The sequence below is a fragment of the Lipophrys pholis genome (assembly GCF_963383615.2).
Source record: "Lipophrys pholis genome assembly, chromosome: 6".
NCBI classification, from domain to species: domain Eukaryota; kingdom Metazoa; phylum Chordata; class Actinopteri; order Blenniiformes; family Blenniidae; genus Lipophrys; species Lipophrys pholis.
The window spans coordinates 30,905,641-30,975,710 of record NC_137629.1 but is presented as its reverse complement, the minus strand read 5'-3'; the positions used below and the strand labels follow the sequence as shown (position 1 = coordinate 30,975,710).

General features: G+C 46.3%; 5 protein-coding genes across 7 annotated transcripts in view; 2 read left to right on the top strand and 3 right to left on the bottom strand.

Annotated features, from left to right (window-relative positions):
• exosc3 (exosome component 3) overlaps positions 1 to 520 on the bottom strand; it is a 2,462-nt gene extending 1,942 nt beyond the window's left edge. Inside the window, exons 1-2 of the mRNA XM_080465928.1 lie at positions 249 to 520; positions 28 to 177 (exon numbers count right to left, since the gene is read on the bottom strand). Of these exons, the coding sequence (XP_080322054.1) occupies positions 28 to 177; positions 249 to 476 (378 nt within the window). The 5' untranslated portion in view covers positions 477 to 520. The remainder of the gene's footprint in view (positions 1 to 27; positions 178 to 248) is intronic.
• A 979-nt stretch (positions 521 to 1,499) lies between these two features.
• On the bottom strand, positions 1,500 to 17,053 carry tgfbi (transforming growth factor, beta-induced). Its single transcript, XM_080465914.1, has 17 exons — positions 16,755 to 17,053; positions 15,452 to 15,550; positions 9,152 to 9,216; positions 7,989 to 8,146; positions 7,731 to 7,895; positions 7,054 to 7,200; positions 6,835 to 6,976; positions 6,547 to 6,759; positions 5,727 to 5,864; positions 5,486 to 5,628; positions 3,945 to 4,081; positions 3,360 to 3,484; positions 2,982 to 3,106; positions 2,437 to 2,539; positions 2,247 to 2,314; positions 1,926 to 1,950; positions 1,500 to 1,817 (listed from the first exon to the last, which is right to left on the bottom strand). Exons 1-17 carry the CDS (start codon positions 16,886 to 16,888, stop codon positions 1,762 to 1,764), a joined length of 2,043 nt encoding a protein of 680 aa, XP_080322040.1. The 5' UTR covers positions 16,889 to 17,053; the 3' UTR covers positions 1,500 to 1,761.
• A 7,295-nt stretch (positions 17,054 to 24,348) lies between these two features.
• Positions 24,349 to 29,861, top strand: stard15 (StAR-related lipid transfer (START) domain containing 15). 2 transcript variants are annotated; one of them, XM_080465925.1, is made up of 6 exons: positions 24,349 to 24,750; positions 27,616 to 27,763; positions 28,167 to 28,270; positions 28,387 to 28,504; positions 28,583 to 28,635; positions 28,727 to 29,861. In XM_080465925.1, the coding sequence occupies exons 1-6, from the start codon at positions 24,604 to 24,606 to the stop codon at positions 28,940 to 28,942; spliced, it is 786 nt and encodes a 261-aa protein (XP_080322051.1). In that variant the 5' UTR covers positions 24,349 to 24,603; the 3' UTR covers positions 28,943 to 29,861. The 2 variants fall into 2 exon arrangements, with proteins under 2 accessions (XP_080322051.1, XP_080322052.1); XM_080465926.1 differs by lacking the exon at positions 24,349 to 24,750 and adding an exon at positions 25,976 to 26,008 and having other exon boundaries at positions 28,727 to 29,496.
• abca1b (ATP-binding cassette, sub-family A (ABC1), member 1B) lies at positions 29,569 to 64,895 on the bottom strand. The gene is made up of 49 exons (XM_080465896.1): positions 64,756 to 64,895; positions 61,375 to 61,464; positions 60,888 to 60,981; positions 55,210 to 55,351; positions 54,492 to 54,610; positions 51,474 to 51,592; positions 51,111 to 51,314; positions 49,538 to 49,627; positions 48,323 to 48,563; positions 48,015 to 48,154; positions 47,800 to 47,916; positions 47,500 to 47,694; positions 46,716 to 46,921; positions 46,331 to 46,507; positions 45,322 to 45,544; positions 44,256 to 44,477; positions 43,952 to 44,156; positions 42,848 to 42,961; positions 42,581 to 42,755; positions 42,299 to 42,430; positions 41,934 to 42,211; positions 41,621 to 41,841; positions 41,319 to 41,406; positions 40,992 to 41,242; positions 40,857 to 40,908; positions 40,602 to 40,730; positions 39,726 to 39,874; positions 39,500 to 39,624; positions 39,253 to 39,351; positions 38,969 to 39,158; positions 38,186 to 38,280; positions 37,998 to 38,030; positions 37,804 to 37,909; positions 37,106 to 37,180; positions 36,807 to 36,976; positions 35,778 to 35,955; positions 35,581 to 35,696; positions 34,897 to 35,041; positions 34,681 to 34,804; positions 34,476 to 34,605; positions 34,172 to 34,298; positions 33,502 to 33,564; positions 33,306 to 33,412; positions 32,991 to 33,132; positions 32,767 to 32,901; positions 32,189 to 32,292; positions 30,822 to 30,914; positions 30,481 to 30,724; positions 29,569 to 30,271 (listed from the first exon to the last, which is right to left on the bottom strand). Exons 2-49 carry the CDS (start codon positions 61,438 to 61,440, stop codon positions 30,119 to 30,121), a joined length of 6,903 nt encoding a protein of 2,300 aa, XP_080322022.1. The 5' UTR covers positions 61,441 to 61,464; positions 64,756 to 64,895; the 3' UTR covers positions 29,569 to 30,118.
• A 4,526-nt stretch (positions 64,896 to 69,421) lies between these two features.
• Positions 69,422 to 70,070, top strand: part of slc44a1b (solute carrier family 44 member 1b) — a 13,840-nt gene continuing 13,191 nt past the window's right edge. Inside the window, exon 1 of one of the 2 annotated variants that reach the window (XM_080465909.1) lies at positions 69,422 to 69,738. In XM_080465909.1, coding sequence (XP_080322035.1) covers positions 69,715 to 69,738 — 24 coding nt within the window. In that variant the 5' untranslated portion in view covers positions 69,422 to 69,714. The remainder of the gene's footprint in view (positions 69,739 to 70,070) is intronic. The other variant, XM_080465910.1, reaches the window with a different exon arrangement.

The following is a 70,070-nucleotide window of genomic DNA, read 5'->3' as shown; positions in this document are numbered from 1 at the left end:
GGGTCTCGCTGTCTCACACTCACACACCTGGACGTTGGGCCGGTTCCTCTTGGTCGCCCCCTCGAAGGCCAGGTAGGACAGAGACGCCTGCTCGCTGCCTCCAACGTCCACTTTGAAGACGTCTCCGGTTTTTGCCGTCACGATGCCGATGACCGTCTCTCCTTTGGCGGGGACGTACTGAGGACAGAGGACAAGCTTTTTCTCCCGAGCTGATCCCGGAGACACCCGGGTTTGGACTCAGGACTCACCCTCTTCTGCTGGGAGTCGATCCAGAAGACGTTGGGCGACTTGTGGCGCAGGACGCCGCTCTTACACACCAGCAGCCGGGCTCCGCTGCGCCTCAAGCCCGGGCCGCACACCGCCCGGCTCGGCCGGCTCACCTCTGTCAGAGAGATGCTGTCCTCCTGCTCCAGGCTGAACTCGTCTCCGGGTAACAGGACCTGCCCTACCCGCTTCATCAACTCAAGAACCTGCATCCCGCTCGCCTCCGGAATGTCACGTGTCGCCGTGCACCCGGTGGAAGTCCAAGCGACTCACCGGGACAGCGCAGGGAAAAGCCCACAGCGCCACCTGGCGGACCGGAGGTTATTACTGCCTCCAGCACTTTGGATCGTGTGTAAATCTGTTACTGTTCATACAGACCGCAAGAACAGTGTGTTTATATTTAGTCGGTTCGCTTAAGAACGTCTTAAACTCATCAAATCTGACTTTTTCCAGTAAAATTTTCTCTGATTTGATTTGAGTGTGATTAAAAACAAGTTTGAATTCTGATATAAACATACCTTCCTGCAGGATCTCTGACAGTGGGACATAAAGTTGGTGGTCTGAGCTTCCTGCCACCGTTCGTCTGCAGCGAGTGGAGTTATGACTTTGTTATGACAATTTGTTTGTTGCTTTTTCCCAATGTCTCCCTCTACCCAAACTAGGGCCTGTATCACACCCCAAAATCGACATTCTCCACCAGTCTCCACCCGAGTCTGATTCTACACAAAGTCTTCCCCTCTGGTTCTACATGTCACTTCCATTTAAAAGAGACATTTTCCTTTCCTTCGTCTCCTCTACTTGCTCAAGTAGAATTGTTGGGTTTTTCTCCTGTAAAAGGGCCTTGAAATGACAGTGTTGTATCGGTGCAATAGGAATAGAATTGAAAGTTGAATGGAATCTGTTTTCAATGTTGGCCCCGTTCTTACATCTTTCCTCCGTGAATTCTCTGCTGCTCCACTTAAAGACTTCCAATATGGCAGCAAACTGTAAATTAAACATTTACTTTTATGATGTCTATGATTATTAGTTTTTGAATACAGCTGTTCTCCCTTCAATGCTACTTGATACACTTTGGGGAAAAAAAACAAGGTTGAGTTTGAGGATTTTGACCTTCTGACAGTGGCAATAACTGTGGATAGAGGTCACGTGCACACACACACTGAGGTCACATGCATGAAGGTGATGTGTACAGCTTCTCTGCAGCAGAGCTACATGGGGCATTCAGACACGACTCAGGCGTTTTGTCACTTTCAGCTTTATTTTACAAACACAGGCTGAATGTTGCAGCTCAAGAGGGAGCGAGGTCGCCCCCCTGCTGGCTGTAAAAAACACGGCACCAACTCCAAACTACAAGTTTTCTTCATATTTATTTTTTTTTTTTTACAAAAACTTTTTAAAAAAACAACAACTTTTCGGATATTTTGAGACGCTGCCACTGAACACATCACGTCACCTCCGTGACCCTCTTTCTTCTCCACTGGTTTTTCCTCTGTGCGCTCACTGCTGCATCGTCCTGCTGGAGCGACTCCGGACCACCTGCCGGAACAGGTTCTCTGGACACACAAACACACCAGGTAAGTACAAACCAGGACCGAGGTCAGACAAGGACAGATCAATACCAGGACCAGCAGGAGCCTGGAGCAGAGCAGGGCCAGACTCACCATTCCTGAAGCTCTTGGCGTCAGCCTGTAGGACAGAAAGGAGAAAGATTGTGTGACAAGAAGGTTGGTGCTCTGATGGACTTAACCATGGACCTGATACATCTGCTGTGTGTGGTCAGATTGCTTTTAAAAGCTTGTTCTGTCTGGCGTGATGTTGGACCCTCAGTAGGTGTCTGACCTGCGAGAGTTGTCACAGACTGTTCAACAGAAAGGACGAGGAACAGAAAGACGACTTGTGTCGTGACGACTGTGGGTCAGATAATCGTTGGTTTGCTCAGTGTAAACGCACAAAATGCCCACAAGGTGTCTCTGAGTTCTCACCCGGAAAGAAGCGGCAGATCTTAAGGGAGTAGCAGGAGCGTCCGCCTGCTCGCGATCTACCTTCGGAGCTGAACAACAACAACAAAACAAAACAATAGTAGCTCTAAAATGACAACAATAATTTAAAAAAACATAAACAACAATAGCGGAACAAGAACAATGAAGACAACACCAACGCAAGAAGACTCACGCAGAGGTTTGATGATGCTGTTGACGGCGTGCACGACGCCGTTGGTGGCCATCAGGTCGGCGTCGGCGACGGGGACCTTGTTGACATAGACGGTGTAGTTACGCTGAAATGGAAACACGGACACAAGCTGGTTAACGATAACCGATCAAACACATTTTAGTTCAGGGGCTACATACAGCCCGGGTTTATCTCGAGTGGGCCGGACTGGTAAAATAGTGCTATAATAACATTTAAATTTAAACTTTGAAGCTTTTCTTTGTTGCAGCATGTATGTGGTGAAAATGTCTATATTTTCGTGAAACCAAACAATTACTACAACTTTTTTTTAAATAAAATTATCCCAGGCAAGTTCAAGTGTACAAACATATATTGATGTATAAGCCCTTATTGATATGTTGATAATACAAATAAATAATTTGTTGTCTATAAAAATATATTCCTACAAAATAGATAATTATATTTGACGCTATTATATCAAGTCTCTTGAAGCAACACAGTTCAGACAAATAACTAATATTAAGTAAAGAAATCTGCTTTGGACTGACCACGCCCAGCTCCAGCTTGTCTCCCAGCAGAGGGGTGACACGGGTGTGAGAGGTGACTCCCCCGCTGACCAGTAGCCCCTCCCCCAGGTGGTACCTGAGCACCGCCGACAGCGCCGCTGGATCACCTGACAGAGAAACAGTTTCATCTGAGTGAACGCGTGAGGGGCTGCTCCGTGAACACGTGAGGCGCAGCAGCGTGTCGTTATGAGGAGGTGACGCAGACACGGAGCAGGCGGGTGGATGTCCGGGCTGCGTAAACAGAAGCTTCGGACCAAAGAAGGAGCGGCGTGTCGCCGTGAGATCTTCCAGACACTCCTCCCGTCTGTTCCGGTCTGATTAATGAAACTGCTGCGCGGCCTCAGATGTGTCACTACTCACGTAGGAGCCTGTTGAGGTCGGCGTGCGCGCTGAAGGCTTCGTTAGTGGGAGCGAAGAAGGTGAGCGTCCCCTGCTGGTTCAACAGCTCCGTCATGCCTGCTGTTTGGATGGCTCCAACCAGGGTACTGAGACGAGAGTGAGAGCAGAGTGAAAACAGGGCGAGTGACTACAGTGTGATAAAACAGTGATTATAGAGTCATAAAACAGTGAAAATTGATAATATGAGTGATAAAAGAGTGGTAAAAGTCACTACAGGGTAGCAAAAGAATGATAATAGAGTGATTACAGAGTGATAAAAATGTGATAGTGAAAAAGGAGAGATAACAGTGTAATTACAGGGTGAATAAAAAGTGATAACTAATAAAAGAGTGGTAACAGTGACTACAGGGTAACAAAAGCGTGAAAACAGAGTGTTAAGAGTGACTCCAGGGTTATGAAAGAGTGATGATACATTGATAATATGAGTGATAACAGAGTGATTATACGGGTAATAACAAATTGATTACAGATGAAAAGTGTCCCGTGTTGTATTTTTGGTGCTATGTAAGCAGAATTGAGGCGATCGAACAGATTGATTTTCCTCACCTGAAGCGGTCATCAGACTTCAGGATGTCCATCAGAGTCCCCATGGGCGGAGTCAGCACTTTGTTCACAGTGAACAAAGTGCCGAAGCGTCCAGTCTTATCGTGAGCAGCAATGCAGGCATTCTCTATGCACAGGTTCTGTAACCACACACGTATAAGAAGATATAAACCAAAACACCACAAGCACACATGAGCATCACACATGTACAACACATACACAATATCTATTGTACACAACACATACACATCAGACATGAAACTCACACACACATTGCGTGCATATACAACACACGGTCATTGCATTCACAGGAGGAGATTAAATATCAACCAGAGAGACACATTTTCACCAAAGTTTATCACACACACAGCAAGTCATCTGATACATGTTAATGCACACAAACACACACACACACACACATGCACACACACACATGCATGCACAGTCTGGAAAGATTTAGTTGTGGTGGGAGGCAGGAAGCTGGTTGTGGTCTGCAGAGTTCATTACCGAGCAGAATGTGAACCACCCACGGGCCCGAGACCTTGGAACATTTTGGGACCAGTTGAGACAACAGAGTGACCTCACATCTCCTCTGATCAGACGAATAATGCGGTTCTGAGGGGTCCAACAGGTTTTTGTTCTGTTCCTGGAGAATTTAATAGGGATTTCACACGTTCTTACAGGATTCTAAAGGGTCTTTTAAGGTCCTCATAGGTTTTAAAGGATTCTACAGGGTCCTATTGGGCTGCAAATGGTCCCATAGGGTCATACGGGGTCTTACATAACCCTGAAGAATTTTACAGAGTTCTACATTGTTATGAGGAGTTCAACAGGGTTTAGAACAAACAGGGAAATGTGCTTGAAGTTGGACTTGTATCTTCACATTAAAACCAGATGTGGGCTTCATGTCGACGGATCAGCACCTTGTCTCAATGTCCATGGGTTCATAGGATAAAGGGGCAGTTTGTGCCGGGAGGGGAGGGGGATGTTGATGTTTAAGTAGTCGATCTGAATTTGTTGTTGCTGTTGTGACTTGGTGGACGTCGACAGTGAACCTACATGAGAGTGACTGTAAAAGACCGTCTGTGTGCAGTTTAGGTTTTTTTTTCCATCTCCACAGCAGTGATGTCTGGACCGCCTGCGGTGCAGTAATGAGGCTGCTGACATGCACTTCCATCTCCTGCATTAAAGAGCTTTTTTAAACCGAGCATGAGTCACCTGGTACATCCCAAACCTCTGAACACCAGGACTGGAGGATGAAAACCAACATTACATTTCATCACATCTCGCTGACTGAATGGGGAAGCCATGAGCGATGGAATGAATGACTCAGGCCCCGTTTACACGACAACGTTTCACGTGACGACACCTAATCTGCTGTGAAAAAAGTGTTGTGTTTACACTGCAGCAGCGGACACACAGACAACGATGTAGTTTGTATAACAGCCCACGGGAGGGCGCTGCTGCTCGATTTTGTAATGAGACCACACAGACTCTTGTGCAGAGAACGATAGGCTATAAACGTGAATAAATGTCGCTCTCACATTTCTGTAGACGAAGACCCGCAGTCGCAGGCCTCCCAGCGTCTCCAGCTCCTGGCCGTGGTACAGAGCATTGGAGGACAGTTGCTCCATCAGGATGTGATTGGTCATCAACTTCCTGGTGTCCGGAGTCATGGTCAAGCTTCCTGTGGGCACACCGGGACACAAACACACACACACACACAGACACACACACACACTTGTCAGTGCATGCTGCAGGTCACCAGCGAACGCCTCGGGTTACCTTTGAAAGCGTCGTTTTGAGGAGCCAGCAGGGTCAGGGCCTCCGAGCCTGTCAGGTGAGAGCTGAGCCCCGCCTCCACAAACAAATTGCTCGCCGTGGAAATAGATGAACCATCAGCCAACTCCAAGAGAGTCTTTGCTGCAAGAGACGCAGTGACGAAGTCAAACTACAGTTTTGCTGTACTGAGTGGTTGATCAATTAGGAGTATCAGAGGTACAGGTGAGAGTATCAGGAACAGTGGTGGGTTAAATACAGTGTGTTAATAAACCACATTACAACAATTGTGCCTCTTTCAGATTGAGAGACGCCACCAGTGATGAAAATGGTTGTACTTTTAAACAGCTAGTGAATAGAGAGTACTTATTCAGATGACTCTTTTATTAAAATACTTGTAAACAAATACAAGGAGATGCTTAGTTATTCCCTTTTAGAAAATGAATGTGTTTGGGGCTGGTTTCCTTGAAACGGCAGTCTGAATTCAGGAAAAACAAAAGGTATACAAGGTATATTCTCAAACAACACATCAATCCATCTTTCACAGCAAGAGAGAGAAATCAAGAAATCCTCTCATTTATTGAAGATTATCTATAAAAAAATTAAGCAAATACAGTTCAGGGCCTATTGTTAGTTTGTTTGGAAGAAACATATTTTGCCAGTATTACAGTTTAGTAATATATTCTATTTTTATTTTTTAAAAAGTCCTTCTTGCTCCCACCAGCAGGGGCGGTGCCCTGGCGCCCTCTATTGGCCAGCCGCCACTGATCAGAAATACATGCTGGAGTAGTGGTAGCACAGGTTAAAGTATTAGTACTGCAGGCACCTGAGTCGGGGATGAGCAGCTCATTGATGTAGTGGATGACTCCGTTTGTGCCCAGCTGGTCCTTCCTGGTGACAATGGCCTTCCCGTTGAGCGTCATTGAGTCTCCATCGCAGCCGACCTCCAGCGTTGTGCCCTGCAGCGTCTCCATCGGCGTCCCTGCTACCACCGACTCGGCACACTGCATGTGCTTCAGGATGTGGTAGTTCAGCATGTCTGAGGGGGTGTGGAGAAGAGGATGGAGTTACACCAGGGTTGGTGTCAGCCGAACACACAGTCCCTCGCTCCTACCTCTCAGAGCCACGGGGTCTTTCAGGATCCGGTTCAAGGTGTCCGGGGGAATCTTCTCGAAGGCCTCGTTGGTGGGAGCGAAGATGGTGTACTGACCCTCATCCTCCAGGATGTTGGTCAGACCAGCGGTGACGAAGGCCGCCTGAAACACGGGGAGGGAAAACTCAGACCAACCCTCTCTGTTTGGCCGACTGAAGAGTCACCGATGGCGGCACTGACCTGCAGCGTCTCCAGGTCGCCGTCCACGTCGAGGATGGTCTGCATGTTGTTGCTGACGGCGGTGATGACACGGTCCACCACGTGCACGATGCCGTTTGTGGCGTGCTGATCGGGTTTGATCAAGCGGGCGCAGTTCACCGTCACCACCTGCAGGGGCACCACAAAAACTTTGTGCGCGTGTGGGGAGTGTGTACTTCAATTCAATTCAACTCAATTTTATTTGTAAAGCACTAAATCACATCAACAAACATCTCAAAGCGCTATCACAATGATAGAGTACAACAGAACCCAACTAAACCTTTCCAAAGCAAGCAGATGTAACAAGCAACAGTGGCCAGGAAAAACTCCCTCGCATGGAGATACTTGTGTTACAGTGTAATACTATGCTTTATATTGAGCGTGTAAACAGTGTGAAGTTGCGGGTTATGGTTGTGTAGTTGTGTTATGGTTTGTGTAGCTTTGTGTTACTGTGTGTATGTATTACAGTGAGTGTATTTGCGTCACAGTGTGTGTAGTCATGATACAGTGTGTAGTTCGGTTACGTGCGTATTTGTGTGAGTGTTTGTGTGTATGCAAGGACCCCAATGTAGTAGTAGTGCATGCGAACCTAGAAGTACTGGTGCGCGTGTGTAGTTGTGCGCCACTGTGTATTGTTGTGTCGGAGTGTGTGCGCTCACCCCGTTGCTGTAGTGATGGATGTGAACTTTGAAGTCTTGGTACATGGAGGAGAAGGAGGAGCCGTGTTTCAGGTCCTCTGAGGTCAGTCTGCGGTTCACCATGTGGTAGTGAAGAGCGTTCAGCAACTCGATGTTCACGTTGCTCACCAGAGCATCCAGGATTTCCTATAAAGAAAAGACATCTTCACCATCACAATCATCATCATCATCATCATTATCATCATCATCATCATCATCACTGCCGCCACCAGTACTGACAGCAGGTAGAGCAGCCCAGGCGTCGTTGCTTGGAGCAAAGAAGGTGAAGCTTCCGGGACCTTCGATCTCCTCCCTCAGTTCGGCTCGTTCCGAGTACATCTTTGTGGTCGTAGCTCCAACTACACCCAAGGTGTTGTAGATGTTCACCAGAGGCAGCGCTGCAACCACACACACACACACACACACACAGTGTTAAAAGTGCATTTTCAGGCTCTATAATAACACACTTTTGGCGCTTTTCCACTAGTTCCTGCTCAACCTTACTCGGCTTGACTCTACTCGCTATTGACACTTTTCCACTTCGCCGCTACCAGGTACTTTCCTGGTTCCTGCTCCGCCGAGCTTCCCAGCGAGCTCAGGCGAGTAGAAAATGTGACGTCGGCAGATGGCAGGCCGCTGATTGGCCGGCGCGTCACGACACAGATGAATCAGGGGGGTGGCTCATTCACCCCGACATTTTTAAAACTCGATCTCAACAAAAACGCTCCCAAACAGAGATGAATGCACAAAAATAAAACCCATAGAGCAACGAGGATGTGTGGGTGTTTCTTGTCTGGTAGTGACCAGAGGATTCAGGAGCTCTACGGAGCGACCCGCGACAAGTATCAGAAGGTGTCTGACCCGCAGTGTTTTGGATTAACTGGTTTCCTTATTAACTGGTGACCGGCTTCTTCCAGCCTCCCCGTTTCACAGCAAATATTAAAAACCCAACTAAAATCCATAGCTGTCCTGGTGATCGTCATTTAACCGCATTTCTATTAAAGTATCGGACCGTTTCTTTGTCTTATTTTAACATCAGCTGCTACTAACGGCTTGTGGCCGAAGTCACCAGTTAACAGGGGCACCAGTGAAACCAAAACACCGGACAGAGAAGCACGATGGTAACAATCCACATTTTGTAACATTATTAATAAATATATAAAAATATATACAATTCAATTTAGCTGATATTCAACACACCTTCGCTCCACATCATATCAGGGGTGGATTACTTGTGCACGACGGGGAAAACTATGATGACGCCGCCCACGCCGTGGTCGTACGATATTGTAATGGAAAACGACCGGGGCTGAGTCGAGTAGCGGCCAGGCGAGTCAGGTGGAGTAGGAGTTAGTGGAAAAGAGCCATTTGAGTCTGTTTGTGCTGAGGGTGCAGATTCTTACCTGCAGGACAGCCTTTCTCTCCAGGAATCCTCTCATAACCCGGACAGCACTCGTAGGTGATCACCCTGCAGACACAGCACAACACGTCTGAGGAGGAAGTTCCTGATCTGGTCCTGGACCTTCATCTGATACAGGCCTCGGTTTTAGGCATTGGTGCCAGAGTTGGCACCGTTCAGGGAAATCATTGGTAAACGTCCTCTCAGTAGACATATGAACAAAAAAAACAATGGTCATTGAGGCAAGTTCCTGTAAAATTTGGCACTGAGCTCCCTTACATCCATGGATTTTGTGATACAGTGATGGGCCACCAAGGCTTTTTGTCACAAACCAAAAACATTTAAAAATGTCCTGCAAATGACCGAGAAGGAACTTATCAGGTGTGCTAGGAAAGGTTCTGCGACTAAATGAATTGTCTCAGTGATCAATTGATCCTGCACAGTCTCATCTCCTTATCTAATTCGACCAAACCCTTAACACCCTGAGCCCTAATCAGGCCAAAGGCTGCTGAGAAAACAGGTCCGATCATCGTCCTTCAGAACCTGCTGGGGAGTTCAAAGACCTGAAGAGGTCTGCAGAGTCCAGGTGGGTTCATGTTAAAGAGTCTATCAGACTCAGCCATGGTCCATCAGGCTCCAGGATTTTTTATTGGTGGTTCACTACAGGACGGGGATCTGAAACATCTTCAGCACGCTGACTCAGCAGGTTGAGCCTGAATATGGAAGTCCCAGAAACCTTCTAAGACCAGTGTGTGTGTGTTGGTGAAGCTCAGCCGCTTGGCCTCTGTTCTTCTAGCAGTTCTTCTCCGTTCAGACTGTCTTCACGAAGCTGAGGTGGGTTTGGGGGGGGGGGGGCGTTTGATTCATTCAGCAGGACGTCTGTTTCTACTGTAAGCGCAGATGACCCACGGTGAGCGGAGATGTGAGCGCCCTCAGAGGAGCTGCTGTGGGGCAGATTTACACCACATGTGCGTGGCGGTGAAGCGGTAATGACGCGTGCAGGCTGGGAACAGGAGCCGCACAGATTTCCACCATAAAGCTGACTCCGCCGTCTAGCCTCGTAAAGCTCATTTCCTCTGAGAGAAGAAGAATCTGCAGCCGATGCCAGGAAAAATACTGCAGCGCCATCGTGCAGGGGCGGGGCTCGCAGTCCGATCCCGAGCCCCACGGCGGCTGGAGGCGCCCTGCAGGAGCCCTGCAGGAGCGGAGGTTTCAGAAGCAGAGTGAGACGTCCTGTTTCCTCCACTCTGACCTGCCTCGGCTGTGGTGATGTGTGAATACTGAACTCAAGACTCAAGTGGCGTTTTACTGACTCGCGTCCCATGATTCATGGCTGTTATTAACTCGTTTAATGACTCTTCCCAGCTCCAGCTAGGGTGACCAGATTCCATTACTGACGTGGTACTTAATAAGTACCGGAATCAATCAGCCTTTATCTTAACAATGAACCAATACAACAATTTACCACTGAATGAATTAACACAACGCTGTCCAACGAACACAAAACCATAATGACCTAAACAACAGGAGAGCAAACAGAAGCTCAAGAGGCCTCTTTGTAGATGTGTTAATCACCATGAACGCATGCAGTTCAGCTTGATAAGCCAGTAGCGTTAAAATTCATCACCAAGAAAGGCTGTGTTTATCTCACGCCAGAAGCTCTGCTCGAGTCGTCACATCTGTTCGGCCACATCAAATACTTTTTTTTTTACAGTTCCTGGGTCAGGAAAAGTGATCGGTGGTCGCTCACTGCCAACTTATGACTCGGAGAATTGCACAGTGTGGTTGAACACTGCTGTTAACTGGTCTGTCTGGCAGTCATCATTGGGCTTCTGTAGAAATGCAGGAATTTTTTGCCTTTCTGAGCAAACGGATCTCTTTTCACTGACCTCACCTTGTTGCAGCCTCATTATCTTTACAGTTCTTACTTGTGTTTGACAGGCGACGCGGCGTCCCTGCTCTCTTTGCAGCCATTGGATGACAGCAAAATACCCAATATATTCGATAGATTAAATATTCGACAGATAGCTGCCAAAATAAGAGCAGATACCATGTCACTGATATTCGAAATGCATATTTATGAACGTACACTTTTTAGCCCCACAGGAAAATAACAGCTTTGATTTTCTCGTGGCAGAAGTTAAAAAAAATCGAATTAGTTTAGCTTGAGAATCTGTTCCTGTTTTTGTTGTTGCCATTTTATTGTTTCACATTTTATGCTTTTTAAGTTGATTTATGTACAACTCTTTGTTTAAAAGCTGTGGTTGTTTTAAAATTCCTTCATGAATAAAGTTGAGATGAGTCGTTGACATTTTTGCCAAATGTGGAAAAGAATATTAAAGATTTCTTATTTTTTTGCACAATATTTATTGATCATTAAAAAGAATAATCATGTTTGATGAATGGAATGAAATGGTGTTACCATCATCAGCTTATTTAAGAACTAAATATAACTAAAATGTTATTAAGAGACATTAAGACAGTGGGTACATCATAATTTGTTTTTATTTATGTGGAGGTTTTATGTACGTCACATAAAGTTTTTTACATTTTCATTTTATACGGTTGCTATGCACATTGTGATTTTTAGATGTACTTTGTTTTGCATGTTTATTTAATTCAGTAATGTGTTTTGAGGGAGAAAACGGTCAATAGAGTGGGTGGAGGTATTTCTGCACTTCAGAGACATTCAGATGAGATGTTTTCTGCTGGTTGGGATGAAAACACTCACGCACGCACGCACCAGCATTTTGATACGTCAACACAAGAGTGAGATGGAGGACCGAATCCACAACAGCCACCAACAAGAAGACGACATGATCGATCACGAATGATAAAACAGACCATAGGGTATGGAGCATGAGCGTACCCTCAGTGGTTCCCTCTCTGTCTGACAGGCGTCCTGTGAACTGTGTGTGTGTGTGTGTGTGTGTGAGCTGTTTGCACAGCTGCCTGCAGCTGGTCTTCAGTCTCAGAGGAGAACACGGCTCAGATTCAGTGAGCCGCTCCTCCTCGGCCGGGTTTGTTTCCCCGGTGACGCCCAGCGGGAGCTCTGCCGACGGCTCGATGTCCCGACACGTGTACGAGTGCACACCGAAGTCATTTCCCCGAGTCCTCCGCGAAGAAACGTGTTTCTGACATGAAGATCAACTGAGAGTTCTCCTCCTGCCGTTTGTTAATGAGGATCCTGAGGATGAGAGTTTCCACCATGACGTAGGTGTTTGTGGTGTCTGTGGCATTTGGTAGAGTGGGTGGTGGTGGTGGTGGTGGTGGTGTTCCTGGAGTTCCTGGAGTTCCTGGACACACAAAACGCTGCTCGGCTTGTGAGGTGGGAGGGTGGGTGGGGGGTTGTGAGTTATGAGTCTTCCTTCTGCTGACCTCCGACCTCATGATCCTCCTCCACACAAACATGGAGACAAAGACGAGACTGTGTGCCTGAAAACACCCCCAAAGGTCTGCAGAGCCAATCAGGATCAGGAAGTGTGTGTGTGTGCGTCTGTGTGTGTGTGTGTGTGTGTGTGTCTATAGGGTCATCATAAAACTGAGTGGTTTTATGATAAAAGTTTGCGGAATTTGTTGCTCTGTGAGGGTGTGTGTGTGTGTGTGTGTGTGTGTGTGTGTGTGTGTGTGTGTGTGTGTGTGTGCATAAATTTGAGTTTCATTTCCTGACATAACTTTCAGTTCCTCTTTGTTTCCCGACAGACCAAAGTGTTTTCCTTTTCAGCTGGGGTTCAACTTTTCAGGTTCTCCTTTACCTCCCCCCGCTGCACTGCACCACCACCTCCTCTCCTCCTCCTCCTCCTCCTCCTCCTCCTCCTCCTCCTCCTCCTCCTCCTCCTCCTCCTCCTCCTCCTCCTCCTCCTCCTCCTCCTCCTCCTCCTCTCGTGATGAAGACAGTTGACATCTCTCGTGAACCATCACTTGACGCCCCCGTCCAGAACCCCAAAAGTTGTCATCCAATTCCCCGGGGACTTTCACTGACGAGGTAAAAGGAGGAGGAACATCCACGCCGAAGAGAAAGAGCGGCTGATCGAGATGTTGTGTCTCTGATGGTTGTGTAGATTGTATTACTGTGAGTGGAGATCATGCAAACGCCACTCGTCCAAGTTACCTCTGCAGTATTCCTTATTCACTGTTGTCTGTCCGTCTGTCAACCTCCTCTTCATCCTTCATCACTACATCATTCCTCCACGCACCATCAATACATTCCGTCACCCCTCGATCCAGCGGCACTGCCTACTCATCACCCTGCCGTCTGTTTCCCGTTGCTGCTCCAGCTGCAGGAGGAAACACCACAGTCCAAACTCTTGGTAACTAACGTCAACAAGAAACCACAGAATTTCAGCGAGAGCCCAAAACTCACGGCCACAGCGAACAACTACTAAAGCAATAACGACCACCAGCTATCCACCAAGAGGTGCTGCCAACATCAACTGACCCTCAAACCACCATCCAACCACCCAAAGATCAACACAACTCCACTGCCGAGCGCCACAATCAACATCAACCGCACACCGAGAGCAACTTCCAACGGCAGCCGAACGTCGATCACCAAATGACGAACACAAACCAAACTTCAAAGAGCCTCTACCAAAACCTGTCAGGCTGCAACATCGCAGTTATGTGTGAAACACTGAGCGTCTCCATGGCAACAGACGCCGATCTCCTCCATGAAGTCCCTTTCCCATCCGCTTTGTATGGGACTTGTGTTTTTTCTCGCAGTTTTTTGCGGATTTATTCCAAAAGGGTCAGCCGTTAACATCTCTAAATCGAATCGATTGGTCCTTGGATGATGGGATGTCATCCCTGAAGATTTGTGTTGTATGTATGTACTTTACATACTTTTCACAAAAACTGCTCATGCAAGATTTCACGAGTAGTCTTTGCGAAAAGTGGGTAAAATACATACATACAAACCAATAAATGAATAAGTAAATACACGATCACCCAACTTTTGTTGGTCGCCCAACTTTCATTGGCCAAGGTAATAAATAAATACTCGCAGACAAAAACATAACCTTCCCCCAACGTTGGTTGACGAAGGTAACCACCACAACAACCGACCAGAACCTCCTCCCACCCACCAACACAGTGTCTTATGAGCAGTGGCTTAACTCAGTTTGACTTTGTGTGTTATAATATTAAGAATAATAATATTAGAAGAATGACATTAGGAGAGAAGAAGCAGTTCCCCCTCAGTCTCGGTTCTGGTTCTTCGGCTGGTGTGTGTGTGTGGCTCTCAGTGTGTAACCCGACACATGTGTACGAGTCTGCATTCGGAACCAGACTCCGAGTCTGGTTAAAGTCCGGATGAGTCGAGCCTTCAGATCGGCCCGCTCATCATCCGCTGTGGTTTTGTTGTGGAGACGTGGGAAAACAGTGCGAGCCGCTGTCTTCCCTCCACCTCCAACCATCAACAATGACCTCATACACTCAGTCTGGCAGCACTTTTCAATCCAAACACCAAACTTTCCACTGAACTTTACGCAGCGTTCCAGGCCCAGCGTGCGGCTGCGGCTTCGTGCCGGAGGAATGAAAATCTGCAGGATTTCAGGTGATTATCAGGTTTACTAGAGCTGCTTTTTCCTGCTGACTCACTGTTTCATAATGAGGAGCAGCAGAGGAGCAGCGGAGGAGCAGGGGAGCGCTGCTCTGCAGGATCACCGCTCCACATAAAGGTACTCTATGTCTGCGAGGACGCGACGCAGAAGACACACCAGTGACCGAGGTCACAGGAACACATCGCAGAGTCAAGGGTTGTCGGAAAAGCCAAGGCTGAGGACCCATAAGAGGAAACGCCGAGTGAGGCACAGTGAGGCTTCACTTAAGACACGGTGAAAAGACGGCGGAGATACAAACATGTGAGATGTCGTTTGGATAAGTATTAAATCAACACGACTAGAAAATGCAGGAAGAGCGCACCACTGCAGCAGCCATGTTAGAGACCGAACTCAAGGACCTTGAAACTGCCTGATACGGGGGGTGGCACCAGGTCCACCTCAGACCTGCAGACACCGGGTCCACCTCAGACCTGCAGGCACCAGGTCCACCTCAGACCTGCAGGACTGAAGTCCACCATGAAAATTCAGGAGCCTCTTGCAGAGACCAAGAGTCTTCAGATTAGAAATATTATCAAGAATAACACCAATTAACATGTTCTACATACATTCGTGAAAATACAAAGCTTGTGGAACTACCGTTGTTCGTGCGTGTGTGTGTGTGTGTGTGTGTGTGTGTGTGTGTGTGTGTGTGTGTGTGTGTGTGTGTGTGTGTGTGTGTGTGTGTGTGTGTGTGTGACACTCACGTGGGCTTGCCGCAGACCTTACGGTGGTACCATTGTTTACAGTTGGTGAAATACTTCTTATCAGTTCCCTTGATCTGCTGCATGGCACAAACATTAGGCCTGAGGAAGAGGAGGACAGATGAAGAGTGGAGATTCAGACTCACAGAGACAGTGAACGCACCGTGGTCCCTACAGACTGAAGGCTGAGAGTGATGCCTGATGTCATGCTGTCATTAACCCCTACTGGTTAATCCTTTCACCCCCATGCACTCAGCAAAGCACAGAAACACCCGGCAGAGTCTGGTTACCCCCAGAACCTCTCGTCCTTTTCAGTTCAGCAGGAAACTGTGGGAAAGGTTCAGAACAGGTGAGCTCATCACCTCCCTAACCTTACTCATGTTCATTCATTTATTCACCTTCATTAAGTCACTTTTAATTAACCTGGATGAACATTCATTCACCTGCATGTAGTTTCTCATTAACCTTCAATAATATTCAATCACAACTCATTAATTAATTTGTCTATTAACATTATTTGATATTAACCATCATTACCATGTTCGTCCATTCTCATTAACCAGCATTAACTCAGCCATTAACGTTCATCAACTCACTCATTAACCTTCATTGAAATGAAACAATCTAATCAACATTCATTCATTATAAACCCTGATTAACATTTATTATCTTCAACATTCGTTACCTTTCATTAACCCTTTCATTAACCATCATTGCCATGCTCACCCACTCTCATCAACCCACATTAACCTTCTTTATATTACTCATTAAAGTTCAGAAACCCAATTAGTACGCTCATTAATCAGCTCATTATTCATTAACCTGTCTTAAACTGCTCAAAACACTGACGTTCACTAAACATCCATTATTAATAAACCTTCTCATTAACCCTGAATAAACTCTATTGACCCACTACATAACCTTCTCTCTTTTAAAAAAAAAAAAAATTAATCTTTATTGAGCTTCATTAACCCCAGTTAACCTGAAATAACCCGCTCATTAACTCCCATTAACATGAATGGTCATTATGTCATTAACCTTAATTAACCCTTTACTTAACGCTCATTAACCCATTCGTTCCTCTTCAGGCGTTTCAGCTTGACCTAATGGCTGAATGAAAACAAACAAACAAACAAACAAACACTGTATCCATCGTATTCAGCTGTCATTTATTTTCATTTTCATTTTAATAAATAAATAAATAAATAAATAAATAAATAAATAAATAAATAAATACTGGAGTAACTAAAGTCCTGGAGTACTGTACCGGGAACAGTTCGGTTCGGTTCGGTTCGTACAGACTCACCCCTGCAGGCGGCCTCGGATCCGGCTGTGCTGCAGAACCGCCTGGTACGGGGAGCGGGCCGCGCACGCGCACAGGAACAGGGTCAGAACCGGGACCAGGAGCAGGCCCGGGACGCGCGCGCACACCGACATCATCTCCGTGTGATGAAGTTCTCCTCTTCCTCCACTTCCCTGCAGGAACACCGGCCCGGAGCTCCGCTCTTTATCCCGGAGGGGAGGAGAGAGGGGAGGGGCCAGGGGAGGGGGAGGCTCTTCTCTTCACTTCACTCTGTACTGCTGTAAAAGTACTTTCACTACCATGTCAAATATTATAGCATCGCCACGGGGTCCAGACAGTCCTCGAAATTCTGGGAGATGTTTTTATGGAAGGAGGTACCAGGAAAGTTGAGAAACACCTGATCACATTGATGCTTGAATCATTAAAAAATAGGTATTTCCTGAAGCCAGAAGAAAAACAAAACATGCAACTTACTCAAAGTTATTCTTCTTAATCATTTAAGAGTTCAGGCATTTTGCATTGTAACCTTATTTTACTTCAACGTTTCATTTGAAGCACAAAGGTCACCATTTTATGTTGTCGCTACGTCCATTACCCCCCAAAATTAAACACAAATATTTAGATATTTCACATTGGTTCTCACCACTACCTCTTTCAAAGGTACCCAATCGTCTAAAATTACAAATATTTTCTCAAAATTAAAAAAAAAAAAAAAAATGTAATACAGGAGGGAAGACAGATTTTTCACTCGAAATATTATTTCAAATGTTTTTAAGTATGCAATATCTAAGAATTTTAAGGTGCAAGATTCTATTAATAGGCCATTAATGGTTTAACGAGAGGAAGCTTTATTTATAATTCAAATAATAATTTTCAGGAATTTAATGCAGGTCTCTATGTGTTATGTATGTAGTTCTCTAAACCTCAACACAATATGTCATATATAGAATAATAAGTCTGAAATACGGTTTACGCAGATATCTCTTGTTCAAAAAAAAACTGCTTGTTTTGTAAATAATACAAACAGATTTATTAGTTTATATATTGTAAATGTGGCTTCCAACTGAACTTATGATGAAAGATTAGCCCCAGCAATTTATTTTCATATTTTCATTTTATTTTTATTTCATGTACTTGTTAAATTTTTACTCCATTTAGGATTAATTGAATGTCACAATTTGTCATAACTCCACCAAACACCATTTATTTTATTTTATTTTCATTTAATGATAACTTATTGATGTCAAACTATTCCTTTAACCTGATGAACTCCTTATCTACTGTTGTCAACACTCCTTTTATGTCTGGTCCTGAGCAAAATATATTTGTATCATTCACAAATATTATACATTTCCATTTATTAAATACTGTACAGATATCATTCAAATAAAGTATAAATAACTTAGGTCCCAATACAGAACCTTGTGGAACACCACATATTACTTTTATATAATGTGACAATGTATTATTAATGTTTATATACTGAAACCTTTTATCTGAATAACTTCTTATCCAGTTTAGTGTAACACCTCATTTCCTATGATGCTCCCATTTCTGCAGAAGTAAGGAGGTTATTTGTGTCGAACGCTTTACGTAGATCAACAAAAACACTTCCAGAGTTTTTTTTCTATAACTGTAGATACATTTTCTAGAAATTCCAATCACTGGTATGGATATTGGTCAGTTCCTCCTCATAAAACTGCTATTAAGACCATCTTCTGTGAACAATTGTGAAATTAATTTTCTATGAACACGTCAGAAATCCATCGTCAGTGAGCGCAGTGAAGGGAACCTCAGGTAAAGCTCATGGGACACATATATATATATATATCTATATAAACACTGTCAGTGAGCACACAGTGAGAGTAGACATTGGCGCTCATGACTCCATGAGAACTCTCAGATCTTTGCATAATGACAAGCAGCTCACACACAAATGCCTCCATGGCTGGTTACCATGGTGACGTCTGCAAGTAAACTGCCTCCAGCTCCAAACAATCAGAGGAGGACCGGCAGTGTGAGAAAATCCTGAGAACTCCCGAAAACTCCGACATGAGTCCGGCAGCTGTTGTGTCATCGGTGTGGAGTTTATGTCAGCCACAGTCGCGGAACTTGGAGGAGACCTGGAAAACAAACCGTTCATTCATTCATCTAATATCACTCATTCATCTGATTCTTAGGTCTGGTGACACAGAAAACAAAGGACGTCACTCACTGATCTTTTTGTTAGTTTATTTCATTCATTTCCTGGGAAGTAAGAACAGTAGAGCTGTTGTTATTGTATTCTGCAGGGGCATTTTTAGACAGTCTGGGGGCCCCAGGGAAGAGACTCCACACACACGAACACACACACACACACACACACACACACACACACACTCTTCTTCCTACCCCCATTTTCGAACCTATAAAGCACATATGGTAAAACTGGAGTATGTGTCAAGTGATCTCTGGATTACTCATTTGGATGAGTGTGTCTCTCTTTTTTTTTGTCAATTCAGTTTGTTTGTCTTGTTTTTGTTTTTTGTACATGTTTGGAAATAAGTAAACAAATAAAACAACAACACAAATGTAACATGATTTCATTAAAAAAGTGGAAACTTTGCATGAGGTCCTATTTTTTTTTCTTGGTTCGACCAAACGCCACCGCTGCGTTTCAATACTTTCAGACGTTTTGGTTTTAATCAGCTTTAAGGCTGAAACGCTCCTCTCAGGCGCGGCAACGAGGACACCAAGAGCAGAGACGAGCGGTGAAATCATTAGACGACAACAGCTGTGAAATCGTGGAAAACTTCTTTGGCTGAAACACCTGCTTCAAACGTATGTGCGCTATCGGCGACCAGCTAACTGTGACCCTCTGAGACCCGCGAGGATTGTAAAAATGTTTAAAAGGAGAGAAATATTTCAGAGAGAGCAGCCAGCTGGGGGTGGGGGTGGGGGTGTGTGGGGGTGTCTACATCAATAGAGATGCTCTTCAGTCACACAGCTTGTCGGTTGATATAAAAAATGGTTGATTGATCAGTCAGTCGTGTTTGTTCAGTCCATTCTGGTTACGGTTACATTAACACGAAATCTCCTATCATGCAGATGACACACCGCTCTATATATCAGTGTCAGTGAATGATTTCAGCCTTGTTTGTATGGAACTACGGCCCAAAATGTAACAACGACCCGAATTGTTATGAAATATAATACGATAAAACCCGAAATGGAACAACTGGTCAATAATGTAAAAACTTTTAACAAGAATTTATATGTGATCTCAATATGTTTAATGTTATACATTATTTTGTACTGATGATTGGATAAATAGATTATAGAGAACAGATGACTATAAATGACTTGGGCAACAGCAATCATACATGAATACCATGAACTGTATATAGATATATATATATACGTAAAAAACAAATTGTCCAAACTCTTCTCAATCTTTCAGTGTTATTCAAATTGAAGCAGTTCAACGATAAATCATTGACTCACTTTAAGATGGAATAAAATTATTACACTATTAAGGAATGTAATGTAATATTAAACGTTTTTAAGTTTTGGGATCAGCGTCTTTTTACATTATTAACCAGTTATTACATTTTATGTTATACTACTTTTTTTGTTATTACATCTCTGGCCAAGCACTTTTGTTACATTATTAACCAGTTATTACATTTCAGGTTGTATTGCATCATATTTTATAACAATTTGGGTCATTGTTACATTTTGCCCTTTATACCTGCGGCATAAATGTAAGTGCATAAATAAAATCAATGAGTGGATGTGTTTTACAATTAAACCCAGAAAAAAAAAAGTAAAAGCCCCAAAGAAGAACGACTAGACATCATGTCACTGAAGACAACAAGTCAATCTAGAAATCTGGAGTTCATTCTGGACTCAGACCTAACAATAACAAATAAATAACAAAATCAGATCACTGATATATGGCAATTATTGTAAGATTTCTGACCAAATTAAATTGTGCAATGTGAAACATGCACACCCTTAAGGTCCACAGAAGAGGTTTGCTAAGAGTCCGAGACTCTGAAGCAAATGAGGTGAAGCAACTTTGAACAGATCATCAGACAGCTTCTTTGGCTGGGAGAGTGAGAGGTGCTCGAAGTCTCAGTGGATCAGAGACAGCGCTCACCACTGCCAGAATTCCTCTCAATGTGTTTGGCTTCTCGTCTCAGTCCAGTCATTTGATCTGCTCCATATTAATGGTGGCAGGCACAGATCTGCTGTTGCTCACCGACTCGGTCAGCTGCCAACCTCCTTTTGCTGCACAGATCTATTAAGTTTGATCTCACTTGTGCTGTTTTCTGTGCCGCTGGTAGAGGGATTAGACAGTCATCCACCCACAAACTATTTCTTATGGCGTCAGTTAGCTGTGGTCTGATGTGGGGGTTGTCTTCGGCAGTAAAGCAACCAGCAGATCATGGGAAGGAGAAAGCTCCATACAAGTGTACCAGCACGTGATGACTGGCTGAATCCAGCTGAATGTCTCATCCTGTCACCACAAACAGAACACAGTAAGTCTTATAACTCTTACTTGGTGGGACAGGGAGTGACTCTCTGCCACTGATGAATTGGGCTCTAGTCTGAACCTGAACTCCAGTGAGGGAGTATGTGAGATTTAGGGAGTTCAGGGATAATCCCTGAAAGACTGGACCGCAGTCAAACACCAACCCAAGAGTGATGTTTCTGGTGGTGGTGAACCACATGGTGTGGGATGTACCAAATGTATGAAGTTTTTCCATTACTTCTTTTCTCCTCTTCCTGTGAAACTGCTTCATCATGAACATGAGCTCTAACATCATCACCGAGAAAGACAATGTTCTCTCTGTACAAAGACTCTTGATCCATAAGCATTTCCTTTGAGATCATAAGATGTCGCATGGCTATGTGGCAGTTCTTCGGGTTCTCGGGAATATGCACATCATTTTTCTCAAAGGGTGTAGAGTAGTCACCATTCACATGTGCCACAGATTTTAAGTGTAAATTTTAACTGTCGTTTGCTGGTTTGAGGAACCTTTTTTATCTCTGATTCACATTGTTTTCCTGGTTAAAGGAATTGGGTTTACAGTGATGAACTGGGTCTCACCAGCTCTGGAAACACTGCCTCTTAAAGACCCATTTATTAGATCTCACTGACCATCAGACTTTTTCTGATTTCCCAATCGTTCAAGCTTTGCCTCCTATCACTAGTCCAACATGGCTCCCTGCTGTGACTGGCATCTCCTTTTCGGTGAGAGCTTCTGGTAAGTCAAGAAAACTGAGTCCAACAATGCCAGATACCTTTAACCCCTAAACCACATGTCCCACCTCATGATTTATTGTTTGCTGTAAGACGTGTGTTCTTCTGCTTTGGATGGTCAACTGTGAGATGAGGCATTCAGCTGTGCTACCTGGGTCATCGAATGTGTACATCTTTACTACCCTTGACCTTCATAGGCGTCACTGAGAGGAATTTACTGGCCCCAGAATTGGCCCCAAGGCCTGTGTACTTCGGGGTGCATCCCTTCTGTACATCCTGTACTGGAAACTTCCCCTTTCTCTTTGTTCTTAGTTCTAATCACTCAATATTTACAACGCTTGGATATGATGTAGAACTCACTGTCACGTCCTGCACCTCAAGCTGCTGCATAGGTGCACTGTTGCCTCACTTTTGGCGGTGAAGCAGGGAGGCTGGCTGATCACCTGATTCAACTCACCCGCGGTCAGGAGAAAGCATGAGCTGCTCCGAGATTTCCTGGTAGATGGTTGCATTGACTTTGGTGGACAAACATTAAGCAAACATGACATATGTGAAGCATTAGCTCCAAGTGAATCCCTTCTTCACGGTCTTGCGGTCAGCCCTTTTGCTCGTGCTTCTTTTTTCCCCCTCCCACTTGACTTTCCATCGATATGCTTGGAAACAGCCCTCTGTGAACCACCGATTTATTTTGCAATAAAGTTTTGTGGCTTAATCTCCATGTGGAGGGTGTCAATAATGGTCTTCCGGACAACCGCTGAGTCAGCAGTCTTCCCCATAACCAGGCGGAGAGAGCTATTAAAAAATTTAGGAAACTCCCCCATACAACTGTGACACCATGAGTCTACAACATCAGACTTTTCAGAGTGTTCCTAATTTCTGAGATGCTGACTGTGGGATTTTTGTTAGCTGTGACCAATGACCATGAAGTTAAAAAAATAAGAATAAAACAATAAATGCCTAAAATGTATCTACATGATATCTCAAAAGTTCTCTTATATGAGGTACAAACCCTCCATAATAATCATTAATGATCATTTATTTCCAACAACATGAACACATCAGTATATAAAGATATGAACATATAAACACATGAAAATATAAAATTGGGAATATCGAGTGTATAGAATAAACAGTCTGCAGTATTGAGTCACTCAGTTCTCACAGAGTTACAGGATGGAAATGAAAAGCTGCTGATACCGGATCAGTCTGACGTCACCCTCGTGGCTCCACCCACAGCTCCACCTGAGCAGCAGGTGTAAGTTCCGGGTGCGTTTAAGCGCTGAGGTAAATCACAATACAACCGGCAAATTCACTTCAGACTATGGGAATCACGAGCAGCTTTGAGAAATACAACTGCAGGAGACACTTTTTGAAAGTGTTTTCCTTTTGATATTCTGCAGATGTAATGAATTTCTGCTTGAATCAGACGACAAAAACAACAAAGCGTTCATTCACGACAAGCACAGATTTTGATGTAAACTTTCTTGATGATGAAGACACTAAAATAATACAAAGATTTACCTCGTATTCTGATTTGTTTTTCATTTGTTCAACAGACGTTAATGTCAACAGGAGCCGAATCAAATGTACAGTTGCACCTGAAGGCAACACCAGTCTGTCACCAAAGATGCTCTCTGTAAAGTGATGAGTGTTCAGTGGCAGAGAATCGATCCCCCTGAAGGAGTCACAGCTTTTTGGAAACACACAAACAATAAACAAACAACGAAGTGAGGTTTTCAGATTGTTCTTTGTCCTGCTGGGTGATTGAATCTTTCCTGCTCATACAGGTCAAGATATAAAGGGAGTCTCCCATAGTGCACCCCAGTGCACCACACCAGCTTGAATATCATTTTCTTTTTTCTTTTATGACTCTTTTCTTTTTTTTTTTTTTGATTTGTGGCTTATTTGTGTTAATTTCTGAGTGTTTTTTCCTGTGTAGTAGTTTTGTGTATTAAAGTCAAGACTGAACTGGGGGGAAAAAATGGCGTTCAGGTTTGCGGCTCCATCTGCTTGGATCGAACTACAAAAAAACCCTGAAGCTCAAAAACCTGGTTTCAGTGGACTCTTTCAAAATGTTGCTTAGCGACATGAAGACAGACACATGTGTTTTGAATGAACTTGTTTTGTTTCATATGTGTTTAAATTTTTCTTATGTTTTATGTGTTTTATGTTTGTCTGAAACCAGAGTGAATAAATTAAAAAAAATTAAATCTTAGTAGCTCTTTCATCTATTTTTTAAATCACTTTTTAAGCCAGTTTTTTTTTTTTTTTTTTTTTTTACTCAAGTGGTGCCTTCATATGGTCCAACCCGCGCAGGGGCTCATGGGTAATGTAGTCCTGAGGCGTGGCAGAAAGGTGCGTGCACACCTGTGGTCTTGTTCCTGAGAGCAGGGCGAAGTGAGATCTCCCTCTCTCTCTCTCTCTCTCTCTCTCTCTCTCTCTCTCTCTCTCTCTCTCTCTCTCTCTCCTCCGCTCGGACCTGATAAAAGCTGCGGGGCTCCGCCGGTCCTGCGCACACCTCAGACCCGCCTCCGGCCCGGACTCACCTGTCCGTTCTCACTCTGTCCAGTCCGGATGTGAAGGCCTGATCCCGGGAGTAAAAGGATGCCGGTGCAAATCCCGGACGACTCGGACTTCGCTTCGTTCAAGGAGCAGTGTCTGAGCGCCGAGGGATGGACGAGCCGCTACAACAAGGGCGGCGTGACGGTGTGGTGCCGCGACGAGGAGAACGCCACCGTTCAGAAGCTCAAGGTACGACACCGGACCGGGGTAGGAACTGATCCAGATCCGCTGGACTGGGACTGATCTAGATCAGGTGCCCCCCAGAGAGATGGAATACCAGTAGAACCATGTCAATTTAAATTCAAAACAAGCTTAAAGTCAGTCCAAAAGTTCTCATCTGGTCAAACGATCAGAAACTAAAAGCAGAAATTTAAACCATTGACGGATATTTAACAATTTATTGTGAAAACGTGTGGATTGTTGTTGTGGTTCCTCTCGGAGGATCTCTTGGGATCCGTCTAGACTCGGCTGGTTCTTTTTCTCCAATGAGCCAAAGACTCGATTCAGGAGTACAAATATTGACCCGGCTCTTCCTGAACCTGCTCGGCCTGTTTTCAGCACTGAAGGTCAATATTTGTGCAGTTTTGATGTCGGCCAAGGCGAACGTGTAGATCCACTATGTGACGTCTCTTCATAGAGACTGGATTAAACTCCCATGTGTGAACAATTCGGGTGTGAGATCGGTTTGAACGGGTCAGGATTGGGTAGGGAAAGTTGAGTCCTTCCGCTCTCATGTTTTTTTTATATCTGCTGCTAATTTCACGTACCTTTTCTTTTAAATTGGCTTCGGCAGCTGGTCGGTGAACGAAAGACAAGACGTTTGACCTGGAACCAGATCCTAATTGGTCTGGCTCAAGAAACCAGCGGATCATCTTAAACGTAGAATCTGAACGACCAATCCCAGGAGTCCAGGATTCTCGGAACCAGCCATCCTTTTTAGAACTAATAGAACCGGATCCAGACGTCTGGAAACCGAACCCAGAGACCAGTTCACATCTTAAATGTGTGTATATATATATATGTGTATATATGGTGTTTGAACGTCCGCCACCTCACAGCTCTTCTTCGTTGGTGGAGTCACCATGAAGTCTGACTCCACCACGCTGTTTGATTTGTGCGGCAGGACATCTGTTGACACGTACTTTTGTTCTGTTGAGGCACACGGGTCGCTCACCTTTTGATCTTTACGTGTTTCAAAGGTACTGCCTCGGCAGCAGGTCAGAGGTCAAAGGTCAGGAAGTGATCCCGTCGCTTCAGGTGTCACTCTGAGCCGATCTGCACCGCCTTGTCACTCTCTCGACTGCTTTACGTGTCAACCCCGCGTGCTGTCGTGGAGCCGACCTCTGACCTCCGTCGTGTCTCCATGGGGTTTGTGACGATTGAAGCCGGTTCAGGTTGAAGAGGGTGAATCGGTTTACGGGTGATTAACGGCGAGCTCAAGCGCCACGTAAGTGAAACCGAACATGAGCCAGTGTGAGACAGCGCCACCAGAAGGACAGATAAGTTCACTGATTCTAACCCCAACAGCGTTCAGGAACGACGCAGTGATAATTCAAGGCTGTTCTACGTGCCGAGAGACGTTCGGAGGTCCACAAGCTTTATGGCTCCGAGTCGGAGTGTCGGGGGCGAGAGGGGAAACAGGTGTGAGGTAGTGATGCTACAAACCTTCGTGAAACTGATCTCCGGCTGGAAGCTGTTATCAGTCTTCATGTTTCACAGTGATTCATGAAACGACACGGCCGCAGCCTCACAACTCGGTGACGACTTTATACTGGGTCGTCTCACTCGCGTTGGTTTAATCTGCAGTGCGGCGACCACGACGGGAAGCAACGTCGAATATGGCAGCAGCTTCTGGCTCTGTCAACGTCCTCGTCAATATTCATCAAATGACTCCATACTTTATTATAATTTCAAACTCGGGCGTCCTGTAATGCAACAATTTCCAACCTGGGGTCCATGAAGCCCTTTTTTCTTTTTAAAAATAGACGAGTCAGCATTTATTTCATTTATATCACGAAACCACTACATTTACATCAAAATGTTGTTTTTCAAAAATGTGATTTTTCAAAATTTTTATGAGGGCATGTTTGAACGCAAAGATCTGTTTACACAGTAAATAATCTTGCAAAGTCGGCAGTGGGAGAAGAAATTTCACGTCGGGCAAAAGAGAAAGAAGATTCTGTTTAAAAGAGAGCGTAGCATTAAATGCGACTTCATTGAAGCAAAGGATAAAAAGCACAGTCAGAAACATGACCTTTGTAATAAAGACGCTATATTTTACATGTTGTGTGTTCTGAGGTTCCCTCCACTTTCTTTTGTACTTGTACAGGGTGTTGTGGGGGTCTGGTTTCACAATAGTAAACATTTGGTTCCCTCAAGAAAAGGTTGGCAACCATTGATCTGGCCTAATGCTGGAACCCCAAAGTTTGCGGTGCTTTAGGCCCTTTATGAGTTGCTGGTGGCTGAGTGACGGGTGGACAATGAGACGGAGCGGGAGCCTTCATGAATGATTCAGGCACGGCGGCGTGCTGCTGATTGAGTTACATGGAGCGTTTTCCAGCGCTGACCCTCGCGGTGTCTGATGACCGCGACTCAGCCGAGCCCGACGCTCCTGTAAGATGACAGCAGTGGAAAAATTAAGTGACGTCCTACAGTGTGAGGCCGAGCGGCTCTGACGAGAGAGGCCGAGAGGACAAAGACCGGTTATATTTCCACTCTGGGGTTTATTCTGGAGGGACGTGAAGACGCCCCCTGAGACCTGGTTTTGTATTTCCAAACTCCAAAACATCTGAAAGAAGCCTCTGGGCCAATAAAGCACCTGATCAGGAGTCATGACTCCCCTCCAGCTGCTGTTAGCTTGAGTAACATCACTGCTGACATCTGGTGGACAGACCTGGAACTAAAACAGTTTGTGTGTTCGCTTATATCCTGACTGAAACTCATGTTACCATGGAGACATAGATGGAGGCTGTGGTTAGTGTTATGGTTTCAGCTGAACTTAAAGTGGGTAAAGCTTGATTGTAGTCTAAATGTGTGTGTGTGTGTGTGTCTTAGATGAGAATCGTGTGTAAAGACGTGAAGGCGGAGACGCTATACGACGTCCTCCATGACACCAGCTACCGCAAAAAGTGGGACACCAACATGATCGACACGTACGACATTGGCCGACTCACCGTCAACGCAGACGTGGGATACTACTCCTGTAAGTATACACACACACGTTGCATTACTCACACGGGTGTTACGGCTTGTGTTACACTGCTGTAACTCCACTACGTGTGTGTGTGTGTGTGTGTGTGTGTGTGTGTGTGTGTGTGTGTGTGTGTGTGTGTGTGTGTGTGTGTGTGTGTGTGTGTGTGTGTGTGTGTGTGTGTGTGTGTGTGTGTGTGTGTGTGTGTGTGTGTGTGTGTGTGTGTGTGTGTGTGTGTGTGTGTGTGTGTGTGTGTGTGTGTGTGTGTGTGTGTGTGTGTGTGTGTGTGTGTGTGTGTGTGTGTGTGTGTGTGTGTGTGTGTGTGTGTGTGTGTGTGTGTGTGTGTGTGTGTGTGTGTGTGTGTGTGTGTGTGTGTGTGTGTGTGTGTGTGTGTGTGTGTGTGTGTGTGTGTTAGGGAAGTGTCCGGGTCCTCTGAAGAACAGAGATTTCGTTACCATGAGGTCATGGCTCCCGCTCGGTAACGACTTCCTGATCATCAACTACTCCGTCAAACACCCGGTCAGTGTCGGTTGCTACGGAAACGGCGTGTTCGAGGTCAACCGGGTGATGAACTGTCGGGACTCCTCTTCCTGAGACAGCCGGTCACATTCCTCCTGTCTCCTGTGTCTCCATAGCAACACCCTCCTAAGAAGGACTACGTCCGAGCCGTGTCTCTGCTGACCGGGTACCTGATCCAGTCCAACGGGGCCTCCAGCTCCACCCTCTACTACTTGACCCAGGTGGACCCTCGAGGTGAGGCGCCGACCTCCGCCGTGCCGTGCGAACCGTGTGACATCTGACCTTTTATGTCTGTGGCGTCTGTGTCCGCAGGCTCGTTACCAAAATGGGTGGTGAACAGAGTTTCTCAGTTTGTGGCTCCAAAGGTAAAAAAAAAAACAACCCAAAAATGACGGCTCATCCACCTCCACCTCCACCTCCGTCTCACAGGCCCTCTGCTCGTCTCTGTCCTCTCAGGCCATGAGGAAGATCTACAAGTTGTCCCTCAAGTACCCGGAGTGGAAGCGGAAACACGAGCCGAGCCTGAAGCCGTGGATGTTCCCGGAGCAGAACACGCTGCCGTGCATCAGCGCGTCCGAGCTCATGCTGCAGCGCGCCGACTCGCTGGAGAACATTGACGAGAGCACTGCGAAGGAGGAGAAGACGCAGCACAGTGATGACGAGGAGAACTGAACGAACACACACACACACACACACACACACACCCTTTCTGTGTCTGACTTGCTGTTTGTTGGTTGGTTTGATGAACATATGGGACTCATTCAATCTGAAGGACCTCAGCAGCTCCGTCGCGCCTCCTGATCGCATCCTTCTGAAGGTGCTACGCCTCCTTCAACTTCTGTAATAATCAGGTTTTTTTTTTTTTTCTTCTCTTTAGCTGTTTTTGTTTCAGTTGTTTAAGATGATACAGCGTGACAATGTGTAATTAAAAAAAAAAAAAAGAAGAGCAAAAACCTTCCATATTTCAGTCTGAAATCGTAACTTTTGTTTTAGATCCCGAAGAAAAAGGAAACCGATGACTCACCTCCAGTAGCTCCCAGTTCCAAGGTGCAGGTTTGATCCGGTGACACCTGTGAGGGCGGAGCTTCCTGGTGGGGAAAGCCCGTTTGAATGACTGTTATCAGGTGACTGTTCTTTATCACAATCCTCACGGTGCTTTGAGTTGCCTCAAGTTTGTCCGTCGAACAATAAAAGAGCCTCGTCCCGGACGCTCCCATCCACCAGGTTCTGGTCTCAAATGGCAAATTCTTCATGAGTGTGTGTGTGTGTGTAAGTAAGAGTCGGATGAGGCGGGGCTCTGGTTTCCTGCTTTATTGTTCCTCAGTGAAAACGATCAGAGGGAATCGAACCTGATTACAGTGCAAACACAAACCTGCCGATCAGCAGCTGAGGATTTTAATTTTTTTTCCCCCGCTCTTTCACAACTTGCATATATATATTTTTTTCTTTATAAAACACTATAAAAACTATGTCCTCTTTGAATTGAACGTTCTGATTGGCTGTGAAACACTACAGCAAGAGCCCCCTCAAAAATAAAACGACAAATTACAGCTTCCTGTTCCAACTACACATATAAATAAAAGGGGGACAGTAAAAAGGAATCAGGGCTTTCTTTCTTTTTTTATGAATAATTCTTCATCATTCTACAAACAGACTCATCAATCAGGAAGACGAGAGGAGGTCAGAAGTTCAAGTCTTTTTTTTTTTTTTTTTTTGGTGGTTCTGCCCCCCATAGGAAGACCTTTGCATTGACTGGCATAAGGCAGCAGGTGACCCCGCCCACAGTGTGTGACATCACCGTGGAGTGGGTTGAGTCTGGGCGCGTGTCACGGGACGTCAGAGATGTCTTCACATGACACTCTCACTCGGCCCGCCCGCTTCTCTGGCGGCGCCGTGGGCGGCGTTGAGCGTCGACAAGTCGATGGTGATTTCTTTCCGCCGCACCGAGTTGTCTTTTGAATGATAGTCGTCGCTCTGGTCCTTGGCGAAGTTCACAAACACCTGAAACACAAGACACAGTCGGCATTACCCATCGACTCCGTCACCTCCTGGACCTCCACTTTCACAACAGACCACATTACCCATAAGTCCTTGCACCATCAGGGTCTACTGGACTACATTCGGAATCCGTCGTACGCTTCACAACACATCCACCCTCTTCCCTTCAGGAACCCTACTGCAATAAAGGATCCTGTGTGTTTGTGTAGTACCTGGTCTAGGGTGGTCTGGCTGACGGAGTAGTCTTCGATCCTCAGCGTGTCCTTGTTCTTGGCGAGGATGGAGAAGATGTGGGCGAGCGAGGTGAGGGAGGACGGGAGCTGGTACTGCAGCATGTTGCGGTGCTTCTCTTTCAGCGTGCTGCCGCTCAACTCGCTCTCGATGAACTTCATGACGGGCAGCAGGTCGGGGTCGGGTCCCGCGACCCGCAGGATGATGGTGTACCCGTCACCAAACCTGATGGACAACACACACACACACACACACACACAGTGAGAGACATATCCAGCCCAGTCTCCTGGTGTCTTCAGTGTGTGTGAGTGCGTTTGCACACCTGTTCTTCAGATGTTGGACGCTGCCGAGACACCTGAACCTGCCGTTGACCATAATGGCCATCCTGGTACACAGAGCCTCACACTCCTCCATACTGTGACACACACACACACACACACACACACACACACACACACACACACACACACACACACACACACACACACACACACACACACACACACACAGTCAAAAACACATACATACAATTGGGAGCGAGTTGTATTTTACCGAGAGACACTGAAATACAAAGACAAGCGGAGTCTGGGATTTGAACCCCCAGCGGCGGGGAGTGTCTCACCTGTGTCGGGTGAGGACTATGGGACAAGTTTCACCTTTGTGAGGTGAAAAAGACAAAACGTACTGTATCTCACCTGTGTGAGTAAAGGCCGAAAGATTGTGTCTCACCTATGTGAAGTAAAGTTAGATGATTGAAAGAGTCTGATCTATAGGAGGAGAGGATGGCGGAATGATTTTACCTGTGTGAGGTGAGGACTACGAGATAAGTTTCACCTATGTGAAGTAAAAGTGTGTGAGGTGAGTCCTATTGAGTAAGTCCCAGACATAGCATGTCTCATCTGTGTGAGGTGAGGAAGACAAAGGGTGCGTCTGAATAGTCCCTCCTATCTCCTTTCCTATCCACTTTTCCTTAACCCCTAGAAATGTTTAAGTGGCGGCCATGATAAGGAGCGTTGGAATTCTCTCGAAGCTAAGGAAAGGAGGCTCGATGCTTCCTTTAGAACCTCCTTTAGCCTCGGAAACACCGATGCATACCAAAGGAGACCAACTCATGCTGCCCCACAATTCCTTGCGGCGACAACATTTAAAGGGACCCGCTCATCGGAGCGTTCAGGGAAACTCAGGATGACTGAAAAAGGAGCAGATCACGTAAATTACCAAAGCAGTAATCTGCCTTGAACAACTCTAAATAATCTAAAACCCAGATCCCAACTAGGAATGTTCTGGATGTTGTCAAACGAACACTGTAAAGTTTTTGAGCAGCCTATTTTCAGTTTGATTGTTAGTTCCTCTTTTCCTTTGATTTCAATTCAAACCTTGTGATATTTGAGATTATCTCAGTGGTTAGAGCCACTGATATCATCAGTGAGTAGAAATATGCGTTGTTGGAAATTTTTTGTTTTTTTTCACAACGACAGACGTCACTAACCTTCGCAGGATTATTATTACGCCACCTAGTGGAAGTGCGGTCCAATTGTCAAAACAACGCGATCGCCTTTCCCGAACTCCTTTAGGAAGCCTAATTACACCTTTCCTTAACTGTGCATGACGTCATCCACGGGGTTAAGGAGAAGTGGATAGGAAAGGAGGTCGGAGGGGCTATTCGAAAGCACCCTCAGTATGTCTCACCTGTGTGAGGTGAGGACGACGGAGCGTCCCTCCTTGATGACGCTGTGGATGCAGTTCCAGAGGGCGCGGCGGGCCTTGGGGTCCATGCCAGTGGTGGGTTCGTCCTGTAACGAGGAGCACAGCCAGGTTCAGGTTGGCCCACAGGTGAAGCAGGAAGCAGACAGTGAAGGTGAGGAGCAGCGGGAGGAGCGGCATTGTCCTCACAGCGCCTCTTCTTCTGTGGTGCTTCTGACCCTCCTGCCTCTCTCTTCTGTTCTCAGTTAACAGCCGCAGCTCCTCCTAATCCTCCCGGTTACACAATGCACCTCATCCACCCAACGACCAAATCCCGCTTCATAACAGCTCTGCTGCTCTCTGATTGGCTACTGCCCCGGTTGTGTAACTCACAGCTGTTAAAAACTTTCTCTCAAATCCTGCTTTCAGTGCGCAGACCTCTCAGCTGCATCAACGAGAAGAAGATGGAGGCTAAAGCATCTCCAAAACCACAAAGAAAACCACTGTGTGATATAATCCAGGTGTGTTCAGGGTATGGGTGAGCGCCATCCAATCAGACTGGGACAGAAGAAGGTGTGGTTTACCAGAAAGACGACAGGAGGGGCTCCGATCAAAGCCATGGCTGTGGAGAGTTTCCTCATGTTTCCTCCGCTGTAGCTCCCTACTGCTTTATCTGCATATTTCAGCAGACTGAGTTTCCTGATGCCCCACTCCGCAACCTGCACCACAGAGAGCAGCACCATCAAAAAGATTTGCAGATTTTTACGCGTGTTGTTTGCAAGCGTGTCTTTCTTTGTATGACACTGACGTCGCAGACTTCTTTCTCGGGGACTCCTCTGAGGATGGCGTACAGCTCCAGATGTTCTCGTCCGGTCAGCAGGTCGTTGACGGCGTCGAACTGAGGACAGTATCCTATGTTCTGATGCACCTCATCGATCTCCCTCAGGATGCTACACACACACACACGCACACACACACACACTCAGATACTTCGGAACCACACGCCAATCCGAAATAAGTAAGGACACATCCACTGAGGATCCAGAAAAAACTCATCACAGAAACAGAATCCCGCCAAGGTCTGAGGGCCCAATCCTGAGCTCAGCCTGACCTTTGACCTCACCTCTTCCCGGCCAGGAATGCTTCCCCGCTGGTGACCAAGGTGTCTCCGGTCAGCATCTTGAAGGTGGTGGTCTTACCGGCCCCGTTCACACCGAGCAGGCCGAAACACTGAACACACAGAAACAGACACACAGGTTGTGGGTCACTGGGGTTCTTTAGTGCTGTGGAATGGAAGAATGAGGCGTCATGACTCTCACCTCTCCGGGAGGAATCCCCACACAGAGGCGATCCACCGCAGGCTTCTGCTTTCTCTTAAACACCTGCACGAGTGCACACACACACACGGAAAATGATTATAGAGTTGCTGTCTCTCTTTTTCTCTGAGGAGAAAGGATTCTATAGAGCATCTTCCCCCCACGAAGTGTTGTAACATCAGATAACGTCCAGATTATAGAGCATCTTCCTCCTAAAGTACAGATTACAGACTGTCTTCTTCCTAAAATTTGGGTTATAGAGCATATTCATCCTAAACTCTATAATAGATCATATTCACTCTAAAATCCAGAATATAGAGCATATTCCTCCCACCAACTCATGTAACTTCAACTGACATCCAGATTATAGATCGTCTTCCTCCAAAAATCCAGATTATAGACCGTCTTCCTCCTAAAATCCAGATTATAGAGTGTCTTCCTCCCACTAACTGTTGTAACTTCAGCTGGACTGACTCAGTCTTTAGACTGACCCACACAGTGCTGACCGTTCAGCTGCTGTGTCACAGCAACACAACAATAACTACGTGCTCTGTGACCGTCATTAGAACAGGACGTTACAAGAAACTGTTTAAACTACTGTGGCTGTGATACGTGTGTTGTGTTACGTTGTTGTCGTGATGTTACTGCGTTGTGTTTCTGTGTTTCGTGTTGCCTTGGTGAGCTGCCGGAGCTCCAGGATGTCTCCGTGTCCGAGGCCGTGGACGATGCGTTGTCTCTCTCGGGCGACGTCCTCGTCTTCCTCACCCAGGGGGCCCAGTTTGGTGAGTTTACTGGTCGGCCTGCGCGCGCCCGCACACACACACACACACACACACACACACACACACACACACACACACACACACACACACACACACACACACACACACACACACACAGGTTCACCCATGAAGCCTAGTGCGCAGTAACTGGCTGTGACCAGCAGGGGAGCTGTGGTTGGTTGTTTGAGTGCTCACTTGGTTTTGATGCAGAATCTGTACTGGATGAGGACGGTGATGATGAAGAAGACCACGCCCTCAACCGCCATGGCGAACAGGTTCTTACCCACCATGTCCCACTCGAGAGGCGAGCGGAGCCGGTTCTCACCTGTAACATCATCATCATCATCATCATCATCATCATCATCATCATAATATTCAAATGAGGTTTTATGGGTGTTACCGAATCTCTCGAGGGCATCAGCCATTGCCTGGTTCTTCACCATGTCAATCAGCCCTCGTCCGAGGCAGAAATGTGGGAATATGAGCAGCACGTTCTTCAGAATGTCGTTAATCCCTCCGATCTCCTTGGGGAACAAAGACACGGGCGGAATGATTTAAAAGTTGGCCGCTCAAGCCGTGCTTTAAGAGAAGAGCGGGAGCAAGAGGAGGAGCTCACGTTGTTTCCAAACAGCTCCATCACAAAGGTGGAGATGCTGCCGTTGATGCCGATGAGGATGTTGACGCTGGTGAGGACGACGTAGGCCGTGCTCGGGATGGTGAAGAAGAAGGAGGCTGGGTACATGAGAGGCGTGATCGACCAGCTGTTGGCGGCCGAGACACCGGAAGGCGTATTACAGTTTGGCACAGTGTGGTAAAGATAACATAGTGTAGTAGAGTTTAGTACAGTATGGTAATGTACAGTGTAATACAGAGCATAACGGGTGTAGTACCATGTACTACAGAGTAATAGAGTGCAGTAGAGTACAGTATAGTGAAGTTAAGTTTTTTGTGTAAAAGCGCCTTGAGATGGCTGTGTGGTATTTGGCACAAAGTGTAGCACATTAGAATGTAGAAGAGTATAGTAATTGTAGTGAAAGTAAAATGTAGTCCAGAGTAGTAAAGTTTATTGCAGAGTAGTAAAGTGGAGTCCAGAGTAGTAAAGTGTAGCACAGACTATTAAAGTGCACTACACAGTAGTAAACTATAGTACTACAACAGAGTAGTAAAGTAAAGTGTAACACAGAGTGGTCAGAGTGTAGTACAGATTAGTAGACCGCAGTACAGAGTTGTAGAGTGTGATAAAATGTAGGGGAGTGCAGTACAGAGTAATAGAGTGTAGTAGAGTGTTGTAGTATCTGACCCGTAGAGCAGCAGCAGTAGAGCGAGAGCTGGCAGGTTGGTGGAGGACACGTATGCATTTTGTTGGAAACAGACGAAGATGAGGACGACCAGTGTTGCCGGGACAACGTAGTTACACTGCGGAGACACAAAGCCATCAACGTCACACGTCACACGCAGCGCGACAGACGGGAAATGGCTGCTAGTTTTGCGTCTCACCATGTCCCAGATGAAGTTGGCAATCCAGTAGAGGAGTGGATGCACGCCGCTGATGAACTGCATGTGTTTGGCTTTGCTCACTCGCTCCTGAATGAGGAAGACCACGAAGCTGGCGGGGACGAAGGACATGGCGAAGATGACACAGATGGACACCAGCACATCCACGGAGGTCGTTACCCTGCAGATTAAGAGGTGGAGGAGGAAGAGGAGGGAGAGATGAACATTTTGGTGTGTTGTAGAGGTGTGTATCTATATCAGTGTGGAGCAGAGTCAGGTTGTGTAGGAGGTGTGTATGTAGGTGTATTGCAAAGATGTGTAGCAGTTCTATAGAAAGGTGTACAGGTGTAAAATGGTGTCTATAGGTGTGTAGTACAAAAGTTTAGAATTGTGTACAGGTTTGTGTACAAGTGTGCTTGCACGGGTGTGCAACAGTTTTGTATATCAATGTGTGTGCACAGGAGTGCAGTACAAGTGTGTGTAGATTTATATAAAAGCATGTTGTATATGGGTGTACAGGTGTCTGTACAGATGTGTGATAGAGGTGTGCATATACAGGTGTATTGTGAAGGTATGTGTAAAGCTGTAGACAGCTGTGTGTACAGGTGTTTACTGGTTTGTAGCAGTTGTGTATACAAGTATGTAGTACAGACATGTGTACAGGTGTGTTGTACAAGTGTGTGGATAAGAGTGTGTGCAGGTGTTGGTGAAGGTATATAAAGGTTTATATCTGTATACACATTATATCTGTGTGATTATATCTGTATAAATGTGTGTGTAAGAGTTGTGTATGCAAGTGTGGGCGTGTGTGTGTGTGTGTGTGTGTGTGTGTGTGTGTACAGTACAGGTGTTTATACAGGTGCTTTTAGAGGTCAGCGCACATGTATAAGCGTGTAGAGTGCAGGTTAATATAGGGCTATGTGCACATATGTGCAGTTTGTATGACGTCCAGATGTGTCGTGATATGTAGAAGTGTGTGTGCACATGTGTATGAAGGCGTGTGCAGGTGTGTAGTACGTGTGTCGTACTCACAGAGCCACCTGGGACAGCTGCTCCTTGGTCAGGTTGAGTGGGTGGTTGAAGGCGCTGATGCCGTACTTGCTGGGGTCGCTGCCTGGGGGCAGGTTGGCTCTCAGGATGCCATTACTCATCACGTTGATGAAGGCTCCAATGCTGTGCCAGCCTTTGTTGTTAAACCAGATCTGTTTCAGGGACCAATCAGAGCGGCCGTGTCCTCATTTCATTCTCACTCTGCACCCTCAGTGCCGCCAATGCTGCAGAGGTGTGAGACAGTATGCAGGTCTGTGTGTGTTGCTGTTGTTGTTGCTCACCTTCACATTGTTCTTGGTGTCCAGCCCATTGATGAAACCTGATAGAGAGTCGAGGAATCGGTCGGCGGCAGCTCCCTGCAGAACACATTTGACTTTTAACATCTGACACTGTGGAGAAAGAGAGCGCCCCTTACTGGTGACCCAGGGAACCTTCTCTCTCAAAACGCATTATAGGGAATGTCCTACACAGTTGCTTCTTGTGTTACCATGGTAACCTAACACAGACATCTTTTGCTTTTTCGGTGGGGCCAAGGTGACCGTTGGGTATTCTGGCTCATCTACTTCCTGTGAAGTGATGTCAATCTGACTGAACGGTCCACTTCACAGGGAAGTACAGGAAGTACAGGGAAAACGGAAAGTACAGGAATTACAGGGAAAACGTACAGTACAGGAAGTACAGGGAACTACCGGACCTACAGGACATGCAGGAAATAAAAGAACTGCATCAACGGTTGGAACTACAGGGAACTACAATGAACTACAGGAACTACTGTATAATAAATATAGGAAGTACATGGAATTGTTATTGTTAAAGAGTTGTTGGTTAACAAAGAGTAAGGTAATGAGGTGTTGGTTATCGAGATATCGGTTATTGAAAATCTGACGGACAACAAGCCGTTTCAAAGACTCAAGAGTTTGAAGAGTTTTCTGACCATTTTAATCTACTTTACTTCTAAATATTACTTCCTCTGACTCACTTTCTGTAACTCAAAAATCTTTCGGACTCTCTTGATGGCATCATCGATCTCATTGGCTGGTGGGAGGACCTGCATGCTCCTGGCGCCCAATGAGAAGCCTCCATACCTGCAGACAGGCGCAAAGGGAAGATGTGATTATCTGAAACAACCACAGACACAAAGCTCATAAGTTTGAAAATAAAGCACACACAAACCTGAATTCATTCACCCAGACTTTGTTCTTCAGGCTGAGGAAACATAAAATACAAACTAGATCACATAAGTGTGTTTCAGACAGACAGACAGGCAGACAGGCAGGCAGACAGGCAGACAGACAGACAGACAGACAGACAGACAGACAGACAGACAGACAGACAGACAGACAGACAGGTGTGTGTCTCACCTCTTGCCGATGATCTGAGCGTAGGTTTTCACCAGGTAGTCAGAAATGTTCCTTCCGGTCAGGTTTTGCAGGGTGTCGGTGTAGCTGAGCTTCATCTAAACAACACAAACACGTTTTATTTTTAACGAATCAAACCGCCTGAACAACATCATGAATTTACAACAGCTGCTCGCTTTGGGGCGCTATCGCCCGGAACTATCACTGACCATGATGACAAGAGAGTAAGAAAAGTATGGCTGAGCTAGGTTGATCGGTCTGGACCGAAAGCGGAACTCTTGTCCCTTTAGTCCAGTGACTCTCAATCAACTACTGGGCCATGAAAAACTCTCAGTTCTGCTCCTGTGGCCCGTGAGGGCCCCGGGACCCCAATGCAATTTACAACCACTTGGGGCAGTGATGTGTCATTCAGTTGTTGAACCCGCTCCCATAAGCAGCAGAAGAACAAGCGAGGTGTAACTTTTGACAGAAGTGATAGAGAAGTTTTTAAAATTAATAAAAGAAGATGCAAGCGATTCCACCCCCTTCTTAAAGGCAAAATATATCCGTAAGTTCAACCCTGACTTTAATTAGTTCAGAATGGAGGTAGCGAGGCAGAGCCGAGAGCCCAGTGTGTCGAGTGTGGGCTAACAGGCTAACTGATAACTTCAAAACTCAGGCAGCATCTCGAAACTAAAATGTTCACAGCTGGTTAGAGACCCTTAATCCACTGCATGGTCTGTTTGCCCATAAAGAGGTGCGAGATAGTGGACAGTGTGTCCCCCTCTTTCCTGGCTGTGCACTCACCTCGGGGGGCGGCAGACCTCCAGCACCTGCAGGACATTCCGGCAGCATCTTCTTCTTGCTGTCACAGCTGCAGTAACAGGCAGGTGATGGATCCTCCATAGTCCAGTTCCCGGCGTTGAAGAGCTCGTGGACACTCTCAGGAACCTCTGGGGTGCTCCAATCCTCGTCGCCCATTGTACACGGAGCTTCACTGACCGAGTGGATGGCGAGTCAAAAAGACACACAGATCAGACCTCGACCGAGGACTACTTTCTGAGACCTGGAGAAAGGGTGGCCCTACTTACGGGATTGGGTGTCCATCCATGCAGCGTGTCCCAAAGCCCGGAACGTCCAGTAGAGCCGCCATCAACTGCTGCATGGTGTGGTCTGCCGGTTCGTCGTTACTGGGAGCAGGAACACAGAGTAAGGACCAGGACTACAATGAAACCAGGACTAAGCATTAACTTGGACTAGGCCCAAACCAAGGCTTGACTGACGACAGGCTGCACAAAAACTAGGACTACAGCCTGATCAAGACCGGCAGTTACATACCTGATGAAGGTGACCTGGTCCTCGTACATCCAAGGCTGCAGCTCCAGACTGGGGTACTTTCCAAAGGGAGGCACAATGAGACTGAATACCAGTGCTATGCAGACAAACACGGCGGGCAGGACGATCTGAAACAGACACCATAAATGTTTTCCAGACAAACCGCAAGATGTCAGACATGATGGTAAATGTATGAGACGGCACAGATGTCAGTCAGAAGGGGGCGCACCTGAGCGAAGAAGCCTTTCCTGGATCGGCGTGCATACAGGAATCGTTTCCACATGAGAGCCACAAATTGCTGCTGCCTCAAACTCCAGCCGGTCACCTGAGAGGATCCTTTACCTTCCATACCGTTCAGACAATCTGTGTCTCTGCCCTCTGATTGGAAGATACATAATAATGACACACAGGTAGACGACACATGTTCGTGCAGAACTGGAGAACTAGTCCCACAATTCATAAACAAATGTAACATAACTGTATTCTACTTTCCAAAGACCCTCTATCAACAGTATTATTCAGAAATATATCAGTGCTGGCAATGGTCACTTACTCCAGACTCTTTTCCTCCACATTTTTTACTCTGGCCACAACTGTAACTCACTGATGACATTTTTGACTCAAAAAAATGGACCAGATCCAGAAGCAAATGACCCCTCCCATCTCCTGCAGTTCACTTTTCCCTGTATTACTCCCGCCTCCCTCTCACCCAACAACTTGAAGGTTCTACCTCCCCTCTGTTGCTAATATATCAGATGTCATGAGGAAATCCAAATCGTCTACCCGCCAGTTTATACCAACAGCTTGGGTAGATGAGAAAATTATATTATACACTGTGGATCTGTGAGTTATGATTATTTTAATTGTATATGGATCTAACTTGTCTGGAGGAGAAGCTCCCTCATCCAAGATGGCGACTCCAATAGACAACTGCAATCACTAAGAAGTCTGCATAGATACAGTAACAACCATCTGATCCTGTCTGACCCATGTGTGTCATTGAGAGCTGTTGTACATTATTTTGTTTTTTTGTGACTAGTTGTGTATTGGGTGTAGTGTGCATTGTTGTGCCTTGTATTATTTTGCATTGTGTGTTTTGGCGTACCAGGGTCTCCTTCAGAGTCATTCCAGTCGTTGTTGTCGTCCTCTGTTAAAGGTCTCAAGCAGCTCTGATGGTCTCCTCCACCGAAGGCATGGGTCCTCCTCCTCCTCCTCCTGACAGGCAGAGTGCCATCTGACAAGCACGCAGGGACACAGGTATGCAGGTAGGTCATATGCACATGCATGCGTACACATAGACACACACACACTCAGAGTGACGCGCTGGTTTCAGACTCCTATTTGTAAGGTCCAAACTCACCTGAGGGTACTTCAGTGTCAACTCCATGATCTTCAGCCACTTTAAGGAAAATCTGTGAGAACAGAAAAAATTGAAAGCTTCAATCTTAGATTGTAATATTATGTTTGTTTTCGATAGTCTTCACTGCTGTCCCACCTCCTCCAGCGTGGTGTCAGACACGCCGTAACTAGAGATGCCGATGTCTGGCAACTTAAGGTCCAGGTCTTTGAAGAGTGCCACAAAGGCACCATCCTTAGCAGCGCTGTAAGGCAACACGTAGGTCAGCTCATGTCCCAGGTCTTCCACCAGACGGGCAGCCGGGACATGGCGCAGGATCAGGCCTGACACGAGGGACACGTCCGGTGGGACGAAAGGAACAGTGCAGATGGAGGCAGCGGGGCCATTTTCTGAGGACGGAGACAGATGGGTCAGAGCCACCCGAAGGTGTACGAATCAAATGCTCTGCAAGAACAGCGAGCTCACCAATGGTGGTGGCCTCACTTTCATGTTCGCTGCCAAGTCCTGCATCACTGCTGCTGACTGAGCCACGCTCCCCTTCCTCCTCCTCCTCCTGAAACACACCCAGAATACTGTGTCATCTGGGGCGACTGCAACCGGTACTGCACAGAGTACAGCAAAGAATACTGCAGCAAGAGGTTGTCAGAGCCTTTCAGAGCCTGTCAGAGTCTGTTAGGGTCCATCAAGGTTGTTCAGAAACCCAGAGTCCATTAAGGTCTGTCGGACTTTAAAGGTCAGTATAAGCAGAAGACTAGAGCATCTCAGACCTTCTTGGTGAAGGACACGGTGCTGGAGGAGTTCCTGCAGGAGCTGAGAGATGGTTCCGGGTCTTTCTTGACCAGTGTCAGGTAGTAGCCTGTTCCAAGTTGGTTCTTTAGATACAGCGAAGAACCAACGCAGCACAGCTTTCCGTGGGAGATGATGGCTATGCGATCGCCCAGGATGTCTGCCTCGTCCATGTGGTGTGTGGACAGGAGGATGGTACGACCTGAAGTGATACCGAGACATCAAAAGTCTATCATCGCACAAATAAGACACCAAAGATCCGTCACATAAAGCCAACCAATGAGCCAGTCCTACCCTGTCGGTACTTCAGCAGCAAATCCCAGATGCCACGCCGGGCGTACGGGTCAACGCCAGCCGTGGGCTCATCCAGGATCACGACTTTTGACCCTCCGACGAAGGCCAGAGCCACAGATAGCTTCCTCTGCATACCCCCGGACAAAGTGCTGGTCCTGGCCGAACGTTTATGGGGCAACCCTGTGTCCTGCAGGATCTGCTCAATCTCACCTTTCACCCGCTCCTCCGACAAGCCTTTCAGCCGTGCGTAGAACCAGATGTGCTCCTCCACCGTCAGCCTGAAGGGGGCGCCATCCCAAAAAACATCATCACAATTCAAGCTCATGGAGCAGCCGAGATCTGAGACAGTGCATTGGAATACTCACATGCTGAAGAGGACATTGTGCTGCGGACAGACTCCCAGACTCTGACGGATGGCGCTCAGCTCTGTACGTATGTCTTTCCCCAGGATGTAGGCGGTGCCAGAGGTGGGCGGGAAGAGGCCGGTCAAGATGGACCTGCAGAAGAGAGACGGGACCAAGTCAGTCAGAAAGTTGAAACCTGCACCAAGAGTAGGATCTTGATCAAAGTCTACACTAGAACCAGGATCCCAGTTCAGCCTGTACAAGGACCAAGGACCCAGACCTGGATCACAGTCCAGGACTCACATGGTGGTGGTTTTTCCAGCGCCGTTATGTCCCAGGAAGGAGGTGATTTGTCCCTCATAGAAGCCAAGCGTCAAGCCATCGACTGCCAGCTTCTTACCGTGTCGGTAGACCTTCACCAGGTTGTGGATGTAGACTCCAGGCTCCAGATGGGCCGGTTCTTCTTCAATGCACACAGCTGCAATCCAGGAGACACTCATCAGTCTGGATTCAAAATCACCTCACGGAATTTCTGTGTTGCCGCCCTGTGGCCAGACGCAGCACTCTCACCTCCAGGGTTTCCTTTGCGATTCAGAGGGACTTTGCTGGACGTTCCATCTTTTTTTCCAAACCAGTAAGACTTGGTGAAGGGGAAGTACCAGGGCCGAGGGATCCCGTACTGACCTGAGGATGCAAATAGAAAACATCTGCCTTCAGTCTTCTACTGCGGAGTGAGAACTCTGCTGCCAGTGGGCGTTCCACAGGAGGAACTGCTGCTCCGAGATGTTCTCAGCATTTTTAGTCTAGTTTAGTTTAGATTCAGCCTTTCTTTACCCAGTGACACTGCAAAACACAATGTTGTGAAATCATCAAAAACTGGAGTGTGACTTCTTGGGTGTATCTATCTGGGAATCTGGTCGTAAACCAGAGGACAGGTTTGAAGATCGATACCTTTAGATTTGATCTGTGACAGAATGCAGAGAACAAATCAGATTTGAACATTTTATCAGATCGTATCTACATATGAGGCAGTTTGTCCCCCTTTGGTGTGAACAAACGTTAAAGCTTAAAGTTTCTGTTATTTATCCTCAGAATAAAACCTGAACCATTAATGCTTCTCTTATCTGTTCCACTGTGGGACACTTCCTTCATTTGCTGTCTTGTGCTGTGTATTCTGGAACATTGTGATCTCGTGCTTGACGGAAAGACTTAACACTTTGACAGCCATTCGATGAAATACCACACTGTTCAATGCCTCCCCTCTCTTGCTGATCAGCCCGATCCTGTTTCACAGCCTCTTTTTTTACAGATGAGGCCATTCAACGACTGGCAGCAAGGAGTTGGGTTATGTTTGAACTTGATGTAGTTGTTTTAGTTTTTCTCTCTCCTTTGTGTGGTGGGGGATGGAGAAGGTCCGTTTTCGTGGCTTTGTTTTCTTTGTTTTCTTTGTTTAGGTTATGTTACGATAACGGGACTAACATTGCTCAGATGTAAAGTGTCCTCAACCCGCTGCCAGCTGGGATACCAGCACTCTGAGACCCCGAGCTGGATAAAGAAGTGTGGAAGATAGATAGAAGATCGACTATCCAATCATTGGCATATATATTGACCAGTCTGATGTAGACTGAACGAGGAGGAATGGATGATTGAACACTAGAGCTCTTTAGCGCTCACCTGGAAAAACAGCCTCTAGGTACCAGGTGAGGACTCCGTACACGAAAGAGTCAAAGTACATCATGAGAATGGCGGTTCGGAGACTGAAGTCATCTTCCTCGAGAGGACTTGACACCAGGTTCTTCCACTGGATCCCGACTCCCTGCTCCTCAAAGAGTGCAAAGTATTCGCAGCCGAACCCGAATGCCACTGGGGACAGAAGGCTCTGTGGGTGAAGAGGAAACCTGAGTGGCGCCATCCAATCATAGTACAGTTTGACGACTATTTAAAAAAAAATTCAAATTAAAAAACATCCAATGCTTACCGCAAACACTTTGGCCCCAAACCCGATGTAGTCCTGCCAGGCCACACAGAGCACGTAAGGCAGGTAGAGAGTGAAGTAAATGATTCCTCCGCAGGCGGCCGCCAGGTTGGCCCGGGCGAAGGCTGTGCTGATGAGGAAGCACTGCATGATGGTCACCACAGCGAAAGAGCCCAGGAACAGGAACACCACGCCCGGGTCACTGTACGGCAGCAGGTTCCCTTTCTGCTCAAAACATGACCAGGACCATCAGAGACGCTAAAACACCAGGACCATCAAAGATGAACTTAAAGACTTTAGAAGATCTGGATCATCAGAGACATTACAAGAACAAGCCAATGACAGCATCAGAGACTCTACAAAAGACCATTACAGACAGTACAACACCAGTATCATCAGGGACCGTATAAGTCCAGGACCATCATGTAATTTCTGCAAGATCAGGATCATCAAAGGCCAGAATGATCCAAAGAACAGGAACATCACAATGCAGAAAATAGGACCCTCACAGATTCTTAATGACCCTTGGACACTTTATGAAAACATGACAATCAAGCAGTCAGAGACTCTTCGAGGCCAGGAACAAGAAGACTCTGGAAAATCATGACCATCCAAGACCAGGACCATCAGATTCTACACAACCAGGACCATCATTCTGTCAGAGATTACACAACCAAGACCATAAGAGTCTAATACCAGCGGTCTGTCAAAGTATCGACAAAACCAAAACCAACCATCCAACAGGGAATCTACTTTGACATCAGCACCAATCAGCTTCTGGCTTCATTTGCTTTTTCTCCTGAAGTCGTTCATCTGAATATGAGCCGGAAAATACTACAAAGTGAAATATCTACAAAGTTTAAAAAAGAAAAACACAACCAGATTGAATAGGAGGCCTATCTTAAAACAGTCAAAAACAAACTGCAGCACTGAGATGTTTCCTACAATAAACTGTTATGGTTTTGTAAATGTTAATCCGCATCAAACAAAAACACATGCTGATAATCCCGATTGGAAGCGTCTCCTGCAGGACTGCGTGTGATGTGGTCTTAGGACTGAAGGTCGTCACCTTGAGTAGAAGTACCAGGAGCCCGGCGCTGATCAACAGAGGAATCAGGCTGCTGATGAACCAGCTGAACCACAAGATGCCATTGTCCAGTCCCATGATCCTCATGGTCTCCTTCAGACGGGCCTCCTTTTCATACACCACACTCTTCAGGATGATGGCCACCGAGTACATCCAAGCCAGAGTCATGAATAGCGGCATGGAGCGGCTCATCACCCGCAGGAATCTGAGACAGAAATACAGAACGTGTCGGCTCAAATGATAAAGGAGGGCAAATGGGAGTCACACAGATGTACAAGATGGGGGGGTCATACCGGAGGAGAATAAGGGGTCAGACTGGAGAACAGGGGAGGAAATAAGGTCAGAATAAAGGACAGAGGGAAATGATGGTGTCAGAACTCAAGATAAATTAGGGGAAGAACAGTTATGCCTTCATGTGACCACTTTATTTCAGTAACAAGTAATCTAACACATTTCTATTTCCAACCCGGTAATCAGATTAAAGTTACTTCTTTAAGTCACTACGCGTTACTATTGTAGCGTCCAGCAGGACGTTGGAAAGGAAGATGAGTTTCTTGTCTGTAAAGCCACTTTATTACTGAACATAACTCGGCCACTTTTTCATTCTCCTTCTCCGCTCTCAGCCAATCACAGGCCAACTCGCTCTCAAGGTGCGTTCAGGTGACACAAAAGAATCGGAACCAACACAACATCGTCATTCAACCTTAACATTGCAACAAGAACACGACTACAGAGATCTTACACTATTTTTGTAATTTTTCTGAGTAAAAAGGTAATTGGCAGGAAGCTCTGCCCCCTTTTTTGGGGGGGGGGGGGGGGGGGGTGATGAAGTTACTTTGAAAAGAGTAAACGGTAATCAGTATTCGGATTACTTTTAGTAGCAACAGCAGCAACACTGGGTAGGAAGGTCAGGTCAGGTGACAGGGGGAATGAGTGGTGTCAGACCAAAGGACAGGAAGTGAGAAAAGCGTCAGACTGAGGGTCCTCTCACATATCGTCCACGTAGCAGGGGTAAGGCATCTGCTGGATGTAAACTCCCGTCTTCTCCTTGGTTCCTGTCACCGCTCTGACGATCGCCTGCTCAACGACATCCTGAAGGTACGAAAAGCCACCCCAGATGTAACGCATGTCCTCAAAGGGGTCAGCGCGAGGGCCTGGATCCCAGTACCTGAGGCGGGGAGGGGGAGGAGGTGATATGAGACAGATAAACTGAAAGCTGTGAAATTAAATCCAGCAGGATGATTTAAAAAAAATTTTTATATTCATTAACCGGCTGGAGCTCATTTGTATTTTGGACAGGCACAGACCAGTGGTGTGTGTGTGTGTGTGTGTGTGTGTGTGTGTGTGTGTGTGTGTGTGTGTGTGTGTATTCTCACGCGTCTTTGATCTTGTTGGTCCGCTCCACGTTGTCGATGTCCATGCGGATCTTGTAGTTGAGCTTGGGCGGCAGCTCGGTGGCGTTTGGCGGCAGGTCGGGGAACACGATGCCGGCCCAGAACTTTCTCTCCTCCAGCAGCACCATGGACTCGTTCACCATGTGCTCCTCGGTCAACACCGGCTTCAGTTTGTCCAGATTCACACACTAATGCACACACACACACATAAGAAACTGATTAGTGCTCGCCTTACAAATAACTGGCACCTACATGACCACTCCTTGACATTTACAAGACCAGTCCCTAAAAGACACGGCGTAATACCTGAAATGTCAATGACCCCTGGCAACTAGGTGACACTAAGCAGGTAAAACAAACTTATCATGTAAGACCTGGCAGATAGGTGACTTAAAGAGAGAGCATATAAAAAGATAAAAGGAGTATAATTGTATTAAAAAAGGAAGATTTAATTAAAAGCGAGTCTATAAAAGTGGGTTTTTAAAAGAGATTTAAAATAAGTCACTGATTCTGCGAGCTTTATCTCCTCGGGCAGGCCATTCCACAGTGGAGGGGCCCTGGTGCCACGGTCAGCCGTAGATTTAATGACCAGAAGGAATCCCCCCGAAGATCTAAGGTCAGCAGGTCAGTAATATAACTGGGCGCCAGACCATGAAGATCTTTATAAGTAATCAGCCAAATCTTATAATCAATTGTAAAACGATTGACGCGTGTTGAGGGTGAATAAGACGCAGGTTTCTGTACAAGCAGCGGGGGAAACACTCACCTCCATGAAACGAGAGATGCTCATGATGGCCTGGTCGGTCTCATTGAACACTTCCCTCCAGGTGATGGCGCCGTCTGGGTGATGTCGATCGTCCGGCCGCTTGGACAAAAACCTGGACAAGTCTGCGACGGTCCAGTCGGTGTTGGATAGCTTAGCGCGGAAGAACTCCGCAGTGACGTTGTTTCTCAGCAGACTCTGAGGGACGGAGGGCAGAACAACACAGTTAACCAACCGTATACAAACGGCAAACACGGGAGGAAGGAGGAGAACAGGTGAGGCGTTTGGGCGACGACTCCTCACCCGGATCAGGTCCATCTGTTCGCTGTTCTCCATGAAGCGCCACACTTTGGGCCTGATCTCCTCCCACATCCCGCCCAGGTCTCTGAACACACCGAGTTCCTGGAAGGTCCGGTTCACCTGGAGACAGCACAGACAGGATAGACTATTGAGTCTCTCTCTCTCAATAGAGATGATAAAAAACCGCATCTGTGGGCAGAGCCTGTGAGTGACAATACCTCGTGGATGACCTTCTGGGTGGCCGGCGTGTGTGGCGTGTAGAGGATCTTCCCCATGAGCAGAGGCTTCACCGCCTGCCAGATCATCCTTGACATTGGGTTTGAGTCCATGTTCCTGACAAGGCTGTTGCAGTACGGAGCTACACACACACACACACACACACACACACACACACACACACACACACACACACACACACACACACACACACACACACACACACACACACACACACACACATTCTCTAGGTTGGTTTGTGATGCTCTGCAGTGGTTTCTGAAGTTTTGTCTGAGGTGTAGGAACTCACTGGTGGAGTTGTCGTAGAGCGAAATGTGCTCGTCCTCGCTGCTGTTGTGGTTCCCGAAGAGAGCCTTGTAGTTGCTGTCTTCGTACCAGTTCAGGGACTTTATCTGCAAGCCACCGCCCTCAGGGTGACCACACACGATCCTGGAGATGGCTTGGTACATGGTGCTGGGCGAGGCGGTGGCATTGTGTGTCAGGAAGACTATCTCGTTCCTCAGTTTGATCCAGCTCTTCATACTGGCCATCTGGGAAAGAAAAGACAAAAGATCTCAAAGGCCAAAGGTCAAAGTGGACCTGCAGTCTATCTCTCTCTCCTATCTGTCTGCCCTTTCCCCCTTGCAGTCTGTACTCTCACTTCTGTAGTTGAAGCTCTCTCCTGTTTTGTATGCAGCCGAATATCTCCACCTCTGAGTGTTGTTCTGCAGTTTTTCTGGCTGTTTAAAGGGAACTTTGACTTTCCTCTGGCTTCTGCTGCTCGTGTGGGATTGTTGTTTTGTTTTCTCTCTAAAAGTGCTAACACATGGGTGTGTTGTAATTGGACAGTTTCAATTAAACTGCAATTATTAAACCACTGAATACCCCCACTGCCTCAGCTATTTATAAAATTATTTTCTTTAACTCTTTACTTTTGTTTCATGTGAACTCACAATGGCTGAGTCAGCACATTGTGTGTGTGTGTGTGTGTGTGTGTGTGCACAGTGGTTGCATTCGCCGCGGCCTCAGTGTTGCTGCCAGTCTCTGTCACAGCTGCAGCTGCTCAGCCTCTCTGCGGCTCTGTGGGATGCAGATGAGCGCAGACGGACGCAAATTGTTTGTTGATGCTCGACTCAGAGTTGTGTGTGAAGTGAAGTCCTGCTAAGATGTTCAGTCTTTGTACAGCTGGAGCTCACAGAGGCTCTTGTCAAGCGCCCGCCAAGTAAACCCTACGACCCCACAGCCGCCCACAGGGATACGACACAGGGGACACGAAGCGGCTTAGCGACACAATTATCTGGTATTGGCTTGGATGGACAAATCTCTGACTCTGAGCAGGTCTGATTTAAGGACAGGTGTCTGACTGGTGGGAAGATAAATCACTGTTGGCTGTGTGTGTAACAGGTTTGTCTCTGATTGGAAGACAAGTTTAAACTAACTGATGGGAAAACAGCGTGTCTTTGACTGGAGAACAAGTTTCTGACTGAAGTCTGAAGGATTTTATTGGAGGACAATGACCTCTTACCTCAACTGCCAGTGAACTCAAACTGTTCAGCAGGTTGTTGGTTGCCTTGGCGACCTGTTGGATGGCCTCGGGGTCTGCCCTGACGTCTCGCTGGGCCACAAAGACACAAAGATTCACACTTCAGCTTCAGAGACACTTCAAGTGGGGCATTCCTGTCAGTCTTAGGAACCGCAACCACACCGTCATTACATTATAGGAATCTCCAAAAACATGCATGTGGGGTTAATTAGTGAGCCTAAATTGTCCCGAGGTGTGAATGTGAGTGAGTGTGTTTGTCCTGTGATGGACTGGAGACGTGTCCGGGGTGTTTCCTGCCACAACCCGACCCTGAACAGTCAGTCTGAAGCTGCAGTACTGCCACATTCTGGCAGGGGGTGCTGTCTGTTCCCCCTGATGTGTGTGTGTGTGTGTGTGTGTGTGTGTGTGTGTGTGTGTGTTTGTGAACACATGTTTCTTTTTCTCCAAGTCACGATTCTTCTCCTTATTCTCACAGATTTATTGAGTCCTCTAAATCTGTAAACCCGGTCACAAACAGAACTTTGTCTTTGTGTGTGTGTGTGTGTGTGTGTGTGTGTGTGTGTGTGTGTGTCAACTGTCTTCTCTGTGGCTTTTCACCAGAGAGAAAGTAGAAATGGAGCCATGAGAGAAGAAATGAGTCAGTGAATCCTGCTGTCACGTTTTCATGTTGCCATGTCGCCTGTGATTTGTTCGCTCCGTATTTCCTGGGATTTGAACCCTCAAACGGATTCAGATTGGAGACGATCGGTGCAGATTTGTGACTCTCGTAAGCTTCGGCACACAAAAGAGGCGAGGGCCCTAAAAACTGGTCTCCAGGCTACGAAAACTGAGACTGTAGAGAGTGCAGACAGGCCGAGACACGCCTCCTCCCACTCTCTCTCTCTGCCCCCCCCCCCCCCCCCCCCCCACACACACACACACACACACCTTCAGAACGTCACCTGAGCTCAACGAGAAGGCAACACCCTCCGAATTCTGAACAGCAAATCTCGCAGCAGCCTCAAATGAACCAACCCACACACAGTAAGAAAGGGCCTGCAGGCAGAACTGGGGGCTAAACGGAGACGGAACTTCAACATTAACACAGAACTAAAAGACGAATTTCCACGTTCAACAGAAGCGAGGGTCAAACTTCACGTCTGTCAGACACAACCGAAGGCTGCTCTTCACCTGCAAAAAAACCACGAGTGCTGGTTTTTCCTGTTCAGACAGTAATGAGTGATGAATTTAACCTTATAGACATAATTGAGGTTTTAATCTGACATTTCAAAGATGCGTAAGAACTGTGCTTCATCCCACGGACAAAATTAAGCGCTCAATGTTATCATGCAAGCGGAATTCGTGCCTGAACTTTGCAAATGAGTGATGATTTTCACAAATCCGGCAGACGAGATTGCTGAATTAAATTTTTCAGGCAGAAATGGTTTTTTTTAAAAACCCAGTGCTTGCTGAGGTTCAGGACCTAATGCGGGACCGGGACTTCTCGAAGACCAGGATCAGCAGCAGGACTAGGACCTGCTGAGGTCCCAGTGTTGGTGGAGCGGTGTTGTCCTACCTGGATGGGTTTGAGAAAGTCCAGGTTGTTTAAGAAGAGCTCCTCGGCGTGGTTCAGCCAGCTGACCGGCGCCCGGCAGATTATTTCCTGGATCTGCAGCGACACGTGAGTGTCCGGGATGCTCACAAAGTCGTCCGGACTCCAGGTGCCCCCCTTTCTGGGACACATATTCCTGAGATGTACCCCAAACCCCCGCAGTAGGACCTGGGACAGAGACAAAGAAAGACACTTCCTGTTACTCACGTGTTCACCTGTCACAGCTGGAAGACAAATCCGTCTGAACTTCGCTCTGTTCTCCTCAAACTGAAACTACAACACGCTTCTTCCTCTCCCAGGGTCTCACTGAGCACGTGCAGAACTCACCTTCTCCAGGTTGACGTCAGCGTCTCTGATGACCTCGATGCTATTTTCAGGCAATGTAGCATTTCTCAAGAAGCTGGACAAGGTCTCATCGTCTCGGAGGAAATGTTTCAGCTTGAAGCCTGCAGGTAAAAAAAAAATACAACAAAAAAACAGAAAGGGTCAGACCGGGAGCTATTTCTCCTCCTGCGCCTCCTCATCCTCCTGGTCGGTTGTGAAGGGACGCTTGACCCGGTGACATCGGCGGAGAAAGAACCCAATCAGACAGGATGTTGACTATATATGGTCGTTTGGGGGCACATTTCCGTGCAGGTGAAGACTTGGTGTTGCAGCCTGCCCTACGTGCGGTCACATGTCTGCGTGGTCACAGCAGCTGTTTCCCTGCACACCAGGTGAGGTCCCGCCCCCTTTGTTCTTCTTCTGCAAGTTCAAACAGGCCGAGACGACAGTTCCAGTGACCTCCCCTGTTTTTTTACCCTGTAGGACTCGAGGCGGTGCAGCATCGTCATTTGCACTGATCCCTTCCGACTCTCGAGTTGACTCTCACTCTCTCTCATTCCCGATGGGGGGGCTCCTCATTAGGAAGTGAGTGGAAGGCTCAGGGGTCATCTGGGGTCGCAGTGAGCATGCTATGTGCAGAGGCAGGGCGGGGACAAACAGCGGCAGCTTGCACTGACGGAATTGGTCAAATGAGTCTCCTGTGACCTCCTGCAGAGAGACGTCTGCCCCAATCAGCACGCTGCAAACAGACAACTCTCAGTGGATTGCACCTACATAGAGGTTTTCCACCCCAAAGTGCTTCACACTGGAAGTCACATTCACCCATTCACACACACATTCACACACCAACGGAGGTGCTCAACCCATCCATTGGGGTTTAGTGTCTTGCTCAAGGACACTTCAACACGTGGATAAGTGGAATTGAACCTGAGACCTTCTAAATGAGAGACCAGCCACTCTACCGACTAATCCACAGTAGCCCGACACCAAATCTATGCAATCTGTGCACAACCGTTACACACCAATACGATCTGACAAACCATCTGTACACACACACACACACACACACACACACACACACACACACACACACACACACACACACACACACACACACACACACACACACACGTACACACACACACACACACAAAAAGACTAGTTCAGTAGAGTTTCTTCACAGTGACATGTTGAAAAGTGAAGTGCTGACTGTGTCCAGATCCAGATCCAGATCCAGATCCAGAACCAGATCCAGGGATCCAAGTGCTGGACCTGTTCCAGGTCCCTGTCCTGGTTCCAGTCTGATGTGAACTCAGTGGATGAAGCGTTTGTTCAGCTGCAGTTTGTCTGAACCCTCTTGACGCTCAGTGTGACTCCACATTAACTGTAATCTGCAGAGGCGGAACCACTGGGGCAGCCAATCACAATCCACCACCACAACCCCCCCCCCCCCCCCCCCCCCCACGAGCAATACCCCCCCGACACTCCAAATTACCCCCCTGTACCCCCAGCCGAGTAAGGAGGTGACGGAGGTCTCAGTTACTATCACAACTTCAGAGCGACCAATCGCACATCGGCGAACCACAATCCAGACCCAACTACAACAATGATACAGAAACTAGATGTTATGACTTCATTTGGACTCCATAGAATACTGGTTTAAACTTGACCCCACATAGTCCTGGTTCTATGTCGTAGACTCCATCGGGTCCTGGTTTGAACTGGACTCTGTGGGGTCCTGGGTTGGGGTTTGGATCGGCTCTGTTGCAGTCTAATCCAGGATCGTGTTAACCTGCCGCAGCTCGCCTCACGCCCCCTCATCATACCAGCTGCTTCTGACCAATCAGAGCACTCAATGAGGAACATAGAGGAGCAGGAAGATGAAGGCCAGCAGGTTGGTGCAGGTAGGGAGGAGAAACGCCCCCCCCACAGAGAGATTAAAGTGCACATTAACACACAAAAGGAGCAAAATTCTCTGTGTTCAATGAGCCTGAAAACCCTCAGAGGACGGACCCTGAAAAAAGTCCTCCAGTCTGAAGCCCTTCAGAGATGGAGCTCTAAAAGCCCTCAGAGGAGAGACCAGGGAAACCTGGTGGACTGTAATGGTCCAAATATCGAATACAACAAGCCGAGCTCAGATCAGGGCAAATCAAGTATTCATCACTAAATGCGGTCCAACTGAACAACCTGAGGAAGCCTGCGGGACAAAGCAGCTCCACATTCACCTGGACTGACCAAGTCTGATCTGGCCTCACCTGGTCTGACACGGCCTCCCCTCACCTGGTCTCGCCTGAACTTACATGGTCTGATCTGGGTTCACCTGGTTTGACCCGGTGTTTGTGTATTTATACTTTCTAAGGATGTATGATCACCGCATTCATATTTTTAATAATTGAGATGTCTTTGAATAAGCCACACACACACACACACACACACACACACACACACACACACACACACACACACACACACACACACACAGTTAATAACAATGACCCGATTTGTAACGAAAAAATATAAAAAAGTAATAAAAACCAGAAATGTAATAAATGGTTGATAATGTAACAAAAGTGTTGAGCCTGTAATGTGACAAAGTAAATGTAAAAAAAAACTAAAATGTAATAAATGGTCAATTATGCAACAAGATGTTGAGATACTGATTATCTAGTGTGATTAATTTAATTATTTTAATTCAATTGGCATCACTAATAATCATCACTAATTAATCGCACACATTTCTGTAATTAATTGCGATTAATCACATTTTTTCAACTTAAGACTGAAGCTTGTAATGCATATTTATTCAAGTTTAGCAAAAAAAAATTTAAGTACAGACATAAGTAAATAAATTAAAAAACATCTTTCTTATATCAACTAAAAGACATAAGTCTGGGGTTTGTTTGAGTGCAGGTCCAACACTTTGAGAATTTGAATATTTCTAGAGACAAAGTTGTGAACTTATTACATGAACAAATATACAATAATATACTGTAATATCCACACACACACACACACACACACCTGAGCGGGAAGCCTGCAGGGCCTTCAGAGCTACTGCCAGCTCCTTGAACCCTTCCAGGTTTTTATCATTCTGACTGTAGAGGAGAATCTTCTTCACATCCGAAAACAGGTGAGAAATTCTGTGGAAACACAAAGAGGAGATCAGCGAGGGCACACAGGGAAGGTTCAGACCCGCCGGTAACACGCGTTTCAGCTCGTCGCAAGACAAGTGTGAACAGGCACCAAAGCGATTTCACTCAAATCGCTTCCCGAGGTGGTCGGGGACGCATCTGATCACATGGGCTTTGTAGTGTGAACGGCAAGGAACGGTGGCGTCGCAGGAAAATACGTACATTTTATCGGTGTGTGCCGTGTTTTTGTTTAAGTTCATGCAATACACAGAGTTCAACTTTCCTAAGAAACTACAGGAAAGAACATGAGTGTCGGTGCCTGGAGGTCTGCAGAGACACGCTGTTTTATAGTGCATATTGATGACTCATAATTGTGCGCCGGGCTATTTAGCAAAAACGTCGTAGAGCTAGTAAAATAATCCGACCTCAAGTGGTTAGCCCGAAACGCACCATGCAGACAAATGTAAACAGTCTGCGTTGGGTCTTGCCACATGTGATCAGATCCCCTGAAACACATGTTAATGCTGTGTCTGGATGTGACACACACACACACACACACACACGCACACACACACACACACACACACCCACACACACACAGATCTCACATGGAGTCGTTGAAGTTGCCCACCACGCCCGGGGACTCGCCAGGCGTCGGGTTACGGAAGCAGGGGTTGTTGGCGTTGCAGAGGATTCCCTGAATCCATGGCAGCGTGCCAGCTGACGGCATCGCCTTGTTGGGAAAATGACCTGCGGGAGGCGGAGGGAACAGGAAGTGACATCTCAGCACCCATCAGCAGAGCGTTAAGACCACCACCCACACGCTGACTCCTCAAACTAACAGTTTAGCAGCAGATCGTCCAACATCCTCCTCCATTTTGTTCTCTATCAAATCTCCTGACTTTCACACCACACTTGGTCTTAAGGGGAGTGGTAATTCGATGATGAATTGCTCGATAAAAAGATCACACTAGATTTCATGCTCGGTGAATTGATGCCTCTAAATGGACCTGTCGTCTGAATCTCTGTGTTTGTCCTGTCATAGAATCCTGCCTCCTCGCTCTTGACATATAGTCTGGAACTGTTGTGACACTTTTGTAGTTTCCCCGTTTCTAAACTCTCTGGCGCCTCACAGTTGAGTCAAGAGCCACACTTTGAGAGCTGCTGACTTCTAATAATTGTATTATTTCCTGTGAAACGAATCCAATAAAATAAAGCGTGCATGGGGATTAGAAACATCACCCGCGAACACACCTTGGCCTGCAGTGCAGCAGATAACCTGTGATTGGTCGGTTATCGCTGCAGCTTCTGCAGACCGTCACAGGGGAGCGTGAGCAGTGACCTTTAAACTCTCCGCAGCTGCAGGCGTCAGCTCAACGTGGAGCAAAGACGCTGCTATCAGAAACCTTTAAGACTCGCAACACGCTCCTAATCCGAAAGCAGATTAGATAAAAGCAGCACATACAGGTCACCTTGCGCCAACACACAACTTCGCTTACGACACACAGAAAGTGGAGGGTCATCGCCTAACTGTGAACGGTCGGTCAAAACAAAAACGAGAAGCGTTTACATGAAACGGCGTTCGCGTGTGGACCGCCCCCGAGAGGTCACGTCCACACTGTCGTCTGGAGCCACGGCAGGGACGTCTGGTGAAGATTACTCTCAAAGGACAAAATAAGTAGCCGAATGCTTTTGTCCCATGTTTGTAGTCCGACCTCATAGACACGCCAAACGTCAGGGGTGCGACAGAGACGTGAGATGTTCAATAGCAGGTCGACGTCTCAAACAGCATATCGGTCAGATCAAACGTCCACTAACCGACTTCACTTGTGTGAATCCAGCAGTGCTCATAATAAACTACACTTTACCTTCCTATGCGTTAGGTCTCTGTCGGACAAGTCGCTTTTATTTAGCAATCGTAATGTGAGTCTGCGGCTCAGTTGGTAGAGCAGGTACTTTTTTTTTTTTTTTAATTACGAGGTTGCAGGTTTTCACGACAGATCTCCCGCTGCCATATGTTCACCAGTCCTTGACCGAGATCCTCAATCTGTCCACGTTAGATTGAGTGACCACCTCGCATGGCGTCTGTCAACATGCTGGTGTGTGACTGGGTGAAGGTGGGGGGGGGTGGCTTGATCAATAACAAACCTGCTGCAGAAATGGGAGAATCACTGAGAAATAAAAATAGATTTCATGTCTTTAACATAAACTTGGTTTAAATGAAGCAAAGCGTGCAGCAGCACTTATCGAACCGGCTGCTCTGCACTTTATCAGAGAGTGTTGAGGAAAGGAGGCGGAGTCGCCGCACTGTATGACACAAACCAAATGCAAGCAGCCGTTGTATGGAAGTTTTGAATGTTTCAAAACCTGTTGAAGAGAGTTCTCTCTGTCGTGTGATATGAGTAACTCTCTACAGTCCCGCAAAATACATCTCTAAGGGAAATATTGCCTGCCATACATTGATTATAACCCTGCTTATACTGAGTGATTTCAACGTTCATGGTGACAATCCAGGAGGTATGATTGTTAAGGAACTCTTGAACACTCTGGACTTGTTTGGGCCCAACATGTAACACATTCCTCACATGACAAGAGACACAGTTCCAGAGATCTAAACATTTCTGAGGCTATGGTGAATGACTTTTACGATTATAACTGTGTTTCATTTAAAGTTCTCTATCTCAGTGGAACTGAAACAGACTTGGCACACATACTGTAGGTTCCAGGCGCTCACTCACACGCCAGCTCTTCTCTCAATAAACTTGTAGATAACTTCAGCACTGAAGCGATAACCATCACTGATGCTACAGTGACGGTCAGGGACAAGGTTACCCAGGGTCACAGACAAATAGGGTCACAGACAAATCCAACAGAGGACTGGTGGTGAAAGCTCAAAAAACTACGCTCCAAGCTTATGACATTTATACAGAGAAACTTTGCAAATATACGTTTCTTTTTCTCTGATATTATCATCAAACACAGCAACAATGGACGCTGAGTATCCATTTAGCATCAATCCCATCAAATGTTCTTGCAGTCTATTTAAAGGCAAGAAAAAAAAAGAAGAAAAGAACAGATAAGAATGACATGAGTCTAAGACCGTAACACCCGTGTCTCCACGCAGAAATATTCTGGCTAAACTGGCACCTTTTCACCTTCCAGACTCGCAGCTCTAATGCATATTTTATCCCTGCAGCTTCGTTTTTAACGGTGCAACTCCAGATGTACCGCAGATAGTCAAAGACCAGGTAGGCGCCTTTCCAAAGGCGCTGAGAACAGCAGTAATTAAAAGAGAGTAATCCGAATACATCATTAATTATCGATTACAGGCTCATATAATACCTGCATTTCAGATTATTGAAAAGGCAGTTTTTTCTTTATACAACTTAATACTTTTACAGCACATAACAATTACTTTAATGTCTTTGAGTCTGGATTCAGGTCAAACCACAGCACTGAACTTATTAAAGTGTTGAATGGCGTCCACATGAGCAGTGACGTTTCCAGAGTCTCGGCTTTAGCGTTACTGGATCTTTAGTGCTTCTTTCAAAAAGGTTTCAACACACAGCTTGACAAACTTGAAGAATGGTTGGGAATTTCTGGCACTGCATTAAATTGGTTTTAATCTACATTGCAAGAAGGGAACTATTATTTGTTAATTGGCAATTATGACTATAGCGTTTGATGCAAATGAAAAATCACTTGTGGGGTTCCTCAGGGCTCCATCCTTGGGCCTCTGTTATTTTGCATCAACATGCCCCCGCTGGCTCCGATCATGGAACATTTCAACATCTCCGATCATAATTATGCAGATGACACGCACACACAGCTCTATATATCAGTGTCAGTGAACGGAGTTAATTAGTGGCTGCGTCAGAACAAATCAAGCCAGAAATCTGAGTGTAATTATGAACTCAGACCTGAAATTCAACAATCTATTTAAGACGATAACAAAATCAGCCGAGTACCGTCTGAAAAATGTTGCTGGAATTAAAGGATTTCTGACCAAACGAGCTTCGGGGAAAGTCGTTCACCCATTAATCTGCTGCCGGCTGGATTATTGTGCAGCTCATCCAGAGTCCTCACCAACACAAAGAGATTAGAGCACGATACAGCCGAGCTTCCACCCCTGACTGGCTGCCAAAGATTGACTTCAAAATATTATTTCTTCTCTATAAAGCTTTGAGTGGTCTGAATACACCTCAGATGTACTTGTAGTAAACACCCAGGAGGAGGTTTACTAAGTGTTTCCACAGTGAGAAGCAACAAGGTGAAGCAGCGTTTAGTTCCTTCGTTCCTGTTTAAAAAACTTCCTGAAGACCAGACGACTGCAGACACGCTCACTTCTTTCACATTATTATTTGCTCAGACTTTCCAAAGGACAATATAGATTAGACTCATTTTCACGCATTTCTTACTTGTTTAGTGCTCATGTCTTTCTCGGGCTCCTTAAAGCAAAGTGAATTGCCATTTTGTCTCGATGGTGCCATATAAATAAACTTGCCTATGGCCACGTGTTCCTTCCCAGAATTCCCGGTGTAAACATGTTCTGAGGCTTCAGTCTTGATTGAACTAAATGAGTGGTTGTATCTCCTCTATAACCGTTTGGATGAGCTCCCATTTAAAGTGGAAGAAATCTTTTTCTCCTTAATATGTATGGGTGTGTACTGAATGTTCCTGCTAAAGTGATGTCACACTCCGACTTAGGACTCTCAGAAACATCCCAGCAGGGCGATGCTTTCAATCTGTATGCCAGCGTGCTTCCACATCCACAAAGTGTCCTCTTTCATCCAGTCTGAAAAGTCTAAAGTGTGGAGCGAGACCACTAAACCTCGTCCATTCATTTGGAGGTTTGAACAGAGGATTTATGCCGCACAAGTCTTACTGGATGCAGCGTTTGTTCTTAACTTGTTTCTTCCTGTTTCATTCAGTAGGAACACGAAATTACATCACTGTTCGGGACAGGATTTGGTCTCATATTATGAAATCATTTCAAGAATTTCCTCCTCCTTCTCCTTTTCCTCCCCTCTCAATGGAGGGCAACCAGTGTCAACAGCTGATTGGCTGATTTGAGAGCCTCGTTTTCCAGAGCGCCTCTTAACAACGTCATTGTCTTACATGTTTTAAGCATTTATGTTGGATGTTTTGGAGACTTTCAGGAAGTAAGGTTTTAGTACCGTTAATATTTTTCCTCAGAGACGACTTTGGAATCTGCATTTTTCTTCGTGTGGGGCAGAAGACTCAAAGACAGATAATTAGAAAAAAAAAAAAGGACATGTCTCTGTCTGTGATGAACTTCATTCCTGCGTGTGATGCGTATAAATGCCGAACGCAAATTAAAATCATCCTGCAGCGTCAGCGAATCCAGTTCAAACCTGAATGACCTTTAACTCCAAGTATTGTTACTTCAATTAAAAGTTGGATAAAAGGAGCGTGACGGCCGCAACGGGGACATGGAGATGTTTGTGGAAGCTGCAACAAGTCTCAACTCGCCAAGGCTCACATGCTGTCCTGAATCAGTGCAGAAAAATGAAGTGAAAGCGACTCCATCCCACCGCTTCTGCTTTCTGACAGGAACACCGAGCCAGGAGGCTTCCTGGGGTCCTGCTGCCTCCAGGACCTGATCAAACCTCACCAGAGGGGCAGAAACCAGCACCGCTTCATTTCAGTCAGGGCTACACCCCCTCTACACCTCCTCCACACCCCCTCTACACCTCCTCCTCACCTCCTCCTCACCTCCTCCTCACCCCCTCTACACCATCTCCTCACCCCCTCTACACCCCCTCCACACCCCCTCTACATCTCCTCCTCACCTCCTCTACACCCCCTCCACACATCCTCTTCACCTCCTCCACGCCTCTTCTACACCTCCTCCTCACCCCCTCTACACCTCCTCCTCACCCCCTCCACACCCCCTCTACACCTCCTCCTCACCCCCTCTACACCTCCTCCTCACCCCCTCTACACCTCCACACCTCCTCTACACCTCCTTCTCACCCCCTCTATACCTCCTCCACACCCCTCTACACCTCCTCCTCACCCCCTCTACACCTCCTCTACACCTCCTCCTCACCCCCTCTACACCTCCTCCTCACCCCCTCTATACCTCCTCCACACGCCCCCTACACCTCCTCCTCACCCCCTCCACACCTCCTCCCCACCCCCTCTACACCTCTTCCTCAACTCCTCTACACCTCCCCCTCACCCCCTCTACAGTGTCAATTCCGCACTTCCTCTGTTCAAATGAGCGTCACACTTTCTCTGTTTGAATGAAGTTCACACTCACACTCATGCTGTTCGTACGGCGGGTAGTTGAGCCGCACGGCGATGAGGATGAAGAAGATGAAGAGTGGCCAGACGATTTCCACCAGGAGCTGCAACTAAGACGACACAGAGCATGCAGAGAGAGAGTGAGAGTCAGCAGCCGCAAAGACAGACGTGAAAACCATGAGCGTGTGAGAGAGGAGCGAGACGTTATGGTGACAAGACGAAGAGAGAGGTGAGATGTTAGAGAGTGAGACGAAACAGTGAGGTATGATGGGGTCAGGGATGAAATGGAGAGAGTGTGTGGCGTGGAAGAGTGATGTATGAGGAAGAGAAGTGAGAGGAGTGAGACTGTGTCAAGAGGGGAACGTGAGTGAGGGTGAAGAGTTCAAGAACTGAAGATGTGGGTGTACGAGATGCTGGTGAGGGGAAGTTTTGAGGTCAGTGTGTGTGTGTGTGTGTGTGTGTGTGTGTGTGTGTGTGTGTGTGTGTGTGTGTGTGTCACTGACTGTCTGTCTTCTTCTGTAGGTGAAGTTCTTCCATAGCAGCAGACCCAGCTGAGTACAGACGGACATGTTCAACACCGTCAGTCAGTGACTCTGTGGAGGACAAGACACACACACACGCACACGCACACGCACACAAACACACACACACACACACACACACACACACACACACACACACACACACACACACACACACACACACACACACACACACACACACACACACACACACACACACACACACACACAAAGTCAAAGGTGAGATCAGATATTCTAGGAACTGGAGTGATAGTGAAGCTGCTGATCAGACTGACAGTTATCCAGTTATCAGCAGGGACGTGTCAGCGGCGGCCTGAGCAAACCTCACCTCTGTAACACACACACACACACACACACACACGCGCGCACGTACGTGCATGAGCAACTGTACACGCACACACTCACGCACACCTTGATCGAGTTCCATTACTATAGACTATTCTGAAAACCTGTTGTTGAGACACTTCAGAGAAACATCATCATCACCATCATCAGAAGACTGACAGAACCATGTGATGACCTCTCAGATTTTTTTCCCCTATCTACAAAATAAAATGCTCAAAATAGACAATAATTTCACATTCATAACATGTGATGACCGAACGCTTCACGCTTCACGAGTGTTTTAGCTCCTAAGTGGCGTTTTTCAGCCAGTTTCTAACCGTCAGAACTGTGCATGTGCAGATGAGGACCGATTATTATTAAATAACCGTGTGGACTGAACTCACACCGGCTAACATCAGCAGGTCAACAGGAAGAACTTCACAACACTCATTTATTTAAAGGTGACAACTTTTCTTTTAAGTTTTCACTGAAACTTGAGCTCAAAACCTCATGCACTTTTTGGTGGACGTGTTGACTTTATCTCTATAGGATATAAAGCCTATTTAAGATGATTAGGTGATATAATACCAGCTAAACAGCAGAATATAATGTCTGCATAACTGTTTTTTTTTTTTACTTGGACACTTTCAGAAGCTTCACTATAACTTCTAGAAGACATCGTGCAGAGTTTTATACAAGATTAAAAAAAAATAATAAACGGAAAAATTCCTAAAATATATAAGTTCCACAGGAAGGGCTTCTAATGGCTTTTTAATCAGATGACACCACATTTTAAAACCCTCATATCTCAATAAAAAAAACATGAGCTTAATATTTTACACAATAGTTGGTGATTGTGTTCACTTCATTCATAAAAAAAAACTAACTTCAAGATGTTTCGTTGAGAAATTAGGACACAAGTGTAAATTTCTGAAACATCTGAAAAAGCTGTATATATCTGCAGATACACAGCTGTGAGGAAAATAGTTCATATTCTGTCAAACTGTGTGAGACAAAACCCCCGAAAATCCACACCAGCTGATATCAGCAGTTCGGCAGGAAGGAGTCCAAACACGACGGCCCGTGATCCGGCTCCACGAGGCCCAGTGTCCTGCATGTTTTTAGAGCTCTGCCATCTTCAACACACTTTACTCTAATTACTATGCCATTACCAAGCTCCTAGACAAAGTACAAGCTTCTCATTGTAATGGGGAGTGTTGCAGCAGGGACAGACCTGGAACACGAAGGATCCAGGACTGACGAAGACTTCCTCTAAAGGTTTTCAGGATTTGAAGCTTCAGATGTGAGAAACTCCACTTGTCTTGGGTTTAATGTGAGATACACGTGTAAACAATGTGAACACTCGCTGCTGAAACATTTAACGAGGCGGACGACGAAGCCGGGCGGCCCGGTCCGGGTTCAGACTGAAGGAGGAGGTCATCAAGACACGATTAGTTCACAATAAAACCGAAGATGCGTTTTGATTTCCTCACACGCGGTGCCGCTGTTCACTTTATCTGAGGTGTGAAGTCACAAAGTGCGAGTCGTGTGTTATTGTGAGGACAAGGTCTTATCAGTCAGGACAGTATCAGGACGGGAATCACTACGATAACCGCTGGACTCGCCAACAGGTCACCATAAACAGCCTGACTGCACACACACACACACACACACACTCATACACTCACACACACTCACACACACTCACACACACACGGGCGACCTGAAAAACCTTTAGGAAAACTCTCACTTTAACTAAAAACAAAAACAACCTGGATTTATTTGGAGGGCTGAACTCAGTATTTCCTAATTGGGGAAGTCACTCTCCCGTCGTAGTTCCTATATAAAACACAGTAGAGACATCAAGAGTTCCTGGAAACATTTTGCTTTTTACATGTTTTATAATCTTTTCCTGATCTGCATCTGTCTGCCTCATTCTGATACTTTCTGAACAACTGGAGTTTTTTGTTTTTTTTTCTGTTTGAACTCAACTGAAGAGTCCAGCTTTCACTTGATTTTAAATATTCTGTTCTAAACCTCGGCTCCAACTCTTTCCACTCATTTCCGTCTGACTCCCGTGAGTCTGCCGGGTATTCAGATAGCACTCGCTCAGTCTGATAACAAAAACAAAACACGTTCTTTATTGAAATCCGTTCACTTTTTGGTTGAAGCATCTCATGAGCAGTGCTGAGTCAGCTGTTTTTTGGGGTTTTTTTTTCCATTTTGTTTTGTTTCTGCGGGTTTTATCTCCACGTTGAAAGGATTCAATCACAGAAAATCACCATCCAGGGCCCCTATACACACTCTGCAAACTCTCTTTATCTTTCTCAGCCTCGATGATCAGAGGAATAGGCCTCTGATGTTTCTGATCACTTAGTTTGACTGATCAATCAACACTTATGAGGTCCTTTGTGACTCCAGAGGGACAAAACTTATGATATGATTATAGAATGAAGAATTAAAAAGGTGATGAAGATTAATCTGATTGAACACCAATAGTCTTCTTTTCAGACTCCTTCTTAGATAAAAGTGAGGTAGAGTGAATAAAAAGTGAGATGAATGAGTGAAATAAAGATTCGGATGTAGAGAGAGAAAAGTCTCAGGTGAAGGAGAGCAAATGAAAGAGAGAGTTTGAATGACTGACAAGAAAGAGTGAGACGAAGAAGCACTTTAAATCGCCTTCAATCAGTCTCGACTGGGAACTCTCGGCAATGCGCCTCCCAGCGGCCAAGACGCGCACTGCACCTCCTCTCTTCCCAAACTCGCGCTAAATCCGATTTCTTTCCGGCCATTTAACTTGTTTAAAGTCAGAGAAATCCGCACAAACTCTCTTTTTCAAGACGTCTAACTACTTGGAGTCGACTTTAATCACACACAGAAACAAACCGGAGCAGATTAACTCCAGCAGAGATTCCTTGTGATTTCAGTTCTTTTCTCCGCGTTTATAAAGAAAAAACTTTTTTTTTTTTTTTTTTTTTCTAACTCTGAAATCATTCCAAGAGAGGGAAAAGTGTTTACCTCTCCCGTTGTCGTGGCGAGGACACCGGCACTGAGCTGTCCCCTCTTGGGGACCGGGATCAGGACGGATCAGATGAGCAGCGGGCAGGAGAAGTGCGCAAAAGGAGCGAAGCGGAGTGTGCGCAGGAGATCACTGCGCTGCCGCAAATAAAGGTGGACTCTCACCGGTGAGGAGGCCGTGGCTCGGTCAGGGACTCCTCCTCCTCCTCCTCCTTCCCTGTCCTGCTCCATCCACGAGCATCTGCCACCCCCAAACACGAGACGAAAGAGCCGCAGTCGCCACTGCGCGTCTTTCCCATTTTGGACCCGCAGAAACCAGCGTGAAGCCCCCCGGTGTGCAAGCAGCGGTGCACTGAAACTATACAGCTGTAAACAATCAGCCCTTCGTATAATCTTTGTATAACTGTTAATCTCGCTCACTTGAAACTGTAATTAACTGATTAAAAGTAGTTTCCCTCCTCGGAGAAGTTTTGGACAAACTTTAAACGTCTTTACTGCCGCTTATACGCAAATGAGCGCCAATTTAATAAAACAAAAATCTTAATTTGCATTCCCACACATGGTGAGCTAAAGCCTTGTCGAGAAGTCTCTGGAAGTTTGAGAAATGTTATTTCCTCTGAATGAACAGTTTTATAAAAAAAAATTGAAAAACCTTCCTCCTCTTCTCAGCTGACAAACTGCTGACCTGGCTTTTTATTTAAGGTTGGAGTTACTATCGGTCATTGCGCAGCTGGCCGCGGCTTTAAGATTGTAAAAACCTTCTTCCGTGGTTCATATGGGAACATTTACACTGGGAGACGCGGAGGGAGGAGCGGAGGAGCTGTTTGTCTGCCTAGGAGCGTGAGATAAACAAACTGTTTACAGAGGATGGGACTACTTTAAGTGGAGGAAGAGACGACCAGACTGTTCCATTGAGGAATCAACATTTGTATAGGGTGTGTGTGTGTGTGTGTGTGTGTGTGTGGTGTGTGTCTGATCCTTGAATGCTGATCACGTCTTCTTAGTATTTTGATGACTTGTACCCTCCTTTTGCAGGAATGCTGACTCGTGCTAAACAGTAAAGTACTCTGTGATATCACTGTGTGTGTGTGTGTGTGTGTTTAAATTATATTTCTGCTGTCACATGTCAGACAGGATGTTTTGAAACTCTTGCTGGGACAAAAGTCCCGTTTCCCGATGTGGACATGAAGCAGCTTAAACTGTGGCTGCAGCATCAGGGGGCCGAGTGAGGAGCTCTGAGGGACTCCTGAAGCAAAACTCAATCTCTGCTCCCTTGATAGCAAATTCAAAGACCCTGATTAAATCACTGAAACACACATAGGCAAGGAACTGCGAGGAGCCTCAGTTTTTATGTCCTACATCAGGAAGTGATGAAACTCCGTGAGGTCATTTTGCTCTCTGACACAGTTGCTGTGTTTCACTTCTGCTTCTTTGTTGTCCTCACGTGTTCTCTGTCCTCACCCCCCCCCCCCCCCCCTTATGTTTTCTGTCCATTTCTGTCCATTTCCTTCCTACTTCCTCTCTTTTTCCTTCCTGTTTCCTTCTGTTTTGCGTTTTGTATTTGCTTCCTGCTTCCACTGATGTCCACTTCCAATCATTTCCCTTATGTTTCCAGTGTCTGTTTTCTATCTATTTTATTTCTGGGTTTTTTTGGTTTTTGTGCCTGTTTCTTGTTTACTTATTGAAGTTTTAGTCCTGTTAGTTTCTTGTCTGTCTCAAGTTCGTTTCCTGCCAATTTCCTCCCCGTTTCCCGATTTCTCCCTGTCAGTTTCCCGCCTTATTTCCATCTTCATGTTTGCTTCTGTTTCATGTCCTGCCTCCTGTATGTCCCGCCTGCTTCCACTCCGTTCAATGTTCACTTCCAATTTTTTTGGCCTTCTGTTTCCTGTTTGCTTCTTCTTTGTTTCCTGTCTATTTCTTGATTGTCCCCTGTCGGTTGTCAGTTTCCTATCGGGTTTATATTTTGTCCACTCCTTTTTGCCGCTCGGTTAGGACTCATTACTTTTCACAGCATGCTTGCTCTCTGTAGGGAATATTATTAGGAAACACTCTATTGACATCCATTGTTATGCAGATGACACATACATTTATTTCTTTATTTATGGAACCAGATGATACTGATCAACATGTCAAATGATCCAGACTTCCTGTGCTTGTTTCTTGTATTTTTCACCTCTTATCCCCCTCTCTCTTATCTTATCTCTTTTTCTGCTCGTCTTTGGTTCTGGTTTTCTTTTCTTATCTTTTGTCTCTTCCTGCCGGCTTCCTTCAGGTCTAAGGTGAGTGATTTTGAACTGGCGTTATATTGGTGAGCAGCGCCCCCTGCTGCTTCTATGTGGTCCTTACAGAGGCTGGATGAAGACTGGGGAGGTCACGTGACAGCTGCACTCAGCATCCATCCATTGAGCGCCGTCACATAAGACTCGTGCAACGTTATGGAAGTGAAGGGAGGCTGGTGTTGGAGCGCCACCTGAAGGTCTCCCACGGACACACACACACACACACACACACACACACACACACACACACACACACACACACACACACACACACACACACACACACACACACAGTGTCAGCCTGGTACTACAGTAAACAATAAAACAAAAGCTCTCTGTCCTCTGCAGCCTGATGAAACCCGGCAGCACCACGACGACCAGGATTCTGTCAGACCGGAGTGGACTCTGCAGGACTCTGTAGGACTCTGCAGGATCCTATATGTATGTGGAAGACCCAGCAGGAAGGAATCCACCAAACTATAAAGGGCTCTGCAGGATTGGATTGAACTTTGATGAACTCTTCTGGACTCTGTCAGTTTCTGACTATAAAGTACTGCAGGCCTCTGGTGGGACTATTTCAGACGCTGTCCGACTATAAAGGACTCCGCGGGATTCATTCGTTGGACTCTCTGCAGGACTATCGAGGACCCCCTCCGGGAACATGGACCCGAAGCGTCCATCCTCAAGCTCTCAGCACCTCCAGATCAGGATCAAGGTGATTCCTCCTTTTACTTCTTTAGTCTGAAGCTTTTATTATTTGTGTACTTGCATTGAAGTAGTCTCAGAGTCACTGGGCATCAGTTATTACATTTGTGTCATTAGACAAGCTTAATCCCTTGGGCACTGTGTAGTTCAGTGTGTACTTTAGTTGGAGCTTCATTGTCTATTTCAGTGTGTAATTCGGAGTATAGTTTGGAACATTTGTCTGTTGAAGTTACAGTCACAAGTCACCTTACTTTTGTCACCGACATTCCTTCAGACACTTAACATTTTTTACAGCAGACTTTAATCTGTAATCCCTGAATACGCTCCATTGACTTGTACTCTTTAGCTCTTCATGGTTAAACAAATTCACAGGCACAACTGCCAGCTTCCTTTAGTAACCCCATCTCTCCTTCTTCTATCTGTACAACAACTCAGTGTAACAAGCCTCCTGATATTTTCACCACTATAGATTAAGAAGTAAAGCAACACTGACAAAAGTAACGTTTTCACCCTAAATCGATCATCCACTTACTATGTACTGTAATTGGAGGTTAAACATGGACTAAACATGTGTTCATTACAAGTGTTTTATCAGCGTAGGACGGTTGGTGATTTGTGTAGAGTGTAAACAGAGAACTCTGTGTTCATGAAGAAGTGAAACAAAGACGTCACTTCTTTAAACGATGCAGCAAGTCTATGGAGGTCACAGGTCATCTCTCAGGCCAAAATACACTAAGATGTGAAAGTTCAACTTTCTCATTTCCCACTGGAAGTTTGATTTTTAACGTTTAGCAAAACTACAAAGAAATTTCAGTGTTGTAGACCAATTATCCCAGTATGTATGTGATTATTTATGTTTAGTGCATGTTTTTTTTGTTTTTTTCATTTTAGATGTCACTCTTCATAGTTTTGGTGTCATTTTCCACAGCATAGATATAATAATTCACTGTTCCACTGTAATTCCTCAATTCAAATGTAGTTTTATTATTATTTGAAAGATATTTCTGACAGTCTGAGTGTATTTTTTGGGGGCATTTTTAGATGTCAGTTTTTATAGATTGTATGTGTTTTTTTCATTTGTTAGTCATCATTTCCACCGTTTTTGTGTAATCTTTGCATTTTAAAAGTAATTATTCAAAGTTTGATTTAAATGTTTCACAGTTATGGTCAAAGATTTTACATTTTAGATGTTACTCTTCATAGTTTTGGTGTTATTTTTCATAGTATAAATATGATGTTTCACAGTTTTACTGTGATTTTCAGTTAAAATTTAGTTTTTCCTTATTTGAAAGTAATGTTCTGACAGTTTCAGTATATTTTCTGACCGTTTAGATGTCAGTTTTCACAGTTTGCAAAGTCTTTCAAAGTTTGATGTGGTCTTTCATTGTTTAATTGTAATGTTTTCTGTAATTGCGGGGCGTTCAGATGAGGATGCATACAATGTTGGAGATGTGTCCCTAATACTCTTCCGTATTAATAAGTCAGTTAGTGATTTTTGTGCGTTTTGTGCTGTTTTTATGTGGCAACAGTCAGTATTGATAGAGACAGTCCCGACCCAGTGTTTCCTAAACGGACCGGAATAAATGTGGAAACAGCGCCATGCCCCGTCGGCCTCTATTTAGCGGTCAAAGCGGGTACTGCAAGATCCGGCGTGTTGTTCTGGTCCGCTCAGCACGAGAGCCAATTGCGCATGCGCAATGAGATGAATGGCCGCTGCACCTGACGGCCCACCAGGAAGTGTGGCGGACAAATCCTCGGCCGTTAATCCGCGCTCGGTAACGGTAACCGGTGGAGGTCTGGACAGTAGCATGCTCAGCTGGCCGGAGCGCTCAGCCTGACCGTCGGGACCGTCTGCGCTCCGGGCTCCGGGCCCGTCCGTCTCCCCCCGCCGCCTGTCGGGCTGCAGACCACCGCTGCCGCTCCGTGAAGCTCCGTGAAGCTCCGTGAGGCTCCGGGCACGTCCACCCTGACTGCAATGGGATGCTGCGGTAGCACGGAGGTAAGCCCGGTCCGGTCGGGTCCGGCCCCGGTAGCCTCTCTCCTCCTCCGCCTGTCCTTCACTAGAGCACCGGTGCCTGGCTATTCCTTCACCGTGAAAGGGAAACCGGTCCCGGGGAGAACTGAGGGCCGAGCTCGGATTAGAGCCAACAGCACCGATAATCCAATTAGCTCCTGCTGGGAGAGCAGGCTGGTTACTGGGGCCTGTTGGTGATAAACACCCGGCCCTCCACCTGCCGGCTGCCTGGCTCTGTTCTGGAGGGCCGGATTGGAGGCTGTGTGGACCGGCTCGGCTCGGTTCGGCCCGGCCTGACCGGGTCCTGTCGTGAAGGC

Excerpts from the sequence above, each read along its gene's own strand:
- tgfbi (XM_080465914.1), bottom strand. The coding sequence starts at position 16,888 with ATGATGTCGGTGTGCGCGCGCGTCCCGGGCCTGCTCCTGGTCCCGGTT. Across the intron at positions 2,540-2,981 it reads ACAAGCTGGAGCTGGGCGTG|CGTAACTACACCGTCTATGT; the intron begins GTCAGTCCAAAG and ends TTTCCATTTCAG. Across the intron at positions 2,315-2,436 it reads CAGCATCATCAAACCTCTGC|CTCCGAAGGTAGATCGCGAG; the intron begins GTGAGTCTTCTT and ends GTTGTTGTTCAG.
- stard15 (XM_080465925.1), top strand. The coding sequence starts at position 24,604 with ATGCCGGTGCAAATCCCGGACGACTCGGACTTCGCTTCGTTCAAGGAG. Across the intron at positions 27,764-28,166 it reads AGACGTGGGATACTACTCCT|GGAAGTGTCCGGGTCCTCTG; the intron begins GTAAGTATACAC and ends TGTGTGTGTTAG. Across the intron at positions 28,636-28,726 it reads CTCAGTTTGTGGCTCCAAAG|GCCATGAGGAAGATCTACAA; the intron begins GTAAAAAAAAAA and ends CTGTCCTCTCAG.
- abca1b (XM_080465896.1), bottom strand. The coding sequence starts at position 61,440 with ATGTCCGTCTGTACTCAGCTGGGTCTGCTGCTATGGAAGAACTTCACC. Across the intron at positions 47,917-48,014 it reads CCCAGAAGGTCATCCACGAG|GTGAACCGGACCTTCCAGGA; the intron begins GTATTGTCACTC and ends TGCTGTCTCCAG. Across the intron at positions 39,625-39,725 it reads GGAAAGGCTTCTTCGCTCAG|ATCGTCCTGCCCGCCGTGTT; the intron begins GTGCGCCCCCTT and ends TGTCTGTTTCAG.